This window comes from Somniosus microcephalus, chromosome 32 (genome assembly GCF_052327205.1).
Source record: "Somniosus microcephalus isolate GS21.2 chromosome 32, FLI_Smic_1.0, whole genome shotgun sequence".
Classification (NCBI taxonomy): Eukaryota; Metazoa; Chordata; class Chondrichthyes; order Squaliformes; family Somniosidae; genus Somniosus; species Somniosus microcephalus.
Window position 1 is genome coordinate 13,799,209 of NC_141018.1, and position 72,089 is coordinate 13,871,297.

Below are 72,089 nucleotides of genomic sequence, written 5' to 3' on the forward strand. Positions count from 1 at the left end.
AGGGAGTGAATGTTTAAGGTGGTGGATGGGGTGTCAATCAATGCTCAATCTGCGATCAAAGGAAGTTCATCTCAAAAAGAAAAAGAAAGCAAGACTTTATACAACGCCTTTCACCACCACCGGACGTCCCAAAGCTTTACAGCCAATGAAGTACGTTTTGTTTTGAAGTGTAGTCACTGTTGTAATGTAGGAAATGCGGCAGCCAACTTGTGCACAGCAAGATCCCACAAACAGCAATGTGATCAGGCCCAGATAATCTGATGTTGATTGAGGGATAAATACTGGCCAGGACACCGGGGGTAACTCCCTCGCTCTCCATTGAAATAGTGCCCTGGGATTTTTAAGCCCACCTGAGAGAGCAGGCGGGGCCTCAGCTTAACGTCTCATCCGAAAGACGGCACCTCCGACAGTGCAGCACTCCCTCAGCACTGCACTGGGAGTGTCAGCCTAGATTTTGTGCTCAAGTGTCTGGAGTGGGACTTGAACCCACAACCTTCTGACTCAGAGGCAAGGGTGCTGCCCACTGTTGGCTGACATCAGTGAGTAGGAAGGTGTACATTTCTATATCACCTCATGACTTCTCTCTACATATAACGTTCACTCAACCTCTGCTGTTATGTAGGTGAATGCAGGAGCCAGTTTGCACACAGCAATAACTTGACTTGAATGTAGGGGGTATGATTAAGAAGTTTGCAGATGATACTAAAATCGGCTCTGTGGTTGATACTGAAGAAGGAAGCTGTAGACTGCAGGAAGATATCAGTAAATTGGTCAGGTGGGCAGAACAGTGGCAAATGGAATTCAATCCGGAGAAGTGTGAGGTAATGCATTTGTGGAGGACTAACAAGGAAAGGAATACACATTAAATGGTAGGACACTGAGTAGTGTAGAGGAACAAAGGGACCTTGGAGTGCATGTCCACAGATCGCTAAAGGTAGCAGGCCAGGTAGATAAGGTGGTTAAGAAGGCATACGGAATGCTTGCCTTTATTAGCCGTGGCATTGAATACAAGAGCAGGGGGTTATGCTTCAACTGTATAAAACACTAGTTAGGCCTCAGCTAGAGTACTGCGTGCAGTTCTGGTCACCACATTACAGGAAAGATGTGATTGCACTAGAGAGGGTACAGAGGAGATTTACAAGGATGTTGCTGGGAGTAGAGAATCTTAACTATGAGGAAAGACTGGATAGGCTGGGTCTGTTTTCCTTGGAACAGAGGAGGCTGAGGGGAGACCTTATTGAGGTGTATAAAATTATGAGGGGCCTAGATAAAGTGGATAGAAAGAACCTATTTCCCTTAGCAGAGGGGTCAAAAACCAGGGGGCACAGATTTAAAGTAATCGGTGGAAGGTTTAGAGGGGATTTGAGGGGAAATTTCTTCACCCAGAGGGTTGTGGGGGTCTGGAACTCACTGCCTGAAAGGGTGGTAGAGGCAGGAACCCTAACCACATTTAAAAAGTACTTGGATGTGCACTTGGGATGCTCTAACCTGCAGGGCTACGGACCAAGAGCTGGGAAGTGGGATTAGGCTGGATAGCTCTTTGTTGGCCGGCACGGACACGATGGGCCGAAATGGCCTCCTTCCGTGCTGTAACTTTCTATGATTCTATGATTTTATGATTGAATGACCAATTCATTAATCATTCATGGAGTTGGTTGAGGGAGGAATTTTTCCCAACATCGGAGACTGATGCCATGGGATCATTAACATTCATGTAAGCCACTGGAACAGGCTTCTGGGGCCTCGGTTTAATGTCTCATCTGAAAGGCAGCTCGTCCAACAGTGCAGCATTCCCTCAGCACTGCCCCTTCGACAGTGCAGCATTCCCTCAGTACTGCTCCTCCGACAGTGCGGCGCTCCCTCAGTACTGCCCCTTCGACAGTGCAGCATTCTCTCAGTACTGCCCCTTCGACAGTGCAGCGCTCCCTCAGCACTGCCCCTTCGACAGTGCAGCATTCCCTCAGTACTGCTCCTCCGACAGTGCGGCGCTCCCTCAGTACTGCCCCTTTGACAGTGCAGCATTCTCTCAGTACTGCCCCTTCGACAGTGCAGCATTCCCTCAGCACTGCCCCTTCGACAGTGCAGCATTCCCTCAGTACTGCTCCTCCGACAGTGCGGCGCTCTCTCAGTACTGCCCCTTCGACAGTGCAGCGCTCCCTCAGTATTGCCCCTCCAACAGTGCAGCGCTCCCTCAGTACTGCCCCTTCGACAGTGGAGCGCTCCCTCAGTACTGCCCTTTCGACAGTGCAGCATTCTCTCAGTACTGTCCCTTCGACAGTGCAACGCTCCCTCAGTGCTGCCCCTCCAACAGTGCAGCATTCCCTCAGTACTGCCCTTCGAACAGTGCAGCACTCCCTCAGTACTGCCCTTCGAACAGTGCAGCGCTCCCTCAGTACTGCCCTTCGAACAGTGCAGCGCTCCCTCAGTACTGCCCCTTCGACAGTGCAGCGCTCCCTCAGTACTGCACCTTCGACAGTGCAGCGCTCCCTCAGTACTGCCCTTCGAACAGTGCAGCATTCTCTCAGTACTGCCCCTTCGACAGTGCAACGCTCCCTCAGTGCGGCCCCTTCGACAGTGCAGCATTCTCTCAGTACTGCCCCTTCGACAGTGCAACGCTCCCTCAGTGCTGCCCCTCCAACAGTGCAGCATTCCCTCAGTACTGCCCTTCGAACAGTGCAGCACTCCCTCAGTACTGCCCTTCGAACAGTGCAGCGCTCCCTCAGTACTGCCCTTCGAACAGTGCAGCGCTCCCTCAGTACTGCCCTTCGACAGTGCAGCGCTCCCACAGTACTGCACCTTCGACAGTGCAGCGCTCCCTCAGTACTGCCCTTCGAACAGTGCAGTGCTCCCTCAGTACTGCCCTTCAACAGTGCAGTGCTCCCACAGAACTGCCCCTTCGACAGTGCAGCGCTCCCTCAGTACTGGCCCTCCAACAGTGCAGCATTCCCTCAGTACTGCCCTTCGAACAGTGCAGTGTTCCCTCAGTACTGCCTCTCCAACAGTGCAGCGCTCCCTCAATACTGCCCCTCAGACAGGGCAGCGCTCCCTCAGTACTGCCCCTCTGACAGTGCAGCATCCCCTCAGTGCTGCCCCTCTGACAGTGCAGCGCTCCCTCAGTACTGCCCTTCGAACAGTGCAGCGCTCCCTCAGTACTGCCCCTCCGACAGTGCAGTATCCCCTCAGTACTGCCCCTGCGATAGTGCAGAGCTCCCTCAGTACTGCCCCTCTGACAGTGCAGCGCTCCCTCAATACTGCCCCGCAGAAAGTGCAGTGTTCCCTCAGTACTGCCCCTCCAACAGTGCAGTGCTCCCTCAGTACTGCCTCTCCGACAGTGCAGCGCTCCCTCAATAATGCCCCTCAGACAGTGCAGCGCTCCCTCATTACTGCCCCTTTGACAGTGCAGCACTCCCTCAGTATTGCCCCTCAGACAGTGCAGCACTCCCTTAGTACTGCACCTCCGACAATGCAGCACTCCCTCAGTACTGCCCCTCCAACAGTGCAGTGCTCCCTCAGTACTGCACATCCGACAATGCAGTGCTCCCTCATTACTGCACCTCCGACAATGCAGCGCTTCCTCAGTACTGCACCTCCGACAATGCAGCACTCCCTCAGTACTGCACCTCCGACAATGCAGCGCTCCCTCAGTACTGCACCTCCGATAATGCAGCACTCCCTCTGTACTGCCGCTACAACAGTACAGCACTCCCTCAGCACTGCCCCTCCGACAGTGCAGCACTCCCTCAGCACTGCCCCTTCGACAGTGCAGCACTCCCTCAGCACTGCCCCTTCGACAGTGCAGCGTTCCCTCAGCACTGCCCCTTCGATAGTGCAGCGTTCCCTCAGCACTGCCTCTCCGACAGTGCAGCACTCCCTCAGCACTGCCCCTCCGACAGTGCAGCACTCCCTCAGCACTGCCCCTCTGACAGTGCAGCACTCCCTCAGCACTGCACCTCTGACAGTGCTGCGTTCCCCCAGCACTGCCCCTTCGATAGTGCAGTGTTCCCTTAGCACTGCCCCTCCAACAGTGGAGCACTCCCTCAGCACTGCCCCTCCGACAGTGCAGCACTCCCTCAGCACTGCCCCTCCGACAGTGCAGCACTCCCTCAGCACTGCCCCTCCGACAGTGCTGCGTTCCCCTAGCACTGCACTGTAAGTGTCAGCCTGGATTATGTGCTCAAGTCTCTGGAGTGGTCCTTGAACCCACAACCTTCTGATCCAGAAGCAAGAAAGTCAAAGTGACACAGCCTTCTATTAATGAATGGGGCAGGTTTTCAGCCTGATGCCTGGGTGTATATGTAGAGTTACGGATCAGCCGTCCGTTATAGGAACCACCTGGTTTCCATTTCCGTTGACGACGGGCTGGTCCACATGGCAGCTTTAGGCCCGGACACCTCGTTGAAAATCGGTCCCAATGTTTCCAAAAGTGTGTTTGGCAGAGTGGGCACGGCTGGTGTTACAGTAACCCAGTGCAAGACCTCCTGTCAAAGGTCATCTCATTTGTCCTGATACAGGCTTTCCAAAAAGCCTTTGATAAACCATAGGAGATTCACGAATAATGCCAAAACGTGTGGAGTCAGGGGACAAGTAGCAGATTGGACAGCAAGCTGGCTACAGAACGGAAAACAGAGAGTAGGGCTTAAAGGTAATTACTCAGATTGGCAAATGATGGGAAGTGGTGTTCCACAGGGATCGCTGCTGGGGCCACTGTTGTTCACCACTTACAGAAACTATTTGGACTCGGGAATCAGAAGTGCAATTTCAAAATTTGCAGATGACACCAAATTGGGGAGTTTTTTAAAATTTGTTTATGGGATGTGGGCATCGCTGGCAAGGCCAGCATTTATTGCCCATCCCTAATTGCCCTGGAGAAGGTGGTGGTGAGCCGCCTTCTTGAGCCGCTGCAGTCCGTGTGGTGAAGGTACTCCCACCGTGCTGTTAGGGAGGGAGTTCCAGGATTTTGACCCAGCGATGATGAAGGAACAGCGATACAGGTCCAAGTCAGGATGGTGTGTGACTTGGAGGGGAAATTGGAGGTGATGGTGTTCCCATGCTGCCCTTGTCCTTCTAGGTGGTAGAGGTCACGGGTTTGGGAGGTGCTGCCGAAGAAGCCTTGGTGAGTTGCTGCAGTGCATTTTGTAGGTGGTACACACTGCAGCCATGGTGTGCCGGTGGTGGAGGGAGTGAATGTTTAAGGTGGTGGATGGGGTGCTAATCAAGCGGGCTGCTTTGTCCTGGATGGTGTTGAGTTTCTTGAGGGTTGTTGGAGCTGCACTCATCCAGGCCAGTGGAGACTATTCCATCACACTCCGGACTTGTGCCTTGTAGATGGTGGAAAGCCGTGTAGTTAATACAGAGGAGGATGGTGACAAAATACAGGTAGACATTAAATTGGGTACCTTAATGCCTCCCGTTAGTGCCAGCAGATAGCGCTAATGGGGCGCTAGAGCATTATCACCGGGGCGAGGCGAATTCAACACCGCATGCCAAATCCTGTTCTCCTCGCAGCACCGCCGCTAACAGTTATCACCGGGAGCCTCAACGTCAATGGCTGTGCAACCCTCACTGAGTGCCTGATCTGCGAAATTGATTGTCGCCACCTACCTTAAAGTCTGAAGTAAACAGCGACAGGGAAAGCTGGTGTGAAGCAGCAGGAAGCCGGCTCCAGGGACATTATTTAAAGGGATTATCAGTAATGACTCGCAGCTGTCAGATTAGTGGAGTTTCAGTGCTTTCTTGTCAGTTTCACATAGTGTAAAGTTTAATTCAGTAATTTCAAGAGGAGGAGTGTTGTGGCAACTAAAATGTAGCTACATTTATTCTTAAAAAATTCAAACTGCTACATTACATTAATGGGGGCTGTATTGGCATGCCACCTCGCCCTCCAGGATTTACGGCGGAGGGAGCGGAGGAAGCTAGAAAGACTGGAACATGTGCCCAGAGGAAGGAGGAGGGCCATCAGGGCTCTCAACAGGAGGCCTTACCTTCCTAGGGTATTCCGAGAGCACTTCTCCTACCTCCAATTAAGTAAGAAACAGTGTATTAGAAGGCTCCGCTTCAGCAAGGAGGTGCTCACAGAACTCTGCCACCTCCTGCAACCAGACCTCCAGCCTCAGATCAGGGCGACCACGGCTCTCTCAGTGGCAGTCAAGGCCACCGTCGCCCTCAATTTCTTCGCCAGCAGCTCCTTCCAGTCTGTAACAGGAGACACAGCTAACATCTCGCAGTTCACCATCCATCGCTGCATCCAAGAGGTCACAGAGGCTCTCTACAGTAGGAGAAGGGACTACATTTCCCTCCCCATCACCAGAGCGAAGCAGGACGGGCGTGCATGTGGCTTTGCCAGGATAGTGGGAATTCCCCATGGTGCAGGGTGCCATTGACTGCATCCATGTGGCTTTGCGGGCACCTCATAACAATCCTGAGATCTTCCGTAACCGCAAAGGCTACCACTCACTTAGTGTGCAGTTGATGTGCGACCACAGACAGTGAATCCTCAATATCAATGCCAGTTATCCTGGCAGGAGCCACAATGGCTTCATCCTGCGCCAGCACTCTTCCAGCCACCACTTCAAGCTCACGACTCGTGGACAAGGACCATCCGCTCTCCACCTGGCTCATGACTCCCCTCTGCAACCCCCAACACTCCTGCTCAACACTCATATAATGAGAGCCATACTGCCACCAGGAACATCATCGAGCAGACCATCGGGGTGCTAAAGCAACGGTTCCACTGCCTTGACCACTCGGGAGGAGCCCTCCAGTACTCGCCTGAGTGGGTGTCCCATTTCGTGGTGGTCTGCTGCATGCTCCACAACTTGGATATCATGAGGGCCCAGCCCTTGCCACCTGGGATTGTGGGAACACCTCAGGAGGAGGATGAGTGAGAGGAGGAGGAAGAGGAAGACAAGGAGGATGAGGAGGAGGAGGAAGGAGAAGATGAGGAGGACGAGGAGGAGGAGGAAGAAGACGAGGAGGATGGGGAGGAGGAAGAGCAACAGGAGCGAGGGAGGAGGCAGCCACTTAATCAGCCTTTCAGAAGGGCGGTCCATGGTCGCCTCATCAGGCTGCGGTTTGAATTAATTAAACCCCAGATTCCCGTTGCTCACCACATCCCCATCATTCCATCCCTGTCACAGGTCATATCACAGCACAAAGCTGAAATGAGACACACCACAAAAGATTCTAAACTGAATTAATATATTTATCAAAAATCAGTGAACGTCTATCGTGGGCATGCCTATCACCTTTCTTCTAAATGCCTCCCCATCGAGGTCCTCTTCTGAGTCCTGTGCAGCAGAACTCGCCCGCGCAATCTCGCCCTCTGGGGAGCTGGCCCCCGAGCTACCCTTTCCCTCTGGCCTTGCTGCAGCCCACTCGTCCCCGATGCCTCACCCTGTGCAGATCCCACTGCTATAATAGCCTCTAAAAAACGCGTAGTGCCAGTGTCTGAGCTGGTGTCTGCGGGTGAGAGATGCAGTGAGTTCTTCCTCCTCCTCTTCGCCCGCCTCGCTCTCTATGGTGCCCTCAGGGACAGGCTGCTCAGGAGCTTGCTCATTATCTGAAAACATAAAGGCACAAGAGTTGGGTTAAGGTGAGGGGAGGGGGACAGAAAGGGAGAAATACATGCATACAGCATGATGAGTTGGAAAGTGCAAAATGCTTGTGGGTTGAGGGGGAATTGGGATGTGAGAAGGAGGAGTAAGGATGAATATACTGTTGTTGTCCCCAAGGGGGTCAATATCGATGGTGGCCATGGCGCCCACCACCTGGTGCCCAATAATCTGGAGCACTTGATTCTCCAGCGTAGACAGTGGTTGGGTGTCAGCTTGTCCCCGCCTGTGCGCTCCTGCTCCCTCCTTTTGTGAGCCACCTTGGCCTGCAAGAGAAAGGAACGTGTGTGAGTGAGTGTGGAGCAATGTGTTTGGGTGATGTGCCTGCCATAGTTGAATAGCTGCCATTGTGTGCAAGGTGTGAGATGTGGGTGTGAGTGTTGGTAGGTAGAGATTGTTGGTGGGTGAGTGCTGGGGCTGTGGTGCTTTGGGCAGTGTGTGAAGACTGTGGTTCAGATGGTGGTATGTAGCATTTGTTGAAGCATTGACTCACCCTGACCACCTGAGTGAGGTTGTTAAATTTCTTCCTGCACTGTGTGTGGGTCCTGCCTGAGACGTGCTGCGCTACCTCCATTCACATGGTGCAGAAGACTTGCAATGAGAGCCTCCTGCCACTTGCTGGGTAGAGCACCACCCTCCGTCTCTCCAAACAAACACCAACGTCTCCAATGCTTAGTCGCAGAATCTGTGGGCTCTTTCCCTGGGGCGTGGATCTGCCATGAGTACAGCTGCTTCAGTCCTCCGGCTCCTTCTCCTTGTCCTGCTTCTATTTGCTGAGGCAACTGCACAGCCAGCAATGCTGCGAATGAGGTTCTGCAGCATCAATGACCCTCCCCTTTAAGTACTGAAAAAAGCCTGTGGCAATCATGACTTGCGATTAGATTGCACCTGATATTGGTCCACGCTTTGAGTGTAACGCCAATGAGCTTGGGCTTTAAGGACTCCAATTATTTTTTGGAGCAGTGAGCACGAATTTTGCGTGTAGTCTAAAGCATTAGCGCCTGGTGCTAATCCTCCAACTTTTCTAAAGATACCGCCCATTCCTGGACTATAATGAATTTCTAGCCCTAAGTGTTTAAATGGGGTAGAAGAACAGAGGGATCTGCGAGTACAGATACACAAATCACTAAAAGTAGTGATGCAGGCTAATTAGGCCATAAAAAAGGCAAATAAAGCACTGGGGTTGTTTCTAGAGAGATAGAATTGAAAAGCAATGAAGTTCTGTTACACTTCTATTGAACCTTGGTTAGACCACACTTGGAGCATTGTGAACAGCCCTGGTCTCCATATTATAACAAGGATGTAGAAGCCCTGGAAAAGATGCAAAATAGAATGATACCAGAACTGAGAGGTTATACCTATTAGGAAAGATTGAACAGGCCGGGGCTCTTTTCTCTTGAAAAGAGAAGACTGAGGGGTGACCTGATCGAGGCCTTTAAGATTATGAAGGGCTTCGATAGGGTAGACGTAGAGAAGCTGTTTCCACTTGTGGGGGAGACCAGAACTAGGGACCATAAATATACGATAGTCACCAAGAAATCCAATCGGGAATTCAGGAGAAATGTCTTTACCCAGAGAGTGGTGAGAATGTGGAACTCGCTACCACAGGGAGTGGTTGAGGCGAATAGTATCGATGCATTTAAGGGAAGTTAGATAAACATGAGAGAGAAAGGAATAGAAGGATATGTTGACGGGGTGAGATGAAGAGGGGTGGGAGGAGGCTCATGTGGGGCATAAACACTGGCACGGAGCGGCTGTGCCGAATGGCCTGTTTCTGTGCTGTGAATACTTTGTAACATTGCTACTGCACTTTAGGCACAAGTATAGTGAAACTGGCACCATGGTACTGGTGTCAAAACTGCAGCGTTAGAGGTCAAAGGGCAAACATTGCTTGGCCAGATAAATAAAGCTGCCGTCACCCTGCTGCCCATGGGTTGTTTGAGGTATTCTGACTGAGACATTACAAGTAGTTTTTACACACGCTTGTTAACCCTGTATCTGTGTGGGATGAAAGGTGCACGCACTGACCGAAAACTGAAGCAAATAGCATTGTGAGGCCTACTGTTGATTTCTGGGGGACTTCAGGAGTATGGGCGATGCCTGTTCCGCTCCTCCCCTGTCGTTCCCCCCACCCCGGCTCCAGTGCCGGGCCCATCCCGAGACTCACTGTGCTCCCATTAAACAGCGGCAGGCCCGTGTGTTAGTGACCGCTACCGAGAATTTCGAACCGAGTGGCTGGCCTGGGACTGGCGGCTGCGCAGTACACCAAGTTAGCAACAGTGATTGACAGGCTGATCACAAGCTGTAAATTTTCATGACAAGGTTTTACTGTCATACCTTTCAGATTGATTTCATTATTTTAATGACAGTTATTATAAGGATGAATTTGAATACCATGATTTCTGAGCTGTGAAGATAATGTAACAACTTCAAGATTGGACACTATAAAATCCCCCTCTCTGTGGCAGTTGCTTTATTATCACAATAAAACATAGTTTAATGCAGATTCAAAATAAATTGCTCTGTGATTCAAAGCCTGGAAGTGGTGCAATATGTCACACAAGACGTACAGCTATTGTTTCTGCACTGAGCTATATTTTATCATCATTTGTCTGGTAGCCACTAACCTTGTACACATCATTGCCTGTTCCTGCTTAGTTAGTTTGTCAAGGTCAGAGTGCTTTGGCCTGTTATGGATGTTGAACTATTAAGGAATGAACACAAGCCTAACATAAATGGGTTTAAATAGTTGCCTTCTGATCAACGCAGGTAGTCGAGGTTCAAGCTGTGATGTAGTTCAGGGATATTTCTTAGAACGGAAATATATACATTGACTGGAAGAAGCAAGACACGCCTGTCTGTAATGAGATTCCGTCACATATTTTTAAGTGGAATATTTTAATAGTAATTACACTGGAAGTTTTCAGAGGGTGAGCGGCAGACGTGTTAGGGCAGGAATTGCAAGGCTGCCGCTGAACATCACTACATACGAGCATGAGGTGTGGAATCAGGCCAATGGATTTAGGCTCCTTTGTCGGACCCGCACTGTGGTGGTCCACTTGAGGGTCGGCCAAGCCTTGCAAGTTCAGCGCTCCAGCGTAACTCTCTATAGCAGTGCGCGAGTACTGTGCGAGCAGCGGCAAAAGGTGTCAGATCCCTCTCCTCACATGGGCTCCGATTGTAGATCCCAGGGCTATTTTCTGGCCTGGCAGATCTCCCATGCAGCCACACCCAGTGAGTGCTGCTCTATAAAGGGTGGAAGCATTGCACTGTGCGAAAGTGGATGCTCATCCTTACCATCTGCTTGGAATTCTGGAGAGCTGATCAGTGCCCTTGAGTTTCATTGCAATAAAAATCGGGCGTCTTCTATAAGGGTGAAAATTATGAGTTTTTTCCCCCTTAGTGTCAGCTGTGGCACAATTAGTAGCACTCTCGCCTGAGTCAGAAGGTCGTGGGTTCAAGTCCCACTCCAGGGACTTGAGCACATAAAGTGAGGCTGACACTGCAATGCATTGCTGAGGGAGTACAGCACTGTCGGAGGTGCCGTCTTTCAGATGAGACGTTAAACCGAGGCCCCGTCTGATCTCTCAGGTGAATGTAAAAGATCCCACGGCACTATTCGAAGAAGAGCAGGGAATTCTCTCCGGTGTCCTGGCCAATATCTATCCCTAAACCAACATAACAAAAACTGATTATCTGGTCATGATCACATTGCTGTTTGTGGGAGCTTGCTGTGCGCAAATTGGCTGCTGCGTTTCCTACATTACAACACTTCAAAAAGTACTTCATTGGCTGTAAAGCGCTTTGAGACGTCTGGTGGTCGTGAAAGGTGCTATAGAAATGCAAGTCTTTGTTTGAGATTGTTCTGTTTTCGTGACATTTAAGTGTGACATCCTCAAAAATGAATGATAGATACTAGCGGAGCTCCTCGGGAGTTGCTTGTGGTGAGTGAGAAGGTGCTGGTTCAGAACAGGGCCCTGTGGCAAAACTCAGCCACTTCTGTTCCGTTATAATTTAGTAGCTGTTAAATTAGTTTAACAAGCAACTCCTGTGTTATGCTTCCTTTGAAGCAATGGAATGTTTTGCTAGTCACAGACTGGAGAGATCTGATACAAAGATGTCTGATTGATTCAGCCTGTGTGCCACCGTTCCTTTCAAATTGCATGATCGGTTGTTCAAATCCCAGGAAGTCCCAGAGACTCTTTTCCAGAGGGTTCTGTTAACTTGAAGCAGCGTTGAAGGCAAACCGCAATTAGTCCAAAATATCCTGAGAGAGAAAAATTGGCTTGAAATTGCAAAGGAACCCTTTCGATTATTGTAGCCTTCTGATATGATAATTCAGGAAGGACCTCAGGAGTGGGGGAGATCTTGACTTTCTGCGATTGTGTGTAACGGGTGATAACGAGTTGCCAGCTCGTTTTACGTCGCTCCCGATATTTATTTCCGCTGACTCCAACAGAGAGAGATGTAAAACGGGCTGCCGATTCGCTATCACCCGTTTTACACTATCGCAGAGTCAAGCTCGACCCCTGTGTGAGCATTTCAAGGTTAATAGGCAGAGGATTGTTTCGTTCTTAAAGTTGTGATCTTTTTATTACTTTGTCAACTTGAGGAGTGAGATTTTCCACTGTAAGTATATCACTGGATTATATTACAGTTATTTTACTTGCTTGCTCATCTTTTGTTAAAGAAATTCCTGCAATGATTTTAAAGTTAAAACGAGGTCTGAAGGTGTGATGCTTTATTTGCTCATCAGCGATGTGACAGACCCGCTGGAGGCAGAGATTAATCCTGTAGCTAAAACCAATTAACAGTCTGGGCTGGTGCTTGTTCTATTATCATGTGCGTGTTACTGAAATCTCCCCAGCATCTCAAGACCGGGATTGATACTCTGGAAGGTATGGAGAGCTGGGATTGATCTAGGATACATGAGCCAACATAATGTACAGTAAGAAAGGTCGAAAACACCAGAAGTGGAACAGCAATGTTATCAATAAAGTATCATGAAGTGAATGCTATATCAAGATTGGGCATTGAGAGGACATGTTTGTGCAGCCTGCACTGGTCAGGAGATCCCTGCAGTGTGCTCCACATTGTGTGTCACACATTGTTCTGGCCTGCTGTGTCCTGCACAGCTTCACTATACACACAGAGCCAGGACTACATGTGGAGAGCTTCACGCTGACCTCTCACATCGCGCTGACCTCTCACATCGCGCTGACCTCTCACATCGCGCTGACCTCTCACATCGCGCTGACCTCTCACATCGCGCTGACCTCTCACATTAAGCTGACCTCTCACATCGCACTGACCTCTCACATCACGCTGACCTCTCATATCACGCTGACCTCTCATATCACGCCGACCTCTCACATTATGCTGACCTCTCATCACTCTGACCTCTCACATCAGGCTGACCTCTCACATCGCGCTGACCTCACATCACGCTGACCTCTCACATCGCGCTGACCTCTTACATCACGCTGACCTCTCACATCAGGCTGACCTCTCACATCACGCTGACCTCTCAACGCTCTGACCTCTCACATCACGCTGACCTCTCACATCGCACTGACCTCTCACATCAGCTGACCTCTCACATCGCGCTGACCTCTCTCATCACGCTGACCTCTCATCGCTCTGACCTCTCACATCACGCTGACCTCTCACATCACGCTGACCTCTCACATCACGCTGACCTCTCACATCACGCTGACCTCTCATTGCGCTGACCTCTCACATCACGCTGACCTCTCACATCACGCTGACCTCTCACATCGCGCTGACCTCTCATCGCTCTGACCTCTCACATCACGCTGACCTCTCACATCACGCTGACCTCTCACATCGCGCTGAGCTCTCACATCGCACTGACCTCTCACATCAAGCTGACCTCTCATCGCTCTGACCTCTCACATCGCGCTGACCTCTCACATCGCGCTGACCTCTCACATCAAGCTGACCTCTCATCGCTCTGACCTCTCACATCACACTGACCTCTCACATCACGCTGACCTCTCACATCACGCTGACCTCTCACATCACGCTGACCTCTCATCGCGCTGACGTCTCACATCACGCTGACCTCTCACATCATGCTGACCTCTCTCATTGCACTGACCTCTCACATCACACTGACCTCTCACATCACACTGACCTCTCACATCACACTGACCTCTCACATCACGCTGACCTCTCACATCACGCTGACCTCTCACATCACACTGACCTCTCACATCACGCTAACCTCTCACATCACGCTGACCTCTCACACCACGCTGACCTCTCATCGCTCTGACCTCTCACATGACACTGACCTCTCTCATCGTGCTGACCTCTCACATCATGCTGGCCTCTCACATCAGGCTGACCTCTCACATCGCGCTGACCTCTCATCGCGCTGACCTCTCACATCAGGCTGACCTCTCACATCGCGCTGACCTCTCATATCGCACGGACCTCTCACATTGCACTGACCTCTCACATTACGCTGACCTCTCACATCACGCTGACCTCTCACATCACGCTGACGTCTCACATCACGCTGACCTCTCACATCATGCTGACCTCTCTCATCGCACTGACCTCTCACATCACACTGACCTCTCACATCACACTGACCTCTCACATCACGCTGACCTCTCACATCACGCTGACCTCTCACATCACACTGACCTCTCACATCACGCTAACCTCTCACATCACGCTGACCTCTCACACCACGCTGACCTCTCATCGCTCTGACCTCTCACATGACACTGACCTCTCTCATCGTGCTGACCTCTCACATCATGCTGGCCTCTCACATCAGGCTGACCTCTCACATCGCGCTGACCTCTCATCGCGCTGACCTCTCACATCAGGCTGACCTCTCACATCGCGCTGACCTCTCATATCGCACGGACCTCTCACATTGCACTGACCTCTCACATTACGCTGACCTCTCACATCACGCTGACCTCTCACATCACGCTGACCTCTCACATCACGGTGGCCTCTCACATCACACTGACCTCTTTCATCACGTTGACCTCTCACATCACGCTGACCTCTCACAACACGCTGACCTCTCACATTGCGCTGACCTCTGTCATCACGCTGACCTCTCACATCGCGCTGACCTCTCACAACACGCTGACCTCTCACATCACGCTGACCTCTCACATCATGCTGACCTCTCACAACACGCTGACCTCTCACATCGCACTGACCTCTCACATCACGCTGACCTCTCACATCGCGCTGACCTCTCTCATCACACTGACCTCTCACATCAGGCTGACCTCTCTCATCACACTGACCTCTCACATCGCGCTGACCTCTCTCATTACGCTGACCTCTCACATCGCGCTGACCTCTCTCATCACGCTGACCTCTCACCTCGCACTGATCTCTCACAACACGCTGATGTCTCTCAGGACGCCCCTCAATGACCTCTGCAAGGGGTGTCCGAGCTCTCCTCCTCCATTCTGTGTAACACAGTTTAACTCTGTCACTAGTCCCTGGCCTCCCTCACCCCTACTTTCAAACAAAGGGGCACTCTCTCAATCCAGTTAAACCAAGACCCTGTCTGCTCACTCAGGTGGATGTTAAAGATCCCACGGTGTTATTTTGAGGAAGAGCTGCGGAGAAACATCACAAATAGGGACAAACATCCACTTCGCCAGGGTTTCCACTGCTCTTTCACCGTAGTTGCAAAGGAACAGGAGGAGGGCAATATTTATCAGATTATCTGGTCATTATCTCATTGCTGTTTGTGGGAGCTTGCTGTGCGCAAATTGGTGGCGCGTTTCCTACATTACAACAGTGACTCCACTTCAAAAAGTACTTCATTGGCTGTGAAACGTTTTGGGACGTTCGGTGGTCGTGAAAGGCGCTATAGAAATGTAAGTTACATGGCTGCTCTTGTCAGCAACATTCTACTTTTGCTCTATTTTGGGTTTGGTGAACATAGGAAATGGGTGGAGAATCTTACAGCCTTCCCGATGTCTCCTTATAGCTGTACAGTATATGTTATCTGTGTCTTTTCATACAGCTGAAAGTGTTTGTGCGTAGCTGGGGCTATCCCGTTGTCTTCCTGAGTATCTGCAGGTTCTGGAGGGGCAGGGGCAGAGGAGTAAAGCCAGACTGGTGTGTTTGCACCTCAGACACATTATTCAGACCTGTCCTCACACAGACCCTCCTGTGTAGAGGGTCAGGCTCCTGGAGCTGTTGCCCCTGCCTGCACAGACTAACAGAAGTACACGCACTCCTGCAGATAGACCTGCAAACCAGTTCCAGCCCAGGGACGGCTGTCAGTGGCTGGCGAGGTTTACAGCTGCATTCAGTTTTTACACAACTTTGTTCCAGGGCAGTGCAGGAGATCTCCGTCACATCCCAGACTTTCAGTGCACTCGTGTATCAAGCAGGTAACGGACGCCTTGTTTTCCAAGGTTCAGTGATTTCATTAACTTCTGGGAGCAGCCAAGGGCAGAAAGAGCCCCCCACTTGCACACTGTGGCAGCAATCCCACAGCGCAGGGCACCATTCTACCCATGGACATTTAGGACTGAGATGAGGAGAAATTTCTTCACTCAGAGGGTGGTGAGCCTGTGGAATTCTCTACCACAGATGGCTGTGGAGGCCAAGTCACTGAATATATTTAAGAAGGAGATAGATAGATTTCTAGACACAAAAGGCATCAAGGGGTATGGGGAGAGAGTGGGAATATGGTGTTGAGATAGAGGATCAGCCATGATCATATTTAATGGCGGAGCAGGCTCGAAGGGCTGAATGGCCCATTCCTGCTCCTATTGTTCTATGTTTCTATGTGTCATACGGCCCTACCACCTCCTGTTCTCAGGAATAGAAAGATCCCACTCCATGAATCTGCAGCTGGTCTTCACACCGATGTCCCTTCACCCGAACAGCACCCATGATTCCCTCACACTGTGCTGGGGTTATTTGCAACACCGAGAAACATAGAAACATAGAAACATAGAAGATAGGAGCAGGAGTCGGCCATTCGGCCCTTCGAGCCTGCTCCGCCATTCAACGAGATCATGGCTGATCATCCAAACCCTAGCACCCGGTCCCTACACCGACAACCATCCCACCCAAGCCCTATCCCCGTAGCCCTGTAACCCCACATATTTAATCCCCCCTAACACTAAGGGCCAATTTTTATCATGGCCAATCAACCTAACCCGCACATCTTTGGACTGTGGGAGGAAACCGGAGCACCCGGAGGAAACCCACGCAAACACGGGGAGAATGTGCAAACTCCACACAGACAGTCACCCGAAGACGCCAGGGATGACTGTTGGGGGCCAAGGTTATGGCACGTGGCCTTGGCTCATGACAGCACTGTATCACCCGAGGAATACTCTCCTCTATTATTTTTCACAATAACCCTTCATAATCAGTAGACCTCTATCCTTAACCTTAATGTCGTGGTAACCACGGTGTTAATGTACTGCTGAGGGCGGCCATACAGATATTGGCTCTGAAACTGCGTAACCATCCCGGTGGACAAGGAGTCCGGCAGAATGGCCACAGACCCGGCTTCCTGTTCAATGCTCTGAAGTATAAATCCCCAAATTCCATTCACAAAGCGAAAAACTGCAGAGGCTGGAAGTCTGAAATAAAAACCGGATATGGTGGAGACACTGAGCAGGACAGAGTGTCTGTGGGGGGGAGCAGGTCAGACAGTGTCTGTGGGGGGGGGAGGTCAGACAGTGCCTGTGGGGGGGGGAGCAGGTCAGACAGTGTCTGTGGGGGGGAGGAGGTCAGACAGTGTCTGTGGGGGGAGCAGGTCAGACAGTGTCTGTGGGGGGGGAGGTCAGACAGTGTCTGTGGGGGGAGCAGGACAGACAGTGTCTGTGGGGGGGGGAGCAGGTCAGACAGTGTCTGTGGGGGGGGAGCAGGTCAGACAGTGTCTGTGGGGGGGGGAGCAGGTCAGACAGTGTCTGTCGGGGGAGGGAGCAGGTCAGACAGTGTCTGTGGGGGGGGGAGCAGGTCAGACAGTGTCTGTGGGGGGGCAGCAGGTCAGACAGTGTCTGTGGGGGGGGGGAGCAGGTCAGACAGTGTCTGTGGGGGGGGGGAGCAGGTCAGACAGTGTCTGTGGGGGTGAGCAGGTCAGACAGTGTCTGTCGGGGGGGGAGCAGGTCAGACAGTGTCTGTGGGGGGGGCAGGTCAGACAGTGTCTGTGGGGGGGGAGCAGGTCAGACAGTGTCTGTGGGGGGGAGCAGGTCAGACAGTGTCTGTGGGGGGAGCAGGTCAGACAGTGTCTGTGGGGGGGAGCAGGTCAGACAGTGTCTGTGGGGGGGGGGAGCAGGTCAGACAGTGTCTGTGGGGGGGGCAGGTCAGACAGTGTCTGTGGGGGGGGAGCAGGTCAGACAGTGTCTGTGGGGGGGGGGAGCAGGTCAGACAGTGTCTGTGGGGGTGAGCAGGTCAGACAGTGTCTGTGGGGGGGGGAGCAGGTCAGACAGTGTCTGTGGGGGGGGGAGCAGGTCAGACAGTGTCTGTGGGGGGGGGAGCAGGTCAGACAGTGTCTGTGGGGGTGAGCAGGTCAGACAGTGTCTGTGGGGGTGAGCAGGTCAGACAGTGTCTGTGGGGGGGGAGCAGGTCAGACAGTGTCTGTGGGGGGGGGAGCAGGTCAGACAGTGTCTGTGGGGGGGGGGAGCAGGTCAGACAGTGTCTGTGGGGGTGAGCAGGTCAGACAGTGTCTGTGGGGGTGAGCAGGTCAGACAGTGTCTGTGGGGGGGGGAGCAGGTCAGACAGTGTCTGTCGGGGGGGGAGCAGGTCAGACAGTGTCTGTGGGGGGGGGGAGCAGGTCAGACAGTGTCTGTGGGGGGGGGAGCAGGTCAGACAGTGTCTGTGGGGGGGGGGAGCAGGTCAGACAGTGTCTGTGGGGGGGGAGCAGGTCAGACAGTGTCTGTGGGGGGGGAGCAGGTCAGACAGTGTCTGTGGGGGGGGGAGCAGGTCAGACAGTGTCTGTGGGGGGGGGAGCAGGTCAGACAGTGTCTGTGGGGGGGGAGCAGGTCAGACAGTGTCTGTGGGGGGGGAGCAGGTCAGACAGTGTCTGTGGGGGGGGGAGCAGGTCAGACAGTGTCTGTGGGGGGGGGAGCAGGTCAGACAGTGTCTGTGGGGGGGGAGGTCAGACAGTGTCTGTGGGGGGAGGTCAGACAGTGTCTGTGGGGGGGGAGCAGGTCAGACAGTGTCTGTGGGGGGGGGGAGCAGGTCAGACAGTGTCTGTGGGGGGGGGGAGCAGGTCAGACAGTGTCTGGGGGGGGGCAGGTCAGACAGTGTCTGTCGGGGGGGGGAGCAGGTCAGACAGTGTCTGTGGGGGGGGGAGCAGGTCAGACAGTGTCTGTGGGGGGGGAGCAGGTCAGACAGTGTCTGTGGGGGGGGCAGGTCAGACAGTGTCTGTGGGGGGGGAGCAGGTCAGACAGTGTCTGTGGGGGGAGCAGGTCAGACAGTGTCTGTGGGGGGGGAGCAGGTCAGACAGTGTCTGTGGGGGGGGAGCAGGTCAGACAGTGTCTGTGGGGGGGGAGCAGGTCAGACAGTGTCTGTGGGGGGAGCAGGTCAGACAGTGTCTGTGGGGGGAGCAGGTCAGACAGTGTCTGTGGGGGGGGGGGCAGGTCAGACAGTGTCTGTGGGGGGGGGAGCAGGTCAGACAGTGTCTGTGGGGGGGGGAGCAGGTCAGACAGTGTCTGTGGGGGGGGAGGTCAGACAGTGTCTGTGGGGGGGGAGCAGGTCAGACAGTGTCTGTGGGGGGAGCAGGTCAGACAGTGTCTGTGGGGGGGGGAGCAGGACAGAGTGTCTGTGGGGTGGGGGAGCAGGTCAGACAGTGTCTGTGGGGGGGGGGAGCAGGTCAGACAGTGTCTGTGGGGGGAGCAGGTCAGACAGTGTCTGTGGGGGGAGCAGGTCAGAACTGCAGAAATTATAGATGATCAAACATTTCATAGAAAGGGGGAGCAAGAGAGGAGAACACACGAGGGCAAGTCCCATCGAAACAATCTCTAACCTGGTCCCAGAGAGAGAGGAGAGGGAGACCAATGACAAGGATGCAGAGACCCTCCCTCCCCTCCCCTTCACCCCTCCCCTCCCCCTCACCTCCCATCACCCTCCCCCATCCCTCCCCTCCCCATCGCTCCCCCTCACCCTCCCCCATCCCTCCCCTCCCCTTCACCCTCCCCTCCCCCCCTCACCTCCCCATCACCCTCCCCCATCCCTCCCCTCCCCATCGCTCCCCCTCACCCTCCCCCATCCCTCCCCTCCCCTTCACCCTCCCCTCCCCCTCACCTCCCCATCACCCTCCCCCATCCCTCCACTCCCATCCCTCCCCCTCACCTTACCTCCCCATCCCTCCCCTCCTCTCCCCCTCCCCTCTCCTCCCCCTCACCTCCCCCTCCCCTTCCCTCCCCCTCACCTACCCCTCCCCCTCCCCCTCCCATCCCCTCACCCTCAACCTCACTTCCCCCTTCCTCTCTCTCCCCATCCCCTTCCTCCTCCTCCTCTATCACCCTCCCTTCTACCTCCCCCTCCCCTACCTTCACCCTCCTCCCCTCCCCTCCCCTCCCTCTCACCCTCTCTTCCCCTTCCCCTCTCTCACCATCCCCTTCCTCCTCCTCTATCCCCCTCCCCTCCCCCTCCCCTGCCCCTCCCCTCACCAACCCACTTCCCTCCCCTTCACCCTCCCCTCCCTCCACCTCCTCTCCCCTTCCTCCTCCCTGCCTCTCCACTCCCCTCACCCTTCCTTCCCCCTACCCATCCCCTCCCCCACTTCATCTCCCCCTCCTCTCCTCTCCCCCTCCCCCTCCCCCCCCCCCAACGCCCCCCCCCCAATGCCTCCCCCGCCATCAGTACTGGCCCCTTATGAAAGATCTCCAGCCCAAGCTCCAACCTGTCTCCCCTCCCTCCAGACACCAACACATCCATTGCCAACAAGCCCTGGTGTGGAGAAAGTGAGAGCTATAGTTAAGGTCTGGTTACTAAACTCAATGTTGAGGCTGGAGGTGGTTGGGGAGGTGGGCTGATAGAGAATCAGGCACCTATGGATGTGCGATCCTCCCACCCAATCTTCCTCTATAAACAGTGCCCAGGACATCCACTACGGCCAGACACAGGAGCGGAATAATCGCTCCTGTTGTGCCCACCTCTTTGAGAGACCTTCTAGGATATTTGGCCCAGTCTGTAAAGCGGTGTCGGGGAATTTGACACACGGCGGTGGAGTTGGGTGCATTTATTACGGCACACAGGGAGACTTAGAATAAACTTCACCCTTCAGCAGAAGTGGAGACCACCCAGTTTATTATTGATGTTCCCTGCTCCGTTGTGAGTAATGATCCCGATCACCAGCCTCCCTGGAGGAGTTCATTTCATGGTGTCGGCAGCTGGAAGAGGAGGCAAGACAATGGGCTGAGGGTGTGCCCAAAACACCAGAGAAGTGAGCGCAGCCTGGGGCTCCTGCTTCCACCAGGGAGGGGAGCAAGCTGTTTATTATAAGGGCCTTCTCTGGGATGGCAGATTAATGGTTGCCAGTTATAGCTGGGTACACAGCTTGAAGAGCACAGATTGATACAGGGGCCATACACACTACAGTATCAGGCAATCTGTGATGCTCAGGCAGCATAGGACATGATAGTCACCAAATGTTATTGTCATCAAACAATCCAGGTCAAGAGAGAATGGTACTGTGCTCCAGGGGAGGCACTGATGGCCGGTAGATTCTGGGTGCATATTGTTTTTATAATTCGTTTATGGGATGTGGACGTCACTGACAAGGCCAGCATTTATTGCCCATCCCTAATTGCCCTTGAGAAGGTGGTGATGAGTCACCTTCTTGAACCGCTGCAGTCCGTGTGGTGAAGGTACTCCCACAGTGCTGTTAGGGAGGGAGTTCCTGGATTTTGACCCAGCGACGATGAAGGATCGGCGATATACTCCCAAGTCAGGGTGGTGTGTGACTTGGAGGGGAACTTGGAGGTGGTGGTGTTCCCATGTGCCTGCTGCTCTTGTCCTTCTCGGTGGAAGAGATCGCGGGTTTGGGAGGTGCTGGCGAAGAAGCCTTGGCGAGTTGCTGCAGTGCATCTTGTAGATGGTACACACTGCAGCCATGGTACGCCGGTGGTGAGGGAGTGAATGTTTAAGGTGGTGGATGGGGTGCCAATCAAGCGGGCTGCTTTGTCTTGGATGATGTCGAGCTTCTTGAGTGTTGTTGGAGCTGAACTCATCCAGGCAAGTGGAGAGTATTCCATCACGCTCCTGACTTGTGCCTTGTAGATGGTGGAGAGGCTTTGGGAAGTCAGGAGGTGAGACACTCGCCACAGAATACCCAGCCTATGACCTACTCTTGTTGCCATTGTATTTAAGTGGCTGGTCCAGTTAAGTTTCTGGTCGATGGTGACCCCCCAGGATGTTGATGGTGGGGGATTCGGCGATGGTAATGCCATTGAATGTCAAGGGGCGGTGGTTAGACTCTCACTTGTTGGAGATAGTCATTGCCTGGCACTTGTGTGGTACGAATGTTACCTGCCACTTATCAGCCCAAGCCTGAACGTCGTCCAGGTCTTGTTGCATGCGGGCATGGACTGCTTCATTATTTGAGGAGTTGTGAATGGCGCTGAACACTGTACAGTCACCAGCGAACATCCCCATTTCTGACCTTATGTTGGAGGGAAGGTCATTGATGAAGCAGCTGAAGACGGTTGGGCCCCGGACACTGCCCTGAGGAATTCCTGCAGCGCTGTCCTGGGGTTTTGATGGTGGGAGAGCTTTGACTTGTGGCTGATGTGCCTGCTAGGGGTTGGGTGAGTCCGACAGGAGGATCCCACTCCTTCCTGAAGCAAACATGGCTGAGCATCCATGGGATGACACTTTAGTGAGGCAAGAAGGGCAGGATCTTCAATCCCAGGCGCCGTGTGAGTCGCACAGAGGCAAATGCAGTAATGGAGAATGACTCTTACCCCATGGATCAGACCAGGGAGTTTTTTTACAACCTTCAATACTCTTCTATTCAAATCTTCAGAGTGACGGCTGGATGATCAGAGAAGTCCAAGGAAGACCTGCTTTAGACAGTCTTCATGACTTGAGAGGATTGGCATCACTTTAAGATTATGTCCTTCAGCCTGAAAGAGGAAACTTTTCAGCAATTCATGAACAAGCAGGAAGTTACACTAAACCTTTATAAATCACTGGTTAGGCCCCAGCTGGAGTACTGTGTCCAATTCTGGGCACCACACTTGAGGAAGGCTGTCAAGACTTCAGAGAGTGTGCAGAGGAGATTTATCAGATTGGTACCAGGGATGTGGGGCTTCAGTTACATGGAGACACTGGAGAAGCTGGGATTAGAGCAGAAAAGGTTAAGGGAGATTTAATTGAGGTGTTCAAAATCTTTAAGGGTTTTAATATATAAATAGGGAGAAATTGTTTCCAGGGACAGCAGGTAACTAGAAGACACAGATTTAAGATAATTGGCAAAAGAACCAGAGGCGACATGAGGAATGCGCTGCCTGAAAGGGTGGTGGAAGCAGATTCAAAAGTAACTTTCAAAAGAATTGAAAAGGAAAAAAATAACAGGGCTTTAGGGAAAGAGCAGGGGAGTGGGACTAACTGGATAGAGCTTTCAAAGAGCCGGCACAGGCATGATGGGCCAAATGGCCTCCTTCTGTGCTGTATGATTCCATGATTCTATGAAGGTGTTCCAGGGGGCCAATGCTCTTTGAGCGCTGCAACCCATATGGAAGACGTTAAATTGTTCTCCCATTCCTCTCAACGATTCAAAGCTTCCATCGCCTGATCCTGGAGAGCCCCTGTTATATGAACTCATGTGTGAGTAAGAGAAATGTACGTTGATTCAATGAGCAGTGTACTTTTTGGGCCAAGTGGTGAGAGTCGATGGAATACGGTCCCAATCAGATACCCCAGACATAACGCCGCAAGGGTCCCAGACCTGAAACATTAACTCTGTTTCTCTCTCCACGGAAGCTGCCTGGCCTGCTGAGTATTTCCAGCATTTTCTGTTGTTATTTCATGGATATCAGAGTTCGCTGGTGTTCTTAGAGTTGTGCAAAGAAAGAAAGAATTTATCTGGGTGTACTTTTCAACTTTGGTGCAAACTGACGATAGTGGATAGGCCGCCTGTTATACACCCGCCCGTTATAGAAACATAGAAACATAGAGATAGGAACAGGAGTAGGCCATTCGGCCCTTCGAGCCTGCTCCGCCATTCAATGAGATCATGGCTGATCTTCATCTGAGATCTTAGCTGATCTTACCAGTTCAGTACCCCGTCCCCGCCTTTTCTCCGTAACCCTTAATCCCCTTAGCCTTCAGAAATATATCCAATTCTCTCTTGAAAATATTTATTGAATTAGCCTTCACAGCCCTCTGTGGCAGGGAATTCCACAGGCTCACCACTCTTTGAGTGAAGAAATTCTTCCTCATCTCTGTTTTAAATGATTTGCCCGCTATTTTTAGACTGTGGACCCTGGTTCTGTGCTCCCCTGCCATTGGAAACATTCTCTCTGAATTCAGCCTGTCCAGGCCTGCCATAATTTTATATGTTTCGATGAGATCCCCTCTCAATCTTCTAAACTCCAGTGAGTACAAGCCCAAACTATTCAATCTCTCCTCGTAGGTCATTCCCGCCATTCCAGGTATCAGCCTGGTGAATCGCCGCTGCACTCTTTCCATGGCAAGAACATCCTTCCGCAGATGGGGCGACCAAAACTGTACACAATACTCCAGATGCGGTCTCACCAGCACCTTGTACAGCTGTAGTAAGGTATCCCTATTCCTATACTCGAACCCCCTTGATATGAAGGCCAACATACCATTTGCCTTCTTAATCGCCTGTTGCACCTGCATGCTCTCCTTCAGTGACTGGTGCACAAGAACACCCAGGTCCCTCTGCACTTCCCCATCTCCCAATCTATTGCCATTTAGATAATAATCTACCCTCCTGTTTTTACCCCCAAAGTGGATAACCTCGCATTTATCCACATTATAGTGCATCTGCCACGTATCCGCCCATTCCCCCAACCTGTCCAAATCGCACTGTAGCCTCCTGACATCCTCATCAGAGCCCACCCCTCCTCCTAGTTTAGTGTCGTCAGCGAATTTGGAAATATTGCATCCAATTCCCTGATCCAGATCATTTATATATATTGTGAACAGCTGGGGTCCCAGGACAGATCCTTGCGGCACCCCGCTGGTCACTGCCTGCCACTCCGAAAACGAGCCGTTTATTCCAACTCTCTGTTTTCTATCCGCCAGCCAGTTCTCTATCCACGTTAATACTTTGCCCCCAATCCCATGAGCCTTAATTTTGCATGATAATCTTTTGTGTGGAACCTTATCGAAGGCTTTCTGGAAGTCAAGGTACACCACATCCACTGGCTCTCCCCCATCTATTTTACCAGTTACTTCCTCAAAAAATTCCAGCAGATTAGTCAAACACGATTTACCCTTTGTAAATCCATGTTGACTCTGTCCGATCCTTTCCCCATTTGTCAAGTGCTCCGCTATTTTATCCTTAATAATGGACTCTAGCATTTTGCCCACAACCGATGTAAGGCTTACTGGTCTATAATTCCCTGCTTTCTCTCTACCCCCCTTTTTAAATATTGGGGTAACATTAGCTACCCTCCAATCCACGGGTACTGTTCCCGAGTCAATGGAGTTCCGGAAGATGATCCTTAGAGCATCTGCTATCTCCAGGGCCACCTCCTTAAGTACCCTAGGATGTAGTTTATCAGGCCCCGGGGATTTGTCGGCCTTCAGTCCCCTCAACTTACCCAACACCATATCCCTAGAGATACTAATTTCTGTCAGCTCCTCCCTCTCATTAGTCCCTATGTTTGCCGATATTCCTGGGAGGTTATTTGTGTCCTCCTTTGTGAATACAGAACCAAAGTATGAGTTTAATTGGTCTGCCATTTCCTTATTCTCCATTATATATTCTCCCGAATCGGACTGCAAGGGACCGACTTGGGATTTTACCAGTCTTTTCCTCCTGATATACCGATAAAAGCTTTTGCAGTCTGTCTTTATGTTTGCTGCAAGTTTACTTTCGTATTCTATTTTCCCCTTCCTGATTAATCCCTTTGTCCTCTTTTGCTGTATCCTGTACTGCCCCCAATCTTCCGGTCTGGTGCTTTTTTTTGCCAGTTGATATGCCCTTTTTTTTGATTTTATGCTGTCCCTAATTTCCCTCGTTATCCACGGTTGAGCCACCTTTTTAGGTTTATTTTTATGCCAAACCGGTATAAACATGTTCTGGAATTCTTCCATTCTCTCTTTGAATGCTTGCCATTGTCTATCCACTGTCAATCCCCCCAGAAACACCACCCAATCAATCTTACCCAATTCCCATCTCATACCCTCGTAATTCCCTTTATTTAAGTTCTGGACCTTAGTCTCTGATGCAATTTCCTCACTCTCCATCTCGACTGAGAGCTCGATCATATTATGATCGCTCTGACCCAAGGGGCCTCGTACAAGAAGATTGTTGATAAGTCCCTTCTCATTGCACAATACCCAGTCTAAAATGGCCTGATCTCGAGTCGGCTCCTCGACATATTGGTCCAGATAACCGTCCCGAAAACATTCCAGGAATTCCTCCTCCTCAGAATTTTTACTAATTTGGGTAGTCCAATCAATATGTAAATTAAAGTCACCCATGATGACAGCTGTGCTCTTATCGCACGCTTCTCTAATTTCCCTTTTTATGCCTTCCCTCACCTCCATATTACTATTTGGAGGCCTATATATCACACCCACTAACGTTTTCCTCCCCTTGCTATTTCTCATTTCTACCCATACAGATTCCGTTTCATCCGAGTTAATATCCTTCCTTTCCATTGCATTAATCCCCTCCTTTACCAGCAATGCTACCCCACCTCCCCTACCTTTTTGCCGATCCTTCCTAAATATTGTATATCCCTGGATGTTAAGTTCCCAGCCTTGCCCACCCTGCAGCCACGTTTCTGTAATCCCAATCAAATCATACTTGTTTACCTCTATTTCCACAACTAATTCATCCACCTTGTTCCTAATGCTTCTAGCATTAAGATACAAAGCCTTCAGGCTTGCTTTTTTCACACTCTCATTATGAATTAGTACACCCGCCCGTTATACACCCGCCCGTTATACACCCGCCTGATTAACACCCGCCTGTTATACACCTGCCCGTTATACACCCGCCCGTTATACACCCGCCTGTTAGACACCCGCCCGTTAGACACCCGCCTGATTAACACCCGCCCGTTATACACCCGCCCAATATACACCCGCCCGTTATACACCCGCCCGTTATACACCCGCCCGTTATACACCCAGCCCGTTACACACCCCGCCCATTATACACCCGCCCGTTATACACCCGCCCGTTATACACCCGCCCGTTATACACCCGCCCGTTATACACCCCGCCCGTTATACACCCGCCCGTTATACACCCGCCCGTTATACACCCGCCCGTATACACCCGCCCGTCACACACCCGCCCGTTATACAGCCGCCCGTTATACACCCGCCCGTTATACACCCGCCCGTTATACACCCCGCCCGTTATACACCCTGCTCGTTATACACCCCGCCCGTTATACACCCTGCTCGTTATACACCCTGCTCGTTATACACCCCGCCCGTTATACACCCGCCCGTTATACACACCGCCCGTTATACACCCCGCCCGTTATACACCCGCCCGTTATACACCCCGCCCGTTATACACCGGCCCGTTATACATCCCGCCCGTTATACACCCGCCCATTATACACCCGCCCGTTATACACCCGCCCGTTATACACCCGCCCGTCACACACCCGCCCGTTATACACCCGCCCGTTATACAGCCGCCCGTTATACACCCGCCCGTTATACACCCGCCCGTTATACACCCCGCCCGTTATACACCCTGCTCGTTATACACCCCGCCCGTTATACACCCTGCTCGTTATACACCCTGCTCGTTATACACCCCGCCCGTTATACACCCGCCCGTTATACACCCGCCCGTTATACACACCGCCCGTTATACACCCCGCCCGTTATACACCCGCCCGTTATACACCCCGCCCGTTATACACCGGCCCGTTATACATCCCGCCCGTTATACACCCGCCCGTTATACACCCGCCCGTTATACACCCGCCCGTTATACACCCGCCCGTTATACACCCTGCCCGTTATACACCCGCCCGTTATACACCCGCTCGTTATACACCCGCCCGTTATACACCCGCTCGTTATACACCCGCCCGTTATACACCCCGCCCGTTATACACCCGCCCGTTATACACCCGCCCGTTATACACCCGCCCATTATACACCCGCCCATTATACACCGGCCCGTTATACACCCCGCCCGTTATACACCCGCCCATTATACACCCGCCCGCTATACACCCGCCCGTTATACACCCGCCCGTTATACACCCGCCCGTTATACACCCGCCCGTTATACACCCTGCCCGTTATACACCCGCTCGTTATACACCCGCCCGTTATACACCCGCCCGTTATACACCCGCCCGTTATACACTCGCCGGTTATACACCCACCCGTTATAGACCCGCCCGTTATACACCCGCCCGTTATACACCCGCCCGTTGTACACCCGCCCGTTATACACCCGCCCGTTATACACCCGCCCGTTATACACCCGCCGGTTATACACCCGCCCGTTATAGACCCGCCCGTTATACACCCGCCCGTTATACACCCGCCCGTTATAGACCCGCCCGTTATACACCCGCCCGTTATACACCCGCCCGTTATACACCCCGCCCGTTATACACCCGCCCGTTATACACCCGCCCGTTATACACCCCGCCCGTTATACACCCGCCCGTTATACACCCGCCCGTTATACACCCGCCTGATTAACACCCGCCCGTTATACACCCGCCCGTTGTAGACCCGCCCGTTATACACCCGCCCGTTATACACCCCGCCCGTTATACACCCGCCTGATTAACACCCGCCCGTTATACACCCGCCCGTTATACACCCGCCCGTTATACACCTGCCCGTTAGACACCCGCCCGTTAGACACCCGCCCGTTAGACACCCGCCTGATTAACACCCGCCCTTTATACAGCCGCCCAATATACACCCGCCCGTTATACACCCGCCCGTTATACACCCGCCCGTTATACACACGCCCGTTACACACCCGCCTGTTATACACCCGCCCGTTATACACCCGCCCGTTATACACCCCGCCCGTTATACACCCGCCCGTTATACACCCGCCCGTTATACACCCCGCCCGTTATACACCCGCCCGTTATACACCCTGCCTGTTATAAACCCTACTTGTTATACACCCGCCCATTATACACCCGCCCATTATACACCCCGCCCGTTATACACCCGCCCGTTATACACCCGCCCGTTATACACCCCGCCCATTATACACCCCGCCCGTTATACACCCCGCCCGTTATACACCCGCCCGTTATACACCCTGCCTGTTATAAACCCTACTTGTTATACACCCGCCCATTATACACCCGCCCATTATACACCCCGCCCGTTATACACCCGCCCGTTATACACCCGCCCATTATACACCCGCCCATTATACACCTGCCTGTTATAAACCCTGCTCGTTATACACCCGCCCATTATACACCCGCCCATTATACACCCGCCTGTTATAAATCCTGCTCGTTATACACCCGCCCATTATACACCCGCCCATTATACACCCTGCTCGTTATACACCCTGATCGTTATACACCCGCCCATTATACACCCGCCCATTATACACCCGCCTGTTATAAACCCTGCTCGTTATACACCCGCCCATTATACACCCCGCCTGTTATAAACCGGGCTCATTATAAACCCTGCCCGTTATAAACCCTGCCCATTATACACCCGCCCATTATACACCCGCCCGTTATAAACCCTGCCCATTATACACCCACCCGATTCATACCCCGCCCATTATACACCCGCCCGTTATACACCTGCCCGATTAATACATCGTCCATTATACACCCACCCGTTATACACTTGCCCATTATTCACCCGCCCGATTAATACCCCACCCATTATACACCTGCCTGATTAATGCCCCGCCCGATTAATACACCGCCCGTTATTCACATGCTCATTATACACCCGCCCGATTAACACCCTATCCATTATAAACACGCTCGTTATACACCCGCCCATTATACACTCTACTCGTTATACACCCGCCCGTTATACACCCGCCCGTTATACACCCGCCCATTATACACTCGCCCATTATAAACCCGCCCGTTATACACCCGCCCGTTATACACCCGCCCATTATACACTCGCCCATTATAAACCCTGCTCGTTATACACCCGCCCGTTATACACCCGCCCATTATACACCCGCCCATTATACACCCGCCCATTATACACCCGCCCATTATAAACCCTGCCCGTTATACACCCGCCCATTATACACTCGCCCATTATAAACCCTGCCCGTTATACACCCGCCCATTATACACTCGCCCATTATAAACCCTGCCCGTTATACACCCGCCCATTATACACTCGCCCATTATAAACCCTGCCCATTATACACCCCGCCTGTTATAAACCCTGCTCGTTATACACCCGCCCATTATACACCCTGATCGTTATACACCCGCCCGTTACACACCCGCCCGTTATACACCCGCCCATTATACACCTAGCTGATTAACACCCGCCCGTTATACACCCGCCCGTTATAAACCCTGCCCATTATACACCCGCCCATTATAAACCCTGCCCATTATACACCCGCCCGTTATAAACCCTGCCCATTATACACCCGCCCGTTATACACCCGCCCGTTATAAACCCTGCCCATTATACACCCGCCCGTTATAAACCCTGCCCATTATACACCCGCCCGTTATAAACCCTGCCCATTATACACCCGCCCGTTATACACCCGCCCATTATAAACCCTGCCCGTTATACACCCACCCGATTCATACCCCGCCCATTATACACCCGCCCGTTATACACCCGCCCGATTAATACACCTGCCCATTATTCACCTGCCCGATTAATACCCCACCCATTATACACCCGCCTGATTAATGCCCCGCCCGATTAATACACCGCCCGTTATTCACATGCTCATTATACACCCGCCCGATTAACACCCTATCCATTATAAACACGCCCGTTATACACCCACCCGTTATACACCCGCCCGTTATCACCCACCCGTTATCACCCACCCGTTATACACCCGCCCGTTATCACCCACCCGTTATACACCCGCCCGTTATCACCCACCCGTTATACACCCGCCCGTTATCACCCACCCGTTATACACCCACCCGTTATACACCCGCCCGATTAATACCCTGCCCGTTATACACCCACCCGATTAATACCCTGCCCGATATATACACCCACCCGATTAATACCCTGCCCGATATATACAACCACCCGATTAATACCCCGCCCGTTATACACCCGCCTGATTAATATCCTGCCCGTTATACACCCTCCCAATTAACATCCCGCCCGTTACACACCCACCCATTATGAACCCGCCCGTTATACACCCGCCCATTATACACCCGCCCGCTATACACCCGCCCATTATACACCCGCCCGTTATACACCCGCCCATTATACACCCGCCCGTTATACACCCGCCCATTATACACCCCACCCATTATAAACCCCACCCATTATACACCCCGCCAATGTGCATCCTAATTTTTGTGTGGGTGTGTGGTCCCTTTAACTTAGAGGGACTATTACACCCCACCTGTTAAACACCGGCCATTATATACCCGTCCGTTACACACCCACCTGTTACACACCCTTCTGTTACACACCCACCTGTTACACACTCGCCCATTACACACTCACCTGTTACACACCCTTCCATTACACACCCACCTGTTACACACCCACCTGTTACACACCCTTCCGTTACACACCCACCCATTACACACCCACCCGTTACACACTAGCACGTTATACACCCACCCATTACACACCCACCCGTTACACACCCGCCTGTTATTCACCCACCCGTTACATACCCGCCCGTTACATAGCCACCCGTTACACACTCGCCCATTACACACCCACCTGTTACACACTAGCATGTTACACACCCACCCGTTACACACACACCCGTTACATACCCGCCCGTTACATACCCACCGTTACACACTCGCCTGTTACACGCCCGCCTGTTACACACTAGCACGTTACACACCCACCCGTTACACACCCACCCGTTACACACCCACCCATTACACGCTAGCACGTTATACACCTGCCCATTATACACCTGCTGGTTTACACCCCGCCCATTAAACACCCCACCGGGGCATCCGAGGAAACATCCCTATGCAGGAGCGGCGTTCGAGCCTTACACAGCCTCTGGAAGCGAGGCTGTGGAGCTCGCAAGGAATTGTGGGCAATGAAGAGGTCTGAGAATTAAAGGGGCCATGCACACTGAAGCAATACAATATAAAATGATGTGATCAATGCAGTTTTCAGCCCTTTCTGCCTTAAAAAAAATTAACATTAAAAAGAAGTCCCAATGTGAATAATCAGCTCTTAAAGCTGAATTACCTTCCGAACCTCAAAAAATGGTAAAAGTGCTTCAGCACTAACACAAGTGGCTCAGCAAGCCAAGGAAGGGGCACCCAGGGTCTCGTACGCAGCACTCCAGCTTTGTGCAGGGGGTCGACACTGCAAGACAGGTCCTCTATCCACAGGGGCCAGGAGGCCCTCCAGAAGGAACGACGTGGGAATACATCACTAAGGCCATCACTGCCAGTAGTGTCGCCACCCCACCCCCCCGCACCACCAGTCTCCAGTGCCCAAAGACGTTTCATGACCCCAGGCCACTGGTCAAGGTCAGTGAATGCATCTTCAAAAGCCGTCTCCTACCAACTGCACCACTAGCCTCACACAGTACTGTAAGATTCTCAAAATTCAGCAGATCCCCCAAAACCAAGAAGATTGCCCTAAAGGAGGGATTTTTGGACTGTTATAAACCATGTCAGAATGGTATAAGAATATTGGGCCTAAGGGAGATTTAAAATCAAAGACCCCAGGATTTTGGTTTTATTTTTAAAAGCATGTTCGAGCCTGAGGAAGGAAAAAGGCTGCAATAAAGGAATTGGGATTGGCCTCTGTAAATGGACAGTTTTTGGGTATTAGCATTAACCAAGCTGTCTGGGGACTATCTGGACTGTCTCAGTCATTTTACATACTGACAATAGACCGACAGAAGAGCAGTTCCCGCCCAAATTACAGAACCATCCAAAAACATGCATAATACAAAACATGCCACCAACCAACAAAGAATCTCAAGGCCCCACAGGAAACGCAAAGACTAAGGACAAAACTGACAATTAAGCAAGAGTTTAAACAATTGATGGGACCATCCCGAAACCACTTCACACGTTCGTAAACAACTTAAGCAAGCGATGGAACCATCCCGAAACCAATTAAACAATTGAACAGATCAATATTAATGAGCCCGCCCAAAATCTTAACAAGATTAGCAGGCCTCGTTTAGTATAATTGGAGGCCTGTTTTTACAAGAAAACAGTTAGTTCATCGAGGGGAGTTCATCTAGGAAAGCATCAAGAAGCAGTTCAAGCAGTTCTCTCTCTCTGCAGAGTTCAGCAAGGTGGAGTTCAAGAATGCAGTCCAAGAGGAAGTTAGCTCAAGTTCAAGTTCGAGTAAGAAGATTCGTCGACCCAGAAGAGATCCACCAACATCGGGATCAAGAAGTCCATCTCGAAGCAGTTCTCCCTCTTGAAGAAGTAACACACCATTGCGGCAGACCAGGGCCCAACGAAACAAACAGCCAAAAATATTACCAGCAACCGGGTAATATTGGACCACCGCGACCAACAAGAAACCAACTTGAAAGAAACCGAAGATCTGCAAGTTTTTTTCCACTCTACAAATTATCCTGACTTACTCCTGGGTGAGATTTTACTGAAAAGACTCTAAACCCTACTTCTAACCAAAAGAAATTGGGTACTCACCTGATAGATCCAATACGCACCTGACCGCATCAGCGGACACGCGAAGACTGACCAGCAATGCAGGTGAAGTCCTCTACCGCGTCCGGGGTATGGCAGGCCCCAACCGCCACATCTAGAGAACCCGGAAATCGCGAACCTCTACAACTGTCAAAAGAAGTCGTTTTGGTGAGCATTATCCCTGGTCCTCTGGAGCCCAACTTAACTAGTGAAGTGGGATTGGGAGGGGTGAAGTATTCTGTCTATTGTTATTTTCCTTCGTATATTCTGAAGTGTTCCCCCAATTTAGAGTGTTAAGATTATTGTGTTGTGTATTTTCTTTCTCAAATAAAGATCAAAGTTCTTTCACTGAAATTCAGTTGTCTGCTGCAATTTCATCACAACCACCAAATAAGTCCAAGGTCTAGAACCAAGGGAGTGGGAGTGATTCGAACTGCTCATAAGTCAGAGGCGAAGCTGACCCCAAACACCACCCCCTACAGTACTCAATGCACGACCCCCAATCACTCACCTACCAACAATCTGCACCAATGACCAGGCACATCTCCCATTCCTCGCCTCACCTCACCCCCTTGAAGGAGACGGTGCAGGCCATTCTTGGCAGGGGCATGACTGAGCCCTTGGCCAGTGGCGGGGCTGAAAGGATACAAGCTGCGGGTATCCTCCTCCTTCTAACATGCACCTCTTGCTTTCCCACCCTCCGCTCAACACAACTGCACCCTTGTGCCTGCCTCATTTTGCACATCCAGGAAATGCAACCTGCCCAGCCAGTGGGTGACCAAGAAGAGTGAAGAGTGTAAGGGTTTTTTTGCTAGGTTTCTCTCTCTGGTGAGACCTCTCTCTTTTGCACAGTAATTTACCGAGTGGTTCGACCCACTCACCCCTTAGGTCCTGTACACTGGACTTTGAGGCAGGAACTACAATGCAGAGAATACTCTGTAGACCAAGTTTAATGAAACAAAGTGAAATTTTATTGCATAAAGGAAAAATTGAATGTAAGCCAATAAGGTACATGGGAGGGAAAAACAAATCATAATACAGTACTAACCAATATATCCACAGGCATATTATACTTTACAAGGTTCACCATGAAATAGGGAAACACACGGAACATCGAGGGACAACAACTCATTGTTAATTATCCCCTAAAATGCCCACCCCCTAAACCTAGCTAGATTAGATTATGAGGGGCCAGGAACATGCTCACCAGTCCCAGTTAGAAAATAGAGGTTTTTGAAGTCTGCGTTTTGGTCCTCTCAGGCGTCCTGTCTCCACGTGGTCAGCGGAACGCAGCGGGCTGCGACACACTCTTTTCTCCCTCGAGGTAATGGACACGGACAGGCTGGATGTTAGCAGGCCTGGACGTCGGCGTGGAGAGAGCCCATCTGTTTGACCATATTCATAAGGTTTCCTCTTGGAGGGTCGTCGTCTTCTCATCTCGTCAATGGCCCGGGGTTTGTCAATGATCTCCCGATAGCTACCCCAGGTCTGGACGCTGACTCAACCTGAACCACCAATGGCTACTCTGAGTCTTCAAAACATCTCTGATCCCAATCGTCTACCGAATCGTCTTCTTCTTCCGAGTCTGAGCGGCCTCTCTACCGAACCCGAACTCCTAACCGAACTGCACCTTCTTCGGACCCCCGAACGATCTCTCGAAAATGATCTCTACAATGCTCTCTTGCTCTTCCGCACTGCTCTCTCTCCGAACTCTCCTAATGGCTACCCCAGGTCTCCAGTTATACTTCTCATGGAGGCCCTTATCTCCCGCCATATCAAGGTTAGTCTTTCTTTAAATTTTGGCGGGCTTGTAGCGCAGAGGGGTAGTCATTGTGTTGAAAGTACTTTCGGGATGGCTGGTAACTGCCATCTCTGATCTGGAATGACCTTGTATTGTCTTTAATGGGTCTTGATGTCCCCCTTTGAACTTGAAGCTGTTTCCCTTTGTCTGGGTAAATATTTTGATGGCCTTTATCTACAGGCCGATCTGATTGGATCTGCATCCAATCCATATGTATGGGGTTCTGTCTGGTTTCGCATTCTCCGAAATTGCATTCCAGAACTTACTATGGGCTGAATCCACAAAAGCTGTCTGTGGACTGCAGGAACCATTTAAAAATGTCCCAAAAAGCTGGTCACGGGGTCTGGCGGCCATTTTGTGTGCCCCTTTTTCTGGGCTTCTTTTAAATCAGTCTTTAAAATTAAAGCCTTTTCTGCCAATAGACCCTTATAGGACAATGTTCAATTTTGCGAATCCTACAGTCCCCCCTGATGATACTATAACTTGCTTGAAGTATCATAATTCTGGGTGAGCAAAATGTTCTGACTCTCCATAATCAAACCATCCCCTGTATTTACCTATCTATGACCCCACGACACATGCATTTCCCATTTCAGAAAACCCACAGTGTACATTAAGCATCTATAGATGGCAATACATTGGAGTTAAAAATCTGACACACATATTTCCAGGCGTGGAGGGGGGCCTAATACCCCTACACCACCTGGTTCATACATATTGGCCTAGAAATTGGGTTTTGGCTTAGCCAGGGCTTTAGCGCCGGAAGTTAGTGCCGGCGCTAAGTCCCCCTGCGCGCGCCAAAAATTCAGTAGCGCCGCGCCCAAACAGCTGCCGGCACTACTGAAGGGTCTTAGCGCCTGGAAAAGGGCGCTAACTGCCGTTTAGCGCCGTAATTCCAGCGCTGCGGCACCCGATGCGGTGCGGCAGGCTGGGGAAGTGCAGGCCTCCTCCTTCCGTTAAGGAGGAGCTGCCTGCACCCGGCCGCGGCCCGCGCAAATCTGTTTAAAAATGAGCCCGGCACCTCGGACAAGTGCCGGGCTTGCATCTGTTCCGGGGGGGTGGGGAGAAGTCCGGGGAGGGAGCTGCGGGCAGGCGGCCGGCGGGAAAGCGGCCGGCCGCCGCGGGGCCTTTAATGCGCCGGTGCAAACACATGTTGGACTCTGTTGCCAGAGTCTTAGTTGCGGCTGCCAGGGGTGAGGCGGCCGCAACTGAATGTCGGCGCTGGGGCCCGTCGGCATGGCAACCGGGACGCTGCGCACACCAATGACGTCATCGGTGCCGGCGCAGCGCTACCGGTGCAACGCCGCTTTAGGGCCCCAGGGAATTTTTCAACTGGCCATAACTCTGGCGCTAGTCCCTCTAGCGCCTCAAAAGCGGCGCTAAGGCTACTGAATTTCTAGGCCATTATCTTTTATTAATAACAACACATAATAAACTTCAATAAAAATAATAAAGAAAGAAAATTCACACAAAATCACACATGAATACTATCAAAAATAGAGGAAGGAGGGAAACTCTAACTCTATACATAGCAGCAAAATTTAAACGGGTGTCTCCTCGTCCAACTGCACATAATGCTCCCTCCATTCTCCTCTGTTCTCATACTTCTGGAAACGTTTGTCCCTCTTACAATGTACAAAGAGTAAATAAATCACAATAAAAATCTGACATACTACGAGGATGTGGGAGGCTATCCTAATCCATGAAGGGACTTCTATATTAGTGAACAGGTCCCACCACTGTGGGGTCACTATATCTAATATGTCTGCCCCTATTTCTAATGTCTTCTGCTCCAGCGTGTAAAAATGTTTCTGTGAAACGGCAATGGCTTTTAGTATCTTGGTGAGGTGTTCAGGGAGAGGGGGAATGACATAGCCAAAATGTGCAATGAATCGTTGCAGATCGGTGAAATTTTCCTTGACAGTGAGGTGAACAGTGGAAGGTTCAGGAATAGGGACAATTCGCTCTTGGGCCACTTGAACTTCTGCCTTGGGTTTGAAGCAGAAACTGCTGTCACTGACCGGACACCAGCCGTGCTGTCCATGTTGGTAGTGGGGCGCTGCAATGGTGACACAGTATGTCCCACCTCCTATATATGCCACCTGTGGGGGCACATGGCTTTGTGCCATTGCCTCCATGGTGCAATTTATAGGCTTTGCGCCAGCAGTTCTGAACCCGCACTGTGGTTTTGAATCGGCATTCAAGTGCTGGGGACACAGGATGATGTGTGCTCCCCGGCTCCAGCACCCTGAGAGGTCGGTACCCGTCATTGCATGCTCCCATTGAATGACGTAAGGCGGGACCACTGTGTAGTGAATGTGTGCACCCCCTTGAATGACTCCAATGTTCTCCACCCTGTATACCGGGGTGGGTTTAGCTGTCTTTCCCATAACTGGCATTCTTACCACTATACCCATAATGGTGTGATTAGACCGCCCACAGTCCACTGGGACTGGGTAGGCCTCTGAAGCTAGTCTGAGCTGGCACGGACTTAATGCGTTCTCAAAAGGGTGGAGGGCTGCGAGGTGCTTATTGCTGATCCAGGAGGGGATCAAACCTTGTTTTAAATCCTCCAGATTACTGCGGCCCTCGCCCAGTAACCATGCCCCGTACCGCACGCACGCCTCATTCTGCGCAGCCTGATCTGATGCATTCCGATCCTCTCTGATGAGAGCATTTACCGTTTTAGTGTGTTTCTCCAGCTCAGCTATGATTTCTTTTAAGTGTAGTGTCATGGCCTGGTCCTCATGTAACTCAGAACCCACTACCTTATTCCTGTCAGTCAGTATTTTTCTTAACTGCGCTTCTAAACCATTGATCTGGGTCTGCAGCTCCACGTCATCCAGAGTGTTGATGATGGAAGTCCCTGTGTTAAAGGTGGTAAAAATATAATTGACTGTACCCTGTCCAAGACCTCATGTGGTGTGGTGTACAATCCGGCTCTTTCAACATCAGCAAAGTCGAACTCATAAAATTGTCTGAACATATTTGTTAACAGGACCTGGTACAATTGCTCCATTTCCTTGGGGCACTACTCTGGCAATCGCACCTCGGTGAGGTTTAAAATCACCGAGGCTACTGCATAGTGCACCCCTTGGTACAGCACCTGACCTGTGGGTACCAATACCAGTCCATTCCCGGGTCTCTTGGTAGTGGCGGGGTACCCTTCCTTGCAGGCTTTGGCTACCGGAATCGTGGGCAGGGGCTTGCAGGGGTGGGTGATGAGCTCAGTGGCATTCACCGGGATCGGAGAGTATGGGACTCCGCACGCCCGCGTGCTGACATCCCACCTCATCCCTTTCCCAGCATCCTGCCACTGTCTCTGGAAAAAGATGGAGATGCCTGTGGGGCAGACGCGTTCTGAACCCCACATACAGATGTAAATCCCCTCATCTGGTTCCCACCATTTGTCCCAACAGACACTCAATCCCCCATGAGTCCCCGTAATAGTCCGATGGGTATTATTACCCAGTCGCTCCCATTCGACCGTGGAGTTCTTCATGGTCTTACTCAGCTTCCGAAGCCACCACCATCTGTCCAAAGGAGCATGTCCGTTGCATACTAAACAAATCTTCCTCCCGATGGTTACGCTGACTCTGGGCGCGATGATCCTCACCCTGGGACACATTAGAGAAGTCTCTCCATATGCAAACCCGGACTGGCTGGAGTATTCCGTAGAGTTCGACCCCAGCCATCCTGGCCACCTCCCTTCGTGGAAGTTGGTGGCTGTTTCCTCGACGTCCCGTTCACCTGTCCCATCAGTCGCAATGGGGGCTGTGTCCCCGGAGCATCCATACATGATGGAGTCCTTGGTGTAACCCCGATAGGCCAAGCTACACCCGATCACTGCGAACACGATGAGAATCCTCTCCATGGTACGTTTGGTTCCTGCAACAGATTAAAACGATACAGCCAGGCTCCCGAAAGATTCTGGCCTAGGTGAAGGCATGATCGGGTCTTTCGACCTCGATCCAAAACAAACACACATGCTGGTCAGATTCTAAAACTATTCCTTATAACACCCATCACCTTAAAAATTTACACACCTTATACTTAACCAAACTTAAACTTAACTAAACTTATGTACAGCGCTGCCCGTCCCCGGGCGGCCTGCCTAATCCCTGTTCGGACTGCAGCTCACCGCTCCCTGTGGCAGGGCCGCACTGACCTGTAGCTTGAGTCCCCCGCAGCCTTTTGCTGCCAATTGGGGACTGCGTCTTTCTAGGGATTTCCCAAGTCGGTGTCTGCTGAAGTAGGGGGAATCTGACCAGAGTTTTATTGGCTGAGGCGTCCGAGACGACCTGCGAGGGGGTGCTTCGGGCGAGGCTCCCTTTGCGAGTGGACCTTTGGTTGGGACTTTAGCCCTCACAGCCCGTGACTTCTCCACGACTGTCGGCTTCAGCTCCCTTCCCTCAGACTCTGCCCCTTTGGGATTTGGGTCTGTGGCAGGCGACTCCTCCCTACCTGCCCCACAGGTGGAGAATCTCCGCCCCCAAGTTCTACCTCCCCTAAGCTTGAGCCGAGGGCGGGACCTCCATCCTCCGACTCCACCTCCTCCAGAATCATGTCAGGGGCCAGGCCTAGCTGTTCAGGCTCCCCCCTAACTGTGCTCAGGTCAGGGGGAGGGCCTTGGTCTTCGGGCTCTTCCCCGTCCAAGTCCCAGGCCAATGGGGAAACCGCCCAGGTAAGTGGGATAGCTCCTCCCCTCAAGCAGGCTGCGGCGCCAGCCTGTGTGGTCTGTGACTTTTTGCACGCCTCAGGCTGAGGATTTTTACCCTCAGACCTGGCCTCGGTTGTTGGCTCTTTTGCACCCGGCTTAAATAGTTTGCACTGGTTTACGGGAAGCCATTTAGTGCGCCGGGGCAACTTCACTGCGTATATCATGGGGCTGGCTTTATCTACAATACTGTAGGGCCCCATGTACAGTGGTTCTAAACTCCCCACTCGGGCAGAGTTTCCTGCCATGACCTTGTCTCCTACTTCCCGCTTCTGGGCTACGGTGGTGGGGACCGGTGGGTCTTGCACCGATTCCCGTCTAGCCTTGTCTATGGCTCTCTCTCCAGCGCGGATGGTCAGACCCAAGAATTTTACTTCCTGCTGGCCGATCCGTGCCTTCTTTGGGTTCACCTTGAAACCCTTTCTGCCTAACAGCTCCAATAGCTTGGCCAATAGTGGGCCATGCTCCTCTCTGGAATCTGTGAACAGGAGCAGGTCGTCCACATACTGCACTAGCTGATTGGGCTGGCTGAACTCTTTTAAGCTCCCCGCCATACATTGATGGAAAATGCTGGGGCTGTTATGGAAACCCTGTGGCAAGCAGTTCCAGGTGTACTGTTGCCCTTTAAAAGTAAAGGCAAACTTGTACTGATCCTCCCTCCTTAAAGGGATGGACCAAAACCCATTGGAAATATCCAGCACCGTGAACGTGGTCGTGGATGCTGGAATACTCCCTATCAGGTCGGCAACTGCTGCTACCGTCGGCGCGCAGGTGGGGATGTTGCTATTGAGGACTCTGTAGTCCACCGTGGCTCTCCAGGAATTGTCCGGCTTCTTCACCGGTCACAAAGGAGAGTTTACGTGGGTGGCTATCGGCCTCAACATGCCCTGCTGCACCAGTGAAGACATTGCTCTCTCCATGTCGGGCTCCGCTTCCCTGGGGAAGTTGTACTGTTTTTGGGGTCGGGCCATGGCGTCCTCGTCTACTCTGACCTCAAACCCGGTGACCCTCCCGCAATCGTGTTTGTGAGTGGCAAATGTAGTCAGGTGATCTGACACGAATGTCTGCAGATCCTTGTGGGACGCTGGTGACCATGAGCTCGAGGTCGTAGTCCTCTTTTGGCTTCATGGTACATAGGGTCCCTTTCCCTTCCTTCCCTGGGATGATGACTACCTCGCCTTTCTTACCCGTACTCACTCCCCAGAGACAGTGATTTCTAAGATCCACGAGGATCCCATGTTCTACTAAGAAATCGGACCCAAGGATCCCTTTTCCACCCTCCACCGCCCACTTCATCAGTATACACTTCCACGTGGTGCGGAGTGGTCCTAAATGAATGGAGAGGGGGATGGAGAATGCACCAGCCTGTTCTTTGCCTGTGAAGCCCGACAGAATATATGGAACCCCGGTGGACAGAGGTGAGGTGGTAGGGTTAGCTGTGTGGATCACGGTGCACGATGCCCCCGTATCCAACAGATAGGTCCCTTTTACCTTCTCTACCTCCATCAGCACGAGGGGTCACCTCCATAAATCATATCGCAACGAACACAGGTAATGGGCTGCGCTGGCTCTAGTCATTGGGGTGAAGCGGTCGGGGCCGCGGGAACGACGGTACCGGTGGTGACTGCTATCTTCCCCTGTGAGATCATAAGAGACCGCATTGTCTTTAAAATTGATTCTATCGCAGCGGGATCTATAGCTGCATGGGCTCCTTTTCCTGGGACAGGGGCTGCGGCTTGGACCTGGACTCGTGCTGGGGCGGCGGCCTGGGCTTGGGCTTGGGCTGCGGGAGATTTTCCCTTATTATCCTTCCACGGATTTTTACAGTCCCTGCGCCAATGTCCATCCTTCCCACACCCGTAGCAATTGAGCTTGGCTTGGGGAGGGCGATTCCCCTCCTGATGCCACTCCTTTTTACTTGGGGCTGTGGGTTTTGCCTCATGCACTTTTCCCTTAGAGGGAGGTGCCTCCTGACCCCTGCAATCCTTATACGCAATGGTGAGCTGTCGGAGCACTGTCTCCTCTGTGGTACCGGGACCTTGGGGGTCAAACCAAGATTTGGCTTGGGCCTGTATCTGTGGTAAGCTGTTGGCAACCAGGCAGCAGAGCCAATGAACCCGCTGAACATCGTTCATTGCGGCCCGTTCAGGCATGCCCGGACAGCTGCGCCAATACACTGGCCACAGCCTTTCTGCGAAAACCCATGGGGGCTCTCCAGTTAGCTGCATAGTCCCTTCCACACGGAGGAACGGGCTGCCGTCGTCCACTCCCATAACCTCCAGGACCTCGTCCCGGAGTTCCTCATACACTCTCTGCCCCCTCTTACTCCCGTCTGAGAGGCACTGAAGGATTGAGCTATCCAGGGAGAATAGCAACATCTTAGCCAGTTCTGGACCATCGCAGTCATTGATGGCGGCTGTCTGCTCTATCTCCCTGAAATGGACTGAGGGATCTCCCTTCTCGGAGAGCTTTGGGAAGTGGCTCACCATTGCTCTGAGTTGTTGGGCACCGTGGGGCAGCACGAGATGGTTCTGGAGGGGTTCGTCATCGCCATTTGCGGCGGTGGGACCGTACCTCTGGTGCCGAGCAGGTCACATTGGTGCCGGCTCCGGCTTCACTACCGAGGGTTGTTCTTCCTCCTGTTCTACCTCAGCTTCCTCCTCTTCTACCACCCCCCCTTCGGGCCAAACCTCACTATAGCTCGGCGGTGCTGAGGGTTCAGTGGCTGGTGCCACAACTACTTCACGTGGAATCGGTTTTTTGGATTCCTTCAGGAAGTCTATGTGACCTGCCTTTGGGCTTATGAGGCATACCATGCCTTTTGCCTTAGCCAGGGCCATTCTTAGGTCTTCTACCGCTTTCTGGCAGGGGCCGTGGTCTGCGCTTTCAAACCCCTGCTCGATGGCCAGCCTGTAAGCTGCCTTAACCTCACTACTTTCTCCTCCTGCGCCCTTAGCTGTTGTGCGAGGCGGGCGCTTTTCTCCCGTACTCTCGCTTCATGAATCTTTGCCTCAGTAACCTGGCATTCCAGGTACTCTACTTTAGCCTGATGTTGGCTGGCTACAGTTTGGCGTTCCTGATTCAGCGCGTGAAGCGTTGCGATCAGCTTTTCCCCACCCATGGCCTTTTCCTCTATTTCTGATGCCTGGGCTTTGATCTTGGCTGCCTGCGCTGCAACGACTCTGTCCAAAATCTGGACTTGTTTTTTGTAGCACATCAGCCACACTGCCTTCTCTACTGACCTTTTATGTTCTTTACTCTCGGTCCACCTGATGGGTGCGTCTACCGGACGGCCATCCAGTAAGAGATCGGAAATCCACTGCTTAGTGAGATTTACCTTACCAAAAACATAATCCGCTATCCTCTCATCCATAACATTTCGTCCATTTAAACCTGGGTCTAATACATTGCAATCCTGCTGCCAATGTCCTGCCGTGGTCGCCATTTTCTGTAAGGGTTTTTTTGCTAGGTCTCTCTCTCTGGTGAGACCGCTCTCTCTTTTGCACAGTAATTTACCAAGTGGTTCGACCCACTCACCCCTTAGGTTCTGTACACTGGACTTTGAGGCAGGAACTACAATGCAGAGAATACTCTGTAGACCAAGTTTAATGAAACAAAGTGAAATTTTATTGCATAAAGGAAAAATTTAATGTAAGCCAATAAGGTACATGGGAGGGAAAAACAAATCATAATACAGCACTAACCAATATATTCACAGGCATATTATACATTGCAAGGTTCACCATGAAATAAGGAAACACACAGAACATCGAGGGACAACAACTCATTGTTAATTATCCCCTAAAATGCCCACCTCCTAAACCTAGCTAGATTAGATTATGAGGGGCCAGGAACATGCTCACCAGTCCCAGTTAGAAAATAGAGGTTTTTGAAGTCTGCGTTTTGGTCCTCTCAGGTGTCCTGTCTCCATGTGGTCAGCAGAACGCAGCGGGCTGCGACACACTCTTTTCTCCCTCGAGGTAATGGACACGGACAGGCTGGATGTTAGCAGGCGTGGACGTCGGCGTGGAGAGAGCCCATCTGTTTGACCATATTCATAAGGTTTCCTCTTGGAGGGTCGTCGTCTTCTCGTCTCGTCAATGGCCCGGGGTTTGTCGATGATCTCCCAATAGCTACCCCGGGTCTGGACGCTGACTCAACCTGAACCACCAATGGCTACTCTGAGTCTTCAAAACGTCTCTGATCCCAATCGTCTACTGAATCATCTTCTTCTTCCGAGTCTGAGCGGCCTCTCTACTGAACCCGAACTCCTAACCGAACTGCACCTTCTTCGGACCCCCGAACGATCTCTCGAAAATGATCTCTACAATGCTCTCTTGCTCTTCCGCACTGCTCTCCCTCTGAACTCGCCTAATGGCTACCCCAGGTCTCCATTTATACTTCTCATGGAGGCCCTTATCTCCCGCCATATCAAGGTTAGTCTTTGTTTAAATTTTGGCGGGCTTGTAGCACAGAGGGGTAGTCATTGTGTTTAAAGTACTTTCGGGATGGCCGGTGACTGCCATCTCTGGTCTGGAATGACCTTGTATTGTCTTTAATGGGTCTTGATGTCCCCCTTTGAACTTGAAGCTGTTTCCCTTTGTCTGGGTAAATATTTTGATGGCCTTTATCTACAGGCCGATCTGATTGGATCTGCATCCAATCCATATGTATGGGGTCCTGTCTGGTTTTGCATTCTCCGAAATTGCATTCCAGAACTTACTGTGGGCTGAATCCACAAAAGCTGTCTGTGGACTGCAGGAACCATTTAAAAATGTCCCAAAAAGCTGGTCACGGGGTCTGGCGGCCATTTTGTGTGCCCCTTTTTCTGGGCTTCTTTTAAAACAGTCTTTAAAATTAAGGCCTTTTCTGCCAATAGACCCTTATTGGACAATGTTCAATTTTGCGAATCCTACAAGAGGAACAAGAAAAAGAAGATTGATATGACACTCCCAGCCAGCAGCTCCTCAAGGTCGACCAGCAAGGCCATTTGCAGTGTCCCCCACTGAAGGTCAGCAGCCTTCCACCAGCCATGCTGCAGCCACTGGGGTAGCACTGTGTGACAACACTAGGATAGGCAAAGGCACATGCAAGACAATCACAAAGAGAATGCATACGGGTGATGAGTTGATTTCTTGATGCTGTATTAGATGGCTAGATGTATAAAGTTGGATTGGAAGGTTTGATTTGTGGTGGTTTTTATTTCAGCATCGTGGCCAAGAGGACACTGTGATGGTCAGTAATAGAGGGAAGGTAAGGTGTGGGACTAATGATGAAAGGGGAACTGGGGTTGTGGTCACTGGGACTGGAGGTGGATGATTCCATCCCGGATAGCCAGCCACAAAGGGGCTGTCTGGGTTGCAGCCTTCTGTCTGATTCCTCCTCTCTGTGTCTTTCTCTTCCCTCTGCAAGTGGATGTTGTAAATGTGAAATGACATCATAAAATGCTGGAAATACTCAGTTGGTCTGGCAGCATCTTGACCTGAGATGTGAACTCTGTTTCTCTCTCCACAGATGTTGCCTGACCTGCTGAGTATTTGCAGCATTTTCCGTCTTCTCAAAGGCCTTAATTTACCATCCGAGCCCTTGCAAGTGCCCAGCAGCACTCCCTACACACATACCTGAACGATGTGTGTGTCCCTTTAAGAGGTGCAGACATCGCCACTGTCAGCCTGCTTGTACGCCAGGACGAAGGTCAAAGTTCACGCTTTGCACGCTGATTGACGTCACAATTCTACCATTTTGTCGAGCATGCCGCAGCCAGTTACAGACGGCTCTATGGTAAGGGTGAAAGCAGCGGCGGCCGCGGAAACCGCCAGCAGCTGGAGAGAGAGTGGTGGCGGCCATTTTAGTGCCATTTACTGACGCTACAGAGTGGCGCAAAGACCATGAATTTCTAGCACTTACTGTTTACCATAACAATTGGGGACAAAAGGTGATTTCTTCTCTTGGTCCAGATTTCCAGCAGAAAATTGTCAATTGGCCAAATTCTGTTGCCTTACTGAATCCGGGTCATTTCTGCAGTACAGAAACAGCACTATCTTCCAACATCACTCTCCAAACAGGTAATCATTGCTCCCTGCAACATCACTCCCCTAATGAGTAATCATTGCTCCCTGCAACATCACTCCCCTAATGAGTAATCATTGCTCCCCCCAACATCACTCCCCTAATGAGTAATCATTGCTCCCCACAACATCACTCTCCTAATGGTTAATCATTGCTCCCCCCAACATCACTCTCCTAACAGGTAATCATTGCTCCCTGCAACATCACTCCCCTAATGAGTAATCATTGCTCCCCAAACATCACTCCCCTAATGAGTAATCATTGCTCCCCACAACATCACTCTCCTAATGGGTAATCATTGCTCCCCCCCAACATCACTCCCCTAATGAGTAATCATTGTTCTCCGAACATCACTTTCCTAATATGTAATCATTGCTCCCCACAACATCATTCCCCTAATGAGTAATCATTGCTCCCCACAACATCACTCTCCTAAGGGTTAATCATTGCTCCCCCCAACATCACTCTCCTAACAGGTAATCATTGCTCCCTGCAACATCACTCCCCTAATGAGTAATCATTGCTCCCCAAACATCACTCCCCAAATGAGTAATCATTGCTCCCCACAACATCACTCCCCTAATGAGTAATCATTGCTCCCCACAGCATCACTCCCCTAATGAGTAATCATTGCTCCCCACAACATCACTCCCCTAATGAGTAATCATTGCTCCCCCCAACATCACTCCCCTAATGAGTAATCATTGCTCCCCACAACATCACTCTCCTAATGAGTAATCATTGCTCCCCCCAACATCACTCCCCTAATGAGTAATCATTGCTCCCCCAACATCACTCTCCTAAAGGGTAATCATTGCTCCCCCCAACATCACTCTCCTAATGGCTGATCATTGCTCCCCCAACATCACTCGCCTAATGAGTAATCATTGCTCCCCCTAACATCACTCTCCTAATGGCTGATCATTGCTCCCCCAACATCACTCTCCTAATGAGTAATCATTGTTACCCCCAACATCACTCCCCTAATGTGTAATCATTGTTACCCCCAACATCACTCCCCTAATGAGTAATCATTGCTCCCCCAACATCACTCCCCTAATGAGTAATCATTGCTCCCCCAACATCACTCTCCTAATGGGGAATCATTGCTCCTCCAACATCACTCCCCTAATGATTAATCATTGCTCCCCCCAACATCACTCCCCTAATGATTAATCATTGCTCCCCGTCCTTCGTCCAACTCCTTGTCCACTCCAGATTTAACCATGGATCTACATTCTGTTTGTGTTGTGGCTTTTCATGTTCAACTTGAATGACCAGTTGGTCATTAGCGACCCGACTAGCATAATTTCGAGCCCTCGCTAACCTGGCAATAGATGCCAGGACCTCCACACAAGTGGTATGGTGAGCAGCAGAACTTATTCATGATTACCATCAGCATTTTGTAGATTTCATCCCTATTCTGACTCCACACCCTTGGGTGCAAACCTTTGACAAACTTCTTGCTGTTAGAACACTAGAATAATTACTTGCTGTTGCACATGGCTGCTTCTATTGTTCATAGAAACATAGAAATATAGGAGCAGGAGTCGGCCATTCAGCCCTTCGAGCCTGCTCCGCCATTCAATATGATCATGGCTGATCCTCTATCTCAACACCATATTCCCACTCTCTCCCCATACCCCTTGATGCCTTTTGTCTAGAAGTCTATCTATCTCCTTCTTAAATATATTCAGTGACTTGGCCTCCACAGACTTCATGCCAATCATTCTTTACCTCTTTGACTATCTTCCTTTATATTGTTTGAATTCTTCCCAGTGACCCGTCACCTTTCTCCCTACAAGCTTCATGGAGCATGTACAGCACAGAAACAGGCCATTCACAGAATCACAGAATCACAGAATCACAGAAACCCCACAGTGCAGATAGAGGCCATTTCGGCCCATCGAGCCTGCACCGACACATATCCCACCCGATCCCTGTAACCCCTACACCAACACATATCCCACCCTATCCCCGTAACCCCACGTATTTAATCCCCCTAACACTAAGGGTCAATTTATCATAGCCAATCAACCTAACCTGCACATCTTTGGACCAACAGGTCCATGCCGGTGTTTATGCTCCACACAAGCCTCCTCCCACCCCTCTTCATCTCACCCCATCAACATATCCTTCTATTCCTTTCTCTCTCATGTGTTTATCCAGCTTCCCCTTAAATGCATCTATGCCATCCGCCTCAACCACTCCCTGTGGTAGCGAGTTCCACATTCTCACCACTGTCTGGGTAAAGACGTTTCTCCTGAATTCCCTATTGGATTTATTAGTGACTGTCTAATATTTATGGCCCCTAGTTCTGGACTCCCCCGCAAGTAGAAACACGTTCTCTACATCTACACTATCAAACCCTTTCTTAATTTCAAAAGCCTCTATCAGGTCAGCCCGCAGCCTTCTCCTCTCGAGAAAAAAAACAGAGGGCTAGAAATTCATTATAGCCCAGGAATGGGCGGTGTCTTTAGGAAAGTTTGAGAATTAGCGCCAAGCGCAAATGCTTTAGACTTCACGCGAAATTCACGCTCACAGCTCAAAGAAATGATTGGAGTACTAAATCAAGCCTTAAAGGCCTAGATCAGTCGCGTTACACTGAAAGGGTGGACCAATATCGGGTGCAGTCTAATCTCAACTCATCATTGCCACAGGCTTTTCCCAGTACCTAAAGGGGAGCTTCATTGATACTGCAGCACCTCATTCTCAGCAATGCTGGCTGTCCAGCTGCCTCAGCAAGGAGAATCACAAGGAGAAGGAGCCGGAGGACTGAAGCAGGTGTGGTCATGGCAGATCCACCTCAGTCGGGTGGTCAGGGTGGTTCAATGCTTCAACAAATGCTACATACCACCATCTGTACCACAAGCTTCACACACTGTCCAAAGCACCAGACCCCCAGCACTCACCCACCAACAATCTCTACCTACCAACACTCACACCCACATCTCACACCTTGTACACAATGACATATTCGAAAGTTCTTTATCTGAATGCACGTAGCATTCGTAACAAAATGGACGAGTTAACGGCACAAATAACTACATCTGGGTATGATCTTGTGGCCATTACAGAAACATGGCTGCAGGGTGACCATGACTGGGAATTAAACATACCAGGTTATTTAACAATCAGGAAGGACAGGCAGGAAGGAAGGGGTGGTGGGGTGGCTATGTTAATAAAGGAAGGAATCACTGTAATACACAGAAATGATATTGGATCAAAGGATCAGGATAGTGAAACAGCTTGAGTGGAGATAAGGAATAATAAGGGGAAAAAAACACTAGTGGGCGTAGTCAATAGGCCTCCGAACAGTTGCAACTCTGTTGGACGGAGTATAATCAGGAAATAGTTGAGGCTTGTAATAAGGGAACAGCTATAATTATGGGGGATTTTAACTATCATATTAACTGGACAAATCAATTTGGGCAGGGCACCCTTGAGGATGAGTTCATTGAGTGTATTAGGGATGGGTTTCTTGAGCAGTATGTAACTGAACCGACCAGGGGGCAAGCAACCTTAGATTTGGTCCTGTGTAATGAGACAGGATTAATTAAAAATGTCCTAGTAAAGGATCCCCTTGGAATGAGTGACCATAACATGGCTGAATTCCATATTCAATTAGAGGGTGAGAAGGTTGGATCTCAAACAAGCATGCTGAGCTTGAATAAAGGAGACTATGAAGGTATGAGAGCGGAATTGATTAGAGTGGACTGGGAAAATAGATTAAAGGGTAAGACGGTACATGATAAGTGGTGTACATTTAAGGAGTTATTTTACAACTTCCAAAAAATATATATTCCACTGAGGAAAAAAGGGTGTAAAAGAAAAGATAGCCATCCGTGGCTAAGTAAAGTAATTAACGATAGTATCCAACTAAACACAAGGGCATATAAGGTAGCCAAATCTAGTGGGAGGATAGAAGATTGGGAAGTCTTTAAAAGACAGCAAAAAATAACTAAAAGATTGATTAAGAAAGGGAAGATAGATTATGAAAGTAAATTAGCAAAAAATATAAAAACAGATAGCAAAAGTTTCTATAGTTATATAAAAAGAAAAAGGGTGGCTAAAGTAAATGTTGCTCCCTTAGAGGATGAGACTGGGAAATTAATGGTGGGAAACATGGAGCTAGCAAAAATGCTGAACAAATATTTTGTATCAGTCTTTACGGTAGAGGACACTAAGAATATCCCAACACTGGACAAACAGGGGGCTCTAGCGGGGGAGGAGCTAAACACGATCAAAATCACTAAGGAAGTGGTACTCGGTAAAATAATGGGACTCAAGGCGGATAAATCCCCTGGACCTGATGGCTTACATCCTAGGGTCTTGAGGGAAGTGGCGGTAGGGATTGTGGATGCATTGGTAATAATTTTCCAAAACTCCCTAGACTCGGCAAAGGTCCCGACAGATTGGAAAACTGCTAATGTAACACCCTTATTTAAAAAGGGTAGTAGGCAGAAGGCTGGAAACTATAGACCTGTTAGCCTAACATCTGTGGTTGGTAATATTTTAGAGTCCATTATTAAGGAGACAGTAACGGGATATTTGGATAAACATAATTTAGTAGGACAAAGTCAGCATGGTTTTATGAAGGGGAAGTCATGTTTGACAAATTTGCTTGAGTTCTTTGAGGAAGTAACATACAGGGTGGATAAAGGGGAACCAGTGGACGTAGTGCATTTAGACTTCCAAAAGGCATTTGACAAGGTGCCACACAAAAGATTATTGCTCAAGATAAAAAATCATGGGATTGGGGGTAATATTCTGGCATGGGCGGAGGATTGGCTATCTAACAGAAAGCAGAGAGTTGGGATATATGGTTCATTCTCAGACTGGCAATCAGTAACTAGTGGTGTTCCGAAGGGGTCAGTGCTGGGTCCCCAACTCTTTACAATCTATATTAACGATTTGGAGGAGGGGACCGAGTGTAACATATCAAAGTTTGCAGATGATACAAAGATGGGAGGGAAAGTAGTGAGTGAGGAGGACATAAAAAACCTGCAAAGGGACATAGACAGGCTAAGTAAGTGGGCAGAGATTTGGCAGATGGAATACAATACTGGAAAGTGTGAGGTTATGCACTTTGGCAGGAAAAATCATAGAGCAAGTTATTATCTTAATGGCAAGAAACTGGAAAGTACTGTAGTACAAAGGGATCTGGGGGTCCTGGTGCACGAAACTCAAAAAGTTAGTATGCAGGTGCAGCAAGTGATCAAGAAGGCCAATGGAATGTTGGCTTTTATTGCTAGGGGGATAGAATATAAAAACAGGGAGGTATTGCTGCAGTTGTACAAGGCATTGGTGAGACCGCACCTGGAATACTGTATACAGTTTTGGTGTCCATACTTAAGAAAAGACATACTTGCTCTCGAGTCAGTACAAAGAAGGTTCACTCGGTTAATCCCGGGGATGAGGGGGTGGACATATGAGGAGAGGTTGAGTAGATTGGGACTCTACTCATTGGAGTTCAGAAGAATGAGAGGCGATCTTATTGAAACATATAAGATTGTGAAGGGGCTCGATCGGGTGGATGCGGTGAGGATGTTCCCAATGATGGGTGAAACTAGAACTAGGGGGCATAATCTTAGAATAAGGGGCTGCTCTTTCAAAATTGAGATGAGGAGAAACTTCTTCACTCAGAGGGTAGTAGGTCTGTGGAATTTGCTGCCCCAGAAAGCTGTGGAAGCTACATCATAAAATAAATCTAAAACAGAAATAGACAGTTTCCTAGAAGTAAAGGGAATTAGGGGTTACGGGGAGCAGGCTGGAAATTGGACATGAGTCTAGGTTCGGAACGGTCATAGCCCTGTGGGTAGCGGAGCGGGCCCAGGGGCCGTGTAGCCTGATCCTGCTCCTACTTCTTGTGTTCTAATTCTGTGTTAGATTTCAGGAGATGGTTCTATTCACAGGGATTAGTGGAGACATCGAACAGGCTGCCAGCTAGGTGTCCTTCAAGAGTAAATTGGGCCTGTTCCTGGCTGGGGTGGAGATCACCTTTTACAGAAGGTAAGTACTGTAGGAAATACAGGGACAGAGTGATCTCCTGGACGAGTTTCGATCGCCTAGTTGGTTCGGAGAGGAATTTCCCTGATTTTTTCTCCCAAATTGGCCATTGGTTTTTTTAATCTGGTTTTTTGCCTCTCCCGGGAGATCACATGGGTTCGGGTGGGATGGAGAGTGATAGTAGATTTGAGGTTAGGATCAGATCAGCCATGATCTTATTGAATGGTAGAGCAGGCTCGAGGGGCCGATTGGCCTACTCCTGCTCCTATTTCTTATGTTCTTATGACAGCTATTCAACTATGGCAGGCACACGGGTCATTAGTTATTAGAATGAATGTGATTTTTTTTTATTCATTCACAGGACGTGGGCATTGCTGGCAAAGCCAGCATTTGTTGCCCATCCCTAATTGCCCTCGAGAAGTTGGTGGTGAGCCGCCTTAAACAACTGAGTGTCTTGCTGGGCCATTTCAGAGGGCAGTTAAGTGTCAACCCACATTGCTGTGGGTCTGGAGTCACAAATAGGCCAGACCAGGTAAGGACAGCAGATTTCCTTCTCTAAAGGACATTAGTGAACCAGATGTTTTTTTTTACAACAACCCAGTAGTTGGATGGTCACCATTACTGATACTAGCTTTTTTTAATTCCAGATTTATTTAATTAAATGAATTTAAATTCCCCAGCTGCCGTGGTGGGATTATGATCATGTCTGCAGATCATTAGCCCAAGCTTCTGGATTACTAGTCCAATAACATTACCACTATCTACCGTAATGGAGTTTGCAATATTTTGTGGTCTCTCATTTCACCTTTGCGCCCAGGAGGATGCTGTGATATGAAATGACACAGGGATGGTATGATGGGTATGTGGTGAGCAAAAGGGATCTGGGGTTTAAGTCATCCTGGTGTGAGGCTGGAGGTCTGTTTGGAGGAGGTGGCAGAGTTCTGTGACCACCAACTTGGTGATGCGGAGCCCTCTAATGCATGGCTCCTCGCTTCATTGAAGGTAGGAGAAGTGCTGTTGGAGTACCCTCAGAGGGTAAGGCCTCCTGTTGAGAGCCCTAATGTCCCTCCTCATCCCTCTGTGCACATGTTCCCTTATTTCTTGCTGCCTACATTCCCTCTGCTGTAGATCCTGGAGGGCGAGGTGGCGCTAGTACAACCCCCATTAATGTTGCCAAGTGTAGCAGTTTCAATCTTTGAGCAATAACTGTAGCCACTTTGCACTTGCAAGAAGACTGCTGATACAAAAGAAGCTTGAAATTACTCAAACTGCTCCACTGGCTGAAACTGACAAGAAGCCACAGAAACTAACCTGCCCTGACAGCTGCGAGTGATTAATGCTGATGCTTTTAAATAACGTCGCTGGAGCCAGCTTCTGTCAGCTGTGCGCCTGCTCTCCCTGTCGCTGTCTGGTCGAGGCGCAAAGGTGAGTGACAACAATGAATTTTTCAGATCGGGCGCTCAGTGAGCATTGCACACTCACTGACGTCACGATCTGCCTGGCATTGAAGTCCCCGGTGATACCTTGTACTGGTGGCACAACAGGAGGGCCGTATTTGCCATGTGGTGCTGGATTTGCCTTGCCTCGGCGCTACTGCATCAGCGGTCCGTTACCACCCTCTGCATGGCGCTAACGGGAGGTGCTAACCTACTGAAATCTCCCCCCCACCCCAGTCTGTTCAGTCTTTCGAATAGTTATAATTTCTAAGTTCTGATATCATCCTTGTAAATCTTTATTGCACCTTCTCCAGTGCCTGTATAATCCTTTCTACAATATGAAGACCATATTGTGGTCTAAACCAAGGACCTTTATAGATTTAACATAACTTCTCTGCTTTTCAATTCTTTTCCTTGTTTATCTTATTTCATTGTCTTGTTTATCTATTTAGGCCATGTTTGTGCGCTAATCGCTGGTATTTATTTATCATTCTGGCTCAGTACAATGTCCTGAAAGTTATTTCATTCGTCCTCAACTCAGCCTTTCATTCCCCAGATGATTTTTTTAAGCTCTTCCCTCATTCCCTTGAAGTTGTCTCCTTCACAGCTGTACCCCTGGGTATTGAGTTATCCCAGATCATGTCAACTTTATTAATGTTACAGCCACAATCCACCTGCACATTGAGGGAGTGAAAGCCCTTCCGACTTACACACGTCACATTACTGGGAAACTCCTGGATAGCCACAAGGGTACAACTAATTACTCCCGGAGCCCTCGGGTACCCTTGGGCTGTAGGTCAGCTGCCTTAGGAGTCGTTCCAAGAAAAGCCTATCAGTCACCTGCTTTAAGGCTCTGTGCATCAAACAGTGGTCACCCTGCTAGCTGGTTAACTGCTCCATGTCAAACATCGAAGGAAAGCAATGAAGATTAATGTGAAGATAATGAGGGGCCATATATTTACTTGATAGGAGATTGTAGGTAACACACACATAAGGTAAATAGCTGTGGCCTGAAAGCTGAAAGTGGCACAAAAACTGATGGCAGCCATTTCCTGGACTGCCATCAGGACATGGCACCTCCCTGGGCAGTCTCAATCTGGCAATGAGACTTTATTTGGTTTTGTAAACAGAAGCATAGAGCACAAAAGCAAGGAGCTTTTGCTAAACATTTCTAAAACACTGGTTCGGCCCCAGCTGGAGCACTGTGTTCAATTCTGGCCACCACACTTTCGGAAGGATGCCAAGGCCTTGGAAAAGGTGCAGAGATTTAGTAGAATGGTACAGTATCCGCTGTGGCTCAGTGGGTGGCACTCTCTCTCACCTCTGAGTCAGAGGGTTGTGGGTTCAAGTCCCACTCCAGAGACTTGAGCACAAAAATCTAGGCTGACACTCCAGGGCAGTGCTGAGGGACTGCTGCACTGTCAGAGGTGCCGTCTTTCAGATGAGACATTAAACCGAGGTCCCGTCTGCTCTCTCAGGTGGACGTAAAAAATCCCGTGGCATTATTTTGAAGAAGAGCAGGGGAGTTCTTCCCCGGTGTCCTGGCCAATATTTATCCTTCAATCAACATCACAAAAAAAAACATTATCTGGTCATGATCACATTGCTGTTTGTGGGAGCTTGCTGTGCGCAAATTGGCTGCCGCGTTTCCCACATTACAACAGTGACTACACTTCAAAAGTACTTCATTGGCTGTTAAGCGCTTTGGGAGGTCGTGAAAGGCGCTATAGAAATGCAAGTCTTTCTTTTCTTTCAGGGCCGAGGGACTTCAGTTCTGTGGAGAGACTGGAGAAGCTGGGGTTGTTCTCCTGAGAGCAGAGAAGATTGAGTGGAGATTTGATAAAGGTTTTGAAAATCATAAATGGTTTTGTTGGAGTAAATAAGGAAGAACTGTTTCCAGTGGCAGGAGGGACGGTAACCAGAGGACACAGATTTAAGGTAATTAGCAAAAGAACCAGAGTGGAGATGAGGAAAAAGAAATTTATGCAGCAAGTTGTTATGATCTGGAATGTTCTGCCTGAAAGGCTGGTGGAAGCAGATTCAATAATACCTTTCAAAAGGGAATTGGATACATACTTAAAGAGGAGAAATTTGCAGGGCTATGGGGCAAGAGCGGAGGAGTGGGACTAATTGGAGAGCTCTTTCAAAGAGCCGGCACAGGCACGATGGGCCGATTGGCCTCCTCCTGTGCTGTATCATTCTATGATTCTGCACACTCTTCCTTCACGAGGCTTCTTAGCTTTGTAGATAGTTGGTGTGGAAGGTTATGAGTCTACCCAGCCTAAGTTCACCTTCTACCCTCTGCTCAGATGTATCATTCACCAGCATGTCCAACTATCCTGGACATGCAGTAATAAGAATCCAAATCAGGGCAGGTGCACCAGGGGCCAATGGAAAAGCTACAGCAAACAGTGTCTGCAGCCATGAACAAACTATGCATCGGTGTTACATACAATTGGCAATTAAATAGCGGCATTGCACAGGGTGGAATTTCAGGGAATAGCGATGCAGACACCAGCTGATGCTCCTACAACATTAGTCCCAGTTTCTGCCCCATTAATACCAGCCTCCAAGCACACTGGCAGCAGAAAGCATACCCATTTTTCACTCCCTATACACGGTCCCAGTCCCATGCCACTTCCATTAACTTATCAGCTCCACTCGTACAATGTCACTCACTGCTTCATACCAGTTCCTCTCGTGCTTGCAGATAATTAACCTGGTATCTGTGTGGAGGGAGGTAGCACTCACCCCCAAAGCTCAGACCAGTGATATAAGACAACGGGGGGAAAAATTCAGCGGGAGGTTAGCGGCGGCGGAAGCCAGTAGCGTCCTGCGGTGCCGCACCTCTGGTGATGACATCATCGCTGTGCACAGCGCTCCACTTGCGCCCCCTGACCTATCGCCGGATGATACGTCCGATAGGGTCACGGTGGCATTTTTGCAGCCGCGGCGGCGCAAATTAAAGGGCAGGTGTCGGGCAGCCATTTTTATTTTGGCTGACAGCCAGCACCTGTCCCCTTCCCCTTTTTTCTTCGGGTTGCCGGCCACGATCGCTTAGCCTGGCACTCCTATGTGTGCTGGGCTGTTTTCACGGCACCCAACTCCCCGGTGGTCCAGCAGGGCCCCGGTGCGCGGTGTGCAAGGCCCCTCTTCTTTAATCAGGGGAGGAAAGCCTGCAATGACGTGGCGCTACGTGTTGATGCACGTGGCGCTGTTGCACGTAGCGCCGCAATATTCAGTTGTAGCACCCCAGGAAGCAGGCGGGGCGCTTCCAGTAGAGCCCCGCCTCCTGCTTCGGGCGCTACCACTGAATTTCAGGCGGAGGGGCGCTAATTTTTTTGGGGCGCTAAACATAGCACCCCGGCGAAGTTAGTGCCCCAAAAGGGGCGAAACCGAATTTCCCCCCCCCCTTCCTGGGGCATCAGTGCACTCCATATCGTTTAAGAGCTGCAGTGCTAACACTTCGACACTGCACTCTAGTTAATGAGGACACAGTGTGTGTTGCCATCTCCCTGATCTGGAATTAACCCCTTCCTCCACTTTAACAGGGAGATACCACCAGATCCCTGACATCAGACTGGCTGGTGCCACCCGGGAGACAGCATCAATTGCTGGCCTTCACCTGATCCTTATCTCGGGTATGGTCGGTTGTGTACTGGTTACGTTACCGGACTAGCAATACAGAAGCCTGAACTAATAACCTGTGTCGTTCAAATCCCACCATGGAAGTTTGAGAATTCGAATTCAGTGTACAAAATCTGAATAATAACAAGCTGGTGTCCGCAGAAGTGGCCGTGAAGCTGTCGCATTGTCATAAAAGCCCAAGTGGTTCACTAACGCCTTTAGTGAACTAAACTTGCTCTGTTTACCAATGTCCCCTTTAAGCTGCGGGGCCACGTGGTCGCACAGCGCTCCAGGGATCCCGCGTAGGCGGCAGGCTGGCTCTTCAATTGAAAAGAGTTGTGCATGTGCGGAATTTTGAATGGGCCGCACAGCCCCCGAAAATATTACAGGGAACATTGGGCCTTGCCTGGTATATATGTGACTCCAGTCCCACACCAACATGGGTGACTCCTAACTGCTCTCTGAAGTGGCCACTCAGTCGTATCAAACCACTACAAGCAGTTCAAGAAGGCCCACCGCCACCTTCTCAGGGCAACTAGGGATGGGCAATAAATGCCAGCCTTGCCAGCGACGCCCACATCCGGAGAATGAGTTAACTCAATCGTGTCAATCGCAGGAGAGACTTTCCCACAATGCCTTTAAGAAGCAGGGTACTGGAGTGGGAAATCTTCAACATTAAGGAGCTCACCTCCCCTGAGGAGCAGGGCATGGAGTTGCTGGTCAGGCTCCCTGATCTAGCCGTTGGAGATGACGAGGTTGGTTGCAGAGTGCTGCCGTTTTGTGCGAACCGCCAGAGTCGCCATGACATCCCTGAAGCAACCACAGTCTCCCACACCTGTCTCTGCCTTCTTAATCTGAAGCGAGTCATGCTCACCTATTTAAAGCTTGTTGCCTCCTTTCCTGGAGATTCATCAGCAGCACGGTGGCATAGTGGTTAGCACTGTTGCTTCACAGCGCCAGGGACCCGGGTTCAAATCCGGCCTCGGGTGACTGTCTGTGTGGAGTTTGCACATTCTCCCCGTGTTTGCGTGGGTTTCCTCCGGGTGCTCCGGTTTCCTCCCACAGTCCAAAGATGTGCGGGTTAGGTTGATTGGCCATGATAAAAATTGGCCCTTAGTGTTAGGGGGGATTAAATACGTGGGGTTACAGGGTTATGGGGATAGGGCTTGGGTGGGATGGCTGTCGGTGTAGGGACCGGGTGCTAGTGTTTGGATGATCAGCCATGATCTTGTTGAATGGCAGAGCACGCTCGAAGGGCCGAATGGCCTACTCCTGCTCCTATCTTCTATGTTTCTATGTAACATAGAATCATAGAAAGTTACAGCACGGAAGGCCATTTAGGCCCATCGTGTCCGCGCCGGCCAACAAAGAGCTATCCAACCTAATCCCACTTCCCAGCTCTTGGTCCATAGCCCTGCAGTGTACTTTTTAAATGTGGTTAGGGTTCCTGCCTCTACCACCCTTCAGGCAGTGAGTTCCAGACCCCACAACCCTCTGGGTGAAGAAATTTCCCCTCAAATCCCCTCGAAACCTTCCCCCAATTACTTTAAATCTGTGCCCCCTGGCTTTTGACCCCTCTGCTAAGGGAAATAGGTCCTTTCTGTCCACTTTATCTAGGCCCCTCATAATTTTATACACCTCAATAAGGTCTCTCCTCGGGCTCCTCTGTTCTGAAGAAAACAGACCCAGCCTATCCAGTCTTTCCTCATAGCTAAGATTCTCTACTCCCGGCAACATCCTTGTAAATCTCCTCTGTACCCTCTCTAGTGCAATCACATCTTTCCCGTAATGTGGTGACCAGAACTGCATGCAGTACTCTAGCTGAGGCCTAACTAGTGTTTTATACAGTTGAAGCATAACCCCCCTGCTCTTGTATTCTATGCCACGGCTAATAAAGGCAAGCATTTCGTATGCTTTCTTAACCACCTTATCTACCTGGCCTGCTACCTTCAGGGATCTGTGGACATGCACTCCAAGGTCCCTTTGTTCCTCTACACTACTCAGTGTTCTACCATTTAATGTGTATTCCCTTTCCTTGTTAGCTCTCCCCAAATGCATTACCTCACACTTCTCCGGATTGAATTCCATTTGCCACTGTTCTGCCCACCTGACCAACTTATTGATATCTTCCTGCAGTCTACAGCTTCCTTCTTCAGTATCAACCACACAGCCGATTTTAGTATCATCTGCAAGAGGACAGGCAATGAGGAAGATGATGATGATAAGGAGGAGCAGAAGCAGGAGAAGGAGCCAGGCGAAGGGTTTCCATCCTCAAAGACTATTGGCATAACAATGTGCAGGTCAAACCCCCCCCATAACTCCCTGGACCTAGCCCCTTCCCTGTCATAACCACTTGTTCCTTTGTCACAACCGCCTGTCTCAATCCAATGTCACTTCCACACACCGCTTCAGATACTTTCAACCAGAGGGATTAGATAGAGTTAGTGGAGACATGCCACTGTCCCAGCAGAGACTGAGAAGAAGGTTACAGGTGTCTTTGAAGCCATGGGACGTAGAACTCATGGATACTCACCTGAAAGGTAAGAATTTTGAGGAAAATCGTACCTACGTGCAGGCTCTGAGGTCATGCTCGTCAAAAAATCCGCCCTTGACCTCTCTGTCCATGCAAACTACCGCCCCATCTCCAACCTCCCTTTCCCCCCCAAAGTCCTTGAATGTCTTCTCACCTCACGTGCCCATCTTTCCCGCAACTCCATGTTTGAACCCCTCCAATCAGGTTTCCCGCCCTGCCGCAGCACTGAAACAGCCCTTATCAATGTCATAAATTACATCTTATGTGACTGCGACCATGTTAACTATCCCTCCTCATCCTTCTTGACCTGTCATATGTCATTGAAACCCTCATCCATGCTTTTGTTACCTCCAGACTCAACAGTTCCACCACACTCCTGGCCAATCCTCCAATCCTGGCCTCTTGTGCATTCCCGATTTCCTTTGCTCCCTTTACTTGGCCATGCCTTTAGCCATCAAGGCTGAAGCTCTGGAATTCCCTCCCTAAACCTCTCCACCTCGCTACCTCATTCTCCTCCTTTAAGACACTCCTTAAAACCTATCTCTTTGACCTATCTCTTTTAGTCACTCATCCTAATATCTCCTTCTTTGTCTCGGTGTCAATTTGTGTTTGATAACACTCTTATGAAGTGCCTTAGGATGTTTTACGAAGTTAAAGGTGCTATATAAATACAAGTTGTTGTTGTTGATATGACTGGTTCAGATTCTGGTCGGTGGTGACCTCCAGGATTTGATGGTGAGGCACTCAATGGTGGTGACATTGAGGGTCATGGAGAGGTAGCTGGGGTTTCTCTTGCTTGAATCTTACCTCACACTTCTCAGCCCAAGTCTGAATGTTATCCAGGTCCTGTTGCAGGTGGTCATAGACAGGTTCAAAAAGTAATCAAAAAGGAATGTTGTCCTTTATTTCAAGGGGGCTGAAATGCAAAGGGTTGGAACTTATGCTTCAGTTGTACGGTGCCTTGGTCAGACCCCATCTGACATATTGCGTTCAGTTCTGGGCACCGCACCTCAGGAAGGATCTATTGGCCTTGGGGGGGGGGGGGGTGGAGACGGTGCGGCGCAGATTCACCAGAATGATACCGGGGCTAAAAGGGATCAATTATGAGGACAAGTTGCATAAACTAGGCTTGTATTCCCTGGCGTATAGAAGATTGAGGGGTGATCTAATCGAGGTGTCCCCTAATTACAAATTTATTTAAATAAAACAAGGTCATATAGGGATGGCAGTGCAGGTGGTGTGTCGCACCTGCAGCATGTGGGAGTTTGTGGAGAGCATTGTGATCCCGGACAACCACGTTTGCAGTAAGTGCCTGCATCTTGAGGAACTTCAGCTCAGAGTTTTTGAGCTGGAGTCTGAGGTGCAGACATTGCGAGGCATCAGGGAGGGGGCGAGTTACCTGGACACTTTGATCCAGGAGGCAGTCACACCCCTTAGGTTAGGTAGTGGTACAGGTCTGGTTAGTGGTCAGGGACAGGAGGGTGTGACTGCAACTCCGGCAGGTAAGGGGACCCCAGGTGCAGTGCTGGAGGAGCCTCAGCCTTTGCCCTGTGTCCAACAGGTATGAGGTTCTTGCTGTCTGTGTGGATGAGGGAAAAGCCTGCAGGATGGATGAGCAAGCTGACCATGGCACCATGGTGCAGGAGACCATTCAAGTGGGGGGAGTGAAAGGGAATGTAGTTGTGGTAGGGGACAGTATAGTCAGGGGGATAGATACTGTTCTTTGCAGCCACGACCGAGAGTTCTGAAGGTTGTGTTGCCCGCCCGGTGCCAGGGTTAAAGACATCCCCTCGGGGCTGGAGGAGAACCTGGAGTGGGAGGGAGAGGATCCAATTGCTGTGGTCCACGTAGGAACCAACAAAATAGGTGGAACTAGGAATGAAGTTCTGCTGAGGGAGTTTGAGGAGCTAGGATCCAAATTCAAAAGCAGAACCTCAAAGGTAATAATCTCTGGATTGTTACCTGAGCCACGCGCAAATTGGCATAGTGACAAACAGATTAGAGGTTTAAATGCATGGCTCAAAGCAAGAATGAGGAGCTGAAAGAAATGAGTATTCGTAAAAAATAGTACTGGACAAATTAATGGGACTGAAAGCCAATAAATTCCCTGGACCTGATTGTAATGATATCAGCAAATAGTGATGATATTTGTCTGTGTTTGATTACTTATGCCTTACAGCATATTTGTCTGTGTTTTTGATTACTTGTGCCTGACCAGCAGAGGTCATGTGAGAGACAAGCAGTCCAGAGGAGTTTTACTTTCAGTTTCATTCTAGATGCATCACAGCATAGTGTGTTCTGTAAAAAGCTGTAGAAAGTCTTGAACAAGACTTTAGATTAAACAACATTCTCTTTCAGAAATGAGTCTTTATTGAACCCAAAAATAAACCAAAACATGATGCCAGAAGTGGCTGAAAGAGAAAAAATCTGAAGTTAGTAACTTGATGGGACAGTGAAAGCAGTTGTGGCAAGTAAGCGAAATCAGCTCTCCACATATTAGCAAGCCAGAAGAGAACATTGTTGCTTACCATTAGAGAATAGCTAACGAAGTGAAAAAATGGAAGGTTTACTCCCACCGGCGACGCTTCAATTGACAGGTAATGTGGCTGAAAATTGGAGAAGGTTCAAACAACATTTAGAGTTGTATTTAGCGGCAATCGGAGCTGACGAGAAAAGTGAAAAACAAAAATCGTCCGTGTTCTTACATGTCGTGGGTGATGCAGCGCTGGAGGTATATAATAATTTCATATTTGCTGTTGATGGAGACAAAATGAAGCTAGATAAAATAATGGAACAGTTTGAGGCCTACTGCATACCTAAACGCAACGTGACCTTTGAGAGGCACAAATTTTTCACATGTGTACAGAAAATCGGCGAGACTATTGATCAGTATGTGACTGAACTGAGAAACCGGAGCAAATCGTGTGAATTTGGGGGACTCACAGACTCGCTGATAAAAGACAGACTGGTGTGTGGTATTCCAGATAATGGTCTAAGGGAAAGGCTGCTAAGAGAGCAAGATCTAGACCTGGGAAAAGCCATAGCATTGTGTAGGGCTACAGAGACTGTGAAGTTGCAGGCAAAGGAGCTGTTCAGTGACAGTAGCTGCAATGTGGATGCAGTGAGAAAGAACGGATACAAACCGTTTAACAAAGAGAGCGCCAATGTGAAAAAAGAGACGTGGCCAGCAAACGAAAATGAAAGAGACAATCGGAAGTCATGTAGTCGATGCGATACACAGCATCCACCAAGAAAGTGTCCAGCATATGGTAAAACATGCAATAGATGCAACAAAAACAACCATTATGCCCGTTGCTGTAAGAACCAAGCGCAACAAAGCAAGGTCCATACAGTAGATGAAAGTGAGATAGAGGAATTCAATGTAGATGTTGTGTCTGAAAACAAAAAAGAAAGAGACTGGATGTTGACACTATAAGTGAATGACATACACATTCCATTTAAATTGGATACTGGAGCACAAGTTAATGTGATATCAGAGACCGATTTTAAGAGAATTAGACCCAGACCAAAGTTACATGGAATACAAGTGAAAGTGACCGCTCAGGTACTGATATACCAGTGAAAGGAAAATGCATTGTCAAAGTAACACACAAGGACAGAGAGCACACGCTAGCATTAATCGTGGTGCCAAAGGATGTGCAAGCCATACTAGGGTTAAAAGCCTGTGAGAGACTGAACCTGGTAAAGAGAGTCCTCGTTGTGGAAAGCGAAGGAGAGACAGTCTATGATGAACTCATGAAAGAGTACAAAGACCTATTTAAGGGTCTAGGCTGCATTCCAGGAGAACACACGATCAGAGTAGATAAAAGTATGACACCGGTCATACATCCATGCAGAAAAGTTCCGTTTGCTCTTCAAAGCAACTGAAGGCAGAGTTGGACAGGATGGAAAGCCTGAACGTGATTCAGAAGATAGATGAGACAACTGAGTGGGTGAGTTCCCTCGTCGTAGTGGACAAAAAGAATGGAAAGCTCAGAATTTGCCTGGATCCAAGAGATCTAAACAGAGCAATAAAGAGAGAACACTTCAAGCTTCCTACACATGAGGAAATCATGGCAGAGTTTGCAAATGCAAAATATTTCAGCAAGTTAGATGCGTCCTCAGGATTTTGGCAGATGAAGCTGGACGAAGCAAGTTCAAGACTGTGCATGTTCAACACTCCATTTGGCAGATACAGATTCCTAAGGTTACCATTTGGCATTGCCTCAGCTCCTGAAGTGTATCACAAGACTATCCATATGATCTATGAGCACCTGGAGGGAGTGGATACATCAATGGATGACATCATAGTATGGGGAACCACGAGAACTGAGCATGACGAGAGACTGAAAAAAGTGCTGGAAGCAACAAGGAAAACAAACCTGAAGCTGAATAGAGAGAAATGCCAGCTCGGGGTGACAGAACTGACATTCGTGGGAGATATCCTTAGCAGTGAGGGCATCAGACCAGATCCCAGAAAGGTGTCCGCCATTGAGAATATGCCAAGGCCACAATGCAAAAAGGACGTGCAGAGGTTTAATGGAATGATCAACTACATGGGTAAATTCATATCCAACCTCTCAGAAAAAATAGCGCCACTGAGAAGACTAACTGAAAAGAACATAGAATGGGAATGGAATCATGAGCATGAGAAGTCATGGAGCGATCTAAAGAAACTGCTCACAGAGGAACCAGTTCTGAGGTTTTATGACCCAGCGAGACCCATCAAGATATCATCAGATGCATGGGCTCGGTGCCGTTCTTCTGCAACAATATGACTACTGGCAACCTATTGCATATGCATCGCGCTCAATGACAGACGCGGAGACGCGATATGCTCAAATAGAAAAGGAGCTGCTCAGCATCACATACGCTTGTGAAAGATTTCACCAGTTTGTGGCAGGACAAGCAATCAGTGTAGAGACTGACCATAAGCCCTTGATTGCATTGTTCCAAAAGCCACTAAATAGCTGTCCGCTTAGAATACAAAGAATGATGATCAGGCTGCAAAGCTATACACTGAATGTTGCGTACACACCGGGTAAGCTGATGTATACAGCAGACACGTTGTCCAGAGCTGTTGACCCAAGTGAGCCCGCAAACACCACAATGGATGAAAAAGTGAACGCCTACGTGGACATGATCACAAGTGCACTGCCCATAGCAGATGCAAAAATGGAGCTCATAAAGACTGAGACAAACAAAGATGAAACAATGAGACGACTGAGAAAAAGCATCTTGGATGGATGGCCCAACATGAAGCAAGACTGCTCACCTGATATAGCAGAGTACTGGAACTGCAGGGCGGAACTATCAGTGGTCGAAGACATCATCTACAAAGGAAGTAAAATAGTTATCCCAAAGAGTCTGAGAAGAGAGATGCTAAAAAAGATCCATGGAGGACATCTGGGAATCGAAAAGTGTAAGAAAAGAGCACGAGAGGTGATGTACTGGCCACGAATCAACCAAGATGTGACAAATGAGGTGTCAAACTGCACAATATGCCTGAAATATCGAGCAAGCAATCCGGTAGAACCACTAAAGCCACACCCAGCACCAGACAGACCTTACCAGAAGGTAGGCGCTGACCTATTCGTATGTCAAGGGAAGGACTATCTTGTCGTCACAGACTATTACTCCCTGTATCCAGAGGTTTGTAGACTGTACACCACCACTGCAGAAGCTGTGATAAGAAGTATGAAAGCCATATTCTCCAGACATGGCGTGGCAAGCGAGGTCTTCACGGACAACGGACCCCAGTTTAACAATGCAAATTTCCGACACTTTGCCAAAGAGTGGGACTTTGTCCACACAACGTCAAGTCCTCACTATCCACAGTCCAATGGACTAGTGGAAAAATCGGTCCAGACAGTGAAAAGACTGATGTACAAGGCAAAAGACAGTGGAACTGACTTCTACCAAAGCATGCTTGTATACCGCACAACGCCGCTCGAGTGTGGTATGTCACCAGCCCAACTCCTGATGGGACGTCGGCTAAGGTCAAACCTACCCATCCCGGAGAACCTCCTGAAAACAAAAGAGGGGGAGAAAGTGCGGAAGTTCAAAGAGCAACAGAAAGAAAAGCAAAAGTACTACTATGACAGAGGAACACAAAACCTACCTGAACTCCACACTGGTGACCAAGTAAGGTTGAAAGACAAAACAAACACATGGACTCAGAAGGGAACTGTCCTGAGTGAAGTTCAACCAAGATCATATACCATTCAGACAGATGAGGGTGCTGTTCTGAGAAGAAATCGTCGAGATCTTCTCATGGGACCAGCCACAGCAGGTCAAGAGACTGATACTGGTGAAAAACCTGATCACACAGCTGAGAACCAATCATCTGAGGCAACAACTCAGATTCAAGGACAATCAATCAGAAAATCCTCAAGACACGTGAAGCCTCCTGAGAGACTCATTGAGCAAATTTAAGGACTATTGTTAAAGAAGGAAGTAATGTTATCTTATTCTTTCTTCAAGTTCTAGTGTATTGACATATTTCATGTGAACACACAAAGCAAGGGTAAAAAACCTTGATCATGATAATGATAATGTAAGTTCATTAAATGTTGTTAGTTAAAAGTAAAATACTTTTGTTTTAAGAAAGGGAGATGTAATGATATCAGCAAATAGTGATGATATTTGTCTGTGTTTGATTACTTATGCCTTACAGCATATTTGTCCGTGTTTTTGATTACTTGTACCTGACCAGCAGAGGTCATGTGAGAGACAAGCAGTCCAGAGGAGTTTTACTTTCAGTTTCATTCTAGATGCATCACAGCATAGTGTGTTCTGTAAAAACCTGTAGAAAGTCTTGAACAAGACTTTAGATTAAACAACATTCTCTTTCAGAAATGAGTCTTTATTGAACCCAAAAAGAAACCAAAACACTGATGGCCTACATCCTAGGGTTTTGAAAGAGGTGGCTATAGAGATAGTGGATGCATTGGTTGTCATTTTCCAAAATTCCATAGATTCTAGAACAGTTCCCACGGATTGGAAGGTAGCAAATGTAACTCCACTATTTAAGAAAGGAGGGAGAGAGAAAACAGGAAACTACAGACCAGTTAGCCTGACATCAGTAGTAGGAAAAATGCTAGAATCTATTATTAAGGACGTGGTAACAGGGAACTTAGAAAATAATAATAGGATTGGGCAGAGTCAACACGGATTTATGAAAGTGAAATCGTGTTTGACAAATCTATTAGGGGGAGAAATTCAGTTGTTAGCGCCAGCCGTTAGCGCCTTAAGAGGGCGATAAGTGGGGCGCCCGGGCGCGGCGAGACCTGCGCCTCTCGTGACATTGAGCGGACATTTAGCGGCGGCGCAAAACCGCAACGCCCGCTCAGCTGCGCATGCAGATCCTGACGTCATTTCATGGTGCAACGCCCTTGGGGCGCCCCGAACCGGAAATTCAGTGGCGCCCCCCTCCTTTCCGCCTGGCGCTCTCAGCGACTGGTTGACTGGAACGGTTCCCAGTCGCTGTGGGGCTGGGGAGGCGCTATTTAAAGGGGGCTCTTCCTGGCTTCTTAGTGGTAGCCATTTTTGGACCACTCCTTCTGTGAGCGAGAGAGAGATTTGCAGAGAGCCAAAGGGAGAGAGCTTTCTGCATTGAGTCAGCGCTCGCACAGGTACTTCTGGCTTCGGCCCAGAACTTTGCAGTTGGATTGATTTTTCAGTGCCATAGCCTTGAGTGGCCACATATTATGGGGGCTGCAATGGGTGGAAACGTTGGGTTTCTCCATTGCATTGAGAGGGCTCAGAGACGCCGAGAGAGAGTGCCAATCATGGCCAGACAGAGGAGGGCCAACAGGCGTCGGCACAGGAGACCTTACCCGCCCAGGGTATTCCCCCAGCAGTTCTCCTACCTCAGCATGTCTGAGGAGCAGTGTATTTGGAGGCTTCGATTCAGCAGGGAGGTGGTCACTGAGCTCTGCCACCTGCTTCAGCCAGATCTGCAGCCTCAGCTGAGGAGCAGGACGTCTCTGTCAGTGGCAGTGAAGGTGACACTGGCTCTCAACTTCTATGCCACCGGCTCCTTCCAATCCACTACTGGGGACATTGCCAATGTCTCCCAGTTCGCGGTGCATTGCTGCATCCACCAAGTCACGAATGCCCTCTTCAAAAGGAGACGTCAGTACATTTCCTTCCCCATGACCCTGGACAAGCAGCAAGAGCGCGCAATGGGATTTGCAAGAATAGCGGGCTTCCCCATGGTCCAGGGCGCCATTGACGGCACGCATGTGGCTTTGCGGGTGCCTCAAGAGAATGCCAAGGATTACTGCAACCGGAAGGGGTTCCATTCGTTGAACGTGCAGTTGGTGTGTGACCACAGACAGCTGATACTAGCTGTCAATGCCCGCTTTCCAGGCAGCAGCCATGATGCCTTCATCCTGCACCAGACTTCTGTGGCAGACCTTTTCGAAGCCCCGGCTTACCCAGGAGGCTGGCTTCTCGGGGACAAGGGCTATCCTCTGTGCACCTGGCTGATGACCCCGCTCCGTGCGCCCAGCACCCCTGCTGAAGAACGATACAATGACAGCCATCAAGCGACCAGGAACATCATTGAGCACACAATCGGCGTGCTAAAGCAATGGTTCCACTGTCTGGACCATTCCGGGGAAGCCCTTCAGTACTCGCCTGAGCGACTCTCCCATTTCGTTGTGTGTTGCATGCTGCATAACCTGGCAATCCACAGGACTCAGCCACTGCCACCAGACATTGGAGCACCAGCAGAGGAGGAGGAGGAGGAGGAGGAGGAGGAGGAGGAGCAGCAGCACCAAGATGGGAGGGAGGCACAAAGTGCAAGGGCCGTCCGTCAGCGGCTTATTGCAAGTCGGTTCTAGGCCCCCTCTGAGGGAATGGCTTGGGCCATTGAAAGAACATGAATGGAATGGTTCCACAAACCCTGAGCCGGTCAAGGCAACAAATAGTTCAAAGAACAAACATGCACAATCTGAATAAAAACAATTCTTTATTTAACAAACTGCGTGCCCTTCCGGCATGACAAAGTAATACAGAGAAACCAAAAAAAAAGCAGTCAGACACATAACTGGCTCTCACAACCTGCAGACAATGAACAAAAGAGTTAACAAAAAATGACCACGATCCTCGGCCTTCACTAAAAAAGTTAACAGCATTTTGCCACACCTCCTACTTTTTGCCCTTTGAGGGTGATCTGCCTCGCTTGCGAGATTGGCCCCTTCCCACCCTGCAGCTCCATCACAATGGGACCCCAGTGGCTGCAGCAAGGCTGGGGGAAGGCTGCTGAGTGTCAGAAACTGAGTTGGCAGATGCCCTTAGGGGATGGCCTGGACCAGCTCTGGGCCTGGAGGGCCCGGCTGCTGACTGCTCCAACTCTGCATGGGCGGCAGCAGTCTGTCCTACGGGTGGTGGCAGCTGCAGTGGAGGAGTGACAGTGTTGGCAGCAGGAATGCTGCCATCCTGACAGAGGACAGGCACTCCCTGGTCGGGCGACACACTGGCACTCCCATGGGGCAGCACTGCAGCATGTGGAGCAATCTGCTGAAGCAGAGACTGCTGGCCTTCTGCGGCGCGGCGAGGGCCCCGGCGATTCGTGCCCGATGCAGTGAGGGTGGCAGCAGTCAGTGCTCATGTGGCCTCAATCTGCGTCTGCATCAGTCCAGCCACTGACTGCATTGCACCACTAAGCACTTGCCTGGAAGCCGCCTGTGCTGCCTGTGCTGCACCAAAGTCCTGGGACTCGTTGCCTGTGCTGGCCCGAAGTCCTGGGACTCCTTGCCAGTGACTCAATGGATTCGGGCATCCTTGCCACTACAGCCATGAGCTCAGTGTGCCTCTGCTCCACCTGGGCGCCCATATCAGCGAGGAGCCGCACCTCTTCTGTGCTCACTGTAGCAGGACTGGAGGCCACACTCTCCCTCCGGGGAGAAGGCCGCCGAGCTTCCCCACCCCCCCGCGTTGCTGCAGCCCACTGGACGCCCCGGAGCTTCACCCTCCTCAGACCCTTCCCCCCTGCTCCCCTCCAGGGAAGACGTGTCCCCATTATGGCCATGGGCTGCCTCGGCTGAGGGTGGCACTGATGGTCCAGCTTCCTCTTCCTCCTCCTCGCCTTCAGAATCACTCACAGTGGCAGCTTGAGGGCCCGCCTCCTCACTTGGCGATTCATCATCTGAAAGCAGGGAGGCACAAGAGTTGCTTTAGCGTGAGGATAGGGCGGCAGCGAGGGAGGCATGAGTGCTGCAATGCACTGTAATGGTTCGATAGTGGCAAAGGATGCTGGTGTGAGGCACAAGTGGAAGGAGAGAGGTCAAAAGGTGATGACCTTACCATTGCTATCCAGAACGGGGTTGGCATCTCCAGTGGCGACGGGGCCAATCATCCGGCCTGCCATAATGCGCTGGACTCGCTGCTCCAGATCGCTGAGGTCTTTAAGGTGAGGCCGGCCTCCCCTGGTCCATTGCTGCTGCCTCCTATTATGGGCCAGCTTGCCCTGCAAGAGAAAGGACGGGCTCTGAGTACAGTGTGAAGCCCTGATCTTGGCTGCACTGCCTCCCATGGTGGAATAGCCCTTACAGTGTGAAGCCCTGATCTTGGCTGCACTGCCTCCCATGGCGGAATAGCCCTTACAGTGTGAAGCCCTGATCTTGGCTGCACTGCCTCCCATGGTCGAATAGTCCTTACAGTGTGTAAAGTGGTGGATGTGCATGTGAGTTTCATGAAAGGCCCATAGGTGTTGGATGAGGGCTGGGCATTGGGGCTTTCAGGACCCTTTGGCCATAAAGTGAGGTGCACATGCAGGGATGAAGAGGATACTGAAAAGGGTACTCACCCTGACAACCCGAGTGAGGTCGTTGAACTTCTTCCTGCATTGCACAGTGGTCCTAGGTACCATGCTGCTGGAGGTCACTCTGTGAGCCACCTCCCTCCAAGCTTTGTGGTAGTCGGTGGGCAGCGGCCTCCTGCCACTGTCCGGAAACAGGATAGATCGCCTGTGCTCCACTGCGCCAACCAGAACCTGCAGGGCCCCCTCACTGAACCGCTGCGCTCGCTCCCTGGCCCTCTCCATGGTCCTAGGCGTTAGAATGTGGCAGCAGGTCTGTCCAGGCTGAGAATCAGGGCTCCGATGCGCAGGGTGTGGCTGCAATCCAAGATCGACCCTCCCCCTTTACGAGCTGACCGGCGCCAGCGTGTCTGCCTGCAATCGCTAACTGGCCGCACCTGCGCTGCGCCCGCCCTCGGTGGTAGCGCCTCGCTTCTCCGGCTTAGCGCCTTAGGACAGTCGTGCAGCGCCTGCTTTAGCGCTCCAAGCACCTCTTGGGGCGAAGCAGGTCAATTTAGCTGAAGGTGGTGATAATTTGCGCCGGGCGCTAAATTTCGCGCCCGCTCGACTATAACGCCCCAAACGTGACGATACTGAATTTCTAGGCCTTAAGAGTTTTTTGAGGTTGTAACCAGCAGAATAGATAAGGGGGAACCAGTGGATGTGGTGTATTTGGATTTTCAGAAGGCATTCAATAATGTGCCACACAAGAGGTTATTAAACAAAATTAGGGCTCATGGGATTGGGGGTAACATACTAGCATGGATTGAGGATTGGTTAACGGACAGAAAGCAGAGAGTAGGAATAAACGGGTCATTTTCGGGTTGGCAGGCTGTAACTAGTGAGGTACCGCAAGGATCAGTGCTTGGGCCTCAGCTGTTCACAATCTACATGAATGATTTCGATGAGGGGACCAAATGCAATGGGCCGGATATTCCGATCCCTACGGGTGGGTACGCGCTGTGTACCCACTCGTAGGGCCATTGGAAATGCCGGTTTTAGGCGTGCACTGCACATGCGCTGGAAACCGGCATTTCCGATCTGTCAAGAAAGCTCTTGACAGATCCTCCAGCTGCCCTGGAGCAGGGCCTCTGCGGGGGGAGAGTTCCGTTTTTTGGAGACCCTCCGCCCGCAGAAAACCCTTACAATTCTTACGTCTTTAAAGCAGGCATAAGGCCTACTTTTACCAGGATAAGAGTTGAAAAAAAGTTTTTAAAAATGTTTCCACTGATTTATAATTTAAAAATACTTTAAAAAAGGTATGTTTATTTTTAGCCCTGTAAAAAACTTGATTTATTTTTTTCAAAAATTTAAACTTTTGTTTAAAATAGTTAATTTATTGTAATTTCAAGTCATTTTAAAAATGTGATGTGTTTTTAAAAATGTATTTAAAGTTTTACTATGTTTTGGGGGTGATCTCCATTCATATATTGGACAGGTCTTCCTGTCAAATGTATGAAGGGAGATTCCCTTCTGT